The 72,079-nt window shown below is 40.7% G+C and overlaps 2 protein-coding genes across 5 annotated transcripts in view; both read right to left on the bottom strand.

Annotated features, from left to right (window-relative positions):
• Nucleotides 1-10,251, bottom strand: part of LOC123977764 (histone deacetylase 2) — a 16,083-nt gene extending 5,832 nt beyond the window's left edge. The window contains exons 1-9 of one of the 3 annotated variants that reach the window (XM_046060718.1): nt 10,074-10,251; nt 8,771-8,883; nt 8,535-8,652; nt 7,812-7,886; nt 4,348-4,486; nt 3,665-3,806; nt 3,359-3,451; nt 1,795-1,903; nt 1,569-1,709 (exon numbers count right to left, since the gene is read on the bottom strand). In XM_046060718.1, the coding sequence (XP_045916674.1) occupies nt 1,569-1,709; nt 1,795-1,903; nt 3,359-3,451; nt 3,665-3,806; nt 4,348-4,486; nt 7,812-7,886; nt 8,535-8,652; nt 8,771-8,883; nt 10,074-10,128 (985 nt within the window). In that variant the 5' untranslated portion in view covers nt 10,129-10,251. Of the gene's footprint in view, nt 1-1,568; nt 1,710-1,794; nt 1,904-3,358; nt 3,452-3,664; nt 3,807-4,347; nt 4,487-7,811; nt 7,887-8,534; nt 8,653-8,770; nt 8,884-9,796; nt 9,942-10,073 lie in introns of those variants that run through there. The other 2 variants (XM_046060719.1, XM_046060720.1) reach the window with 2 other exon arrangements.
• Nucleotides 10,252-11,751: 1,500 nt separating this feature from the next.
• LOC123977765 (heparan sulfate glucosamine 3-O-sulfotransferase 5) lies at nt 11,752-60,375 on the bottom strand. Of its 2 annotated transcripts, none has more exons than XM_046060722.1 (3): nt 60,316-60,375; nt 15,178-15,319; nt 11,752-13,635 (listed from the first exon to the last, which is right to left on the bottom strand). In XM_046060722.1, the coding sequence occupies exons 2-3, from the start codon at nt 15,282-15,284 to the stop codon at nt 12,705-12,707; spliced, it is 1,038 nt and encodes a 345-aa protein (XP_045916678.1). In that variant the 5' UTR covers nt 15,285-15,319; nt 60,316-60,375; the 3' UTR covers nt 11,752-12,704. The 2 variants fall into 2 exon arrangements, with proteins under 2 accessions (XP_045916678.1, XP_045916677.1); XM_046060721.1 differs by lacking the exon at nt 60,316-60,375 and adding an exon at nt 16,557-16,617.
• Between the last annotated feature and the right edge of the window lie 11,704 nt (nt 60,376-72,079).

Below are 72,079 nucleotides of genomic sequence, written 5' to 3'. Positions count from 1 at the left end.
AAAAAAAAAAAGTATAAAAAAAAAAAAAAAAAAAAAAAAAAAAAAAAAAAAAGATAAATAAAAGAAGGTCTAAATCAAAGCAGCGAGGCTGTGATCTTGACATTTAGGCCCCATCCAGTTTTGAAAGGAATACAAATCTCCGTCCACACCAGCGTTTTAGCTGCGTATCAGAGTTGATCTCCGTCTACATTAAAACGACTGAAAACGCACATCTAGTGGCCGGTCACGTACACTGGGCATGCGCTTGCTGGTGTAAACATGAAGCAGATGCTCTATTCCATAGGTACAGAAGATTTGGGAAAAGAATAAAGTACTACAGACGAAAAATCAGACCAGATTTTGTTTTTGCATGGGCCAATAACGAGCTGGGACTGTTACTGAATGTACCACGGGAGTTACGCAACTGTGGCGGCAGAAAACAGACTACTACAGACTCCCAGTCTAGGCTGTAAGTGTTATTTGCACGGTCAGAATATTTTAATAAAAATACCAAATCAAAAACTCTGTCAGTAGCGTCGTGTTTCTGCTTTGCATGACTTGTGAGACCCAATCAGAGAGCCGAACATGAGCATCGTTTCTGAAGTCCTCCGTTTTTGCCCGTCTTTACTAAAACGCTCCCAGTTTCAAAACAAAAAACGGGGTCAGCAGCGTTTAAAAACAAACGTAGTGAAAGGTCTCCGTTTTAAAACAAAAAACGCAGTAGTGTGGATTGGGCCTTAGTCTGCTTAATCCTACCATTTCCATGTGACTTGATACTTGTTCATTTGACCCTCCCTGCCCGGGAAACAGCCACATCTACCGAACGCCACACCTCCAGTTTACAACACAGGCTGTTATAGAAGCTGAGATCTCAAGTGATTTCTCAGACTTGACAAAGCTCCTCCAGATCCACAGAAAACATTAAATGTAAATGCTCCATATTTGTATAGCGCCTTTCTAGTCTTTTCGACCACTCAAAGCACTTTAACACAACATTGCAGTCAACATTCACACACATTCATACACTGGTGGAACAGTCACCGGGGCCAATCTGGGGTTCAGTATGGGGTTCAGACATGCAGCCCGGGGACTGAACCGCCGACCTTCCGATTAACATGGTGGAGTGCCTTTTAAGAAAAATCTAATTACAGTACATAAGCAGTTTGGCCGTCTAATATGGTTAGATGCAGGAAGATATCCAAACATTATTGTTGAGGCCAACGTTAGCTCTGAGATTCACTGAAAAGGAAGAAACTGGTCCAAACAGATTTCCACCTGACTTGATTTGTGGGCTGGAGTAACCAGTAAACCGGTTCCTCTGGTAGAGAGAACAGCTCAGCCTAGCATTCTAGTGAGAGAAGAGAGTCAGGCATTCACTGCCTTAGTCATTGTCCTTTTTGATATGATTGTCTGGGAACTACTGACATCTGTTGACCTCTTACAATCAAATAAAGCAAGCTGAAGATGAAACCAACAGTTCAGGGACGTTTGCTGCAAGGCTCACAAACCAACAAGACTTGCTGCTCTTTCTATCTATTGTGTCCTTCACATTCACTGATTTTTTTAACCTCATGGAATTAGTGACAAACCATCAGGGATGTCTGTGTCCAGAGCTACAGCGGTCTCGTAGGTCCAGCAGCGGGCCACATTCCGGATGGTGTATCCTCCTCCGCCCAGCATGAGCAGCGGGAGGTTGAAGGACTTAATGTACTCCACACATTTGGCATGGCCTAGTGAAAACAAGAAGCACAATATAACACTTCCTGCGTGGCTTATGCTCCCATTCATCAACCACCATTTGCTGTGTTTCTGTACCGCGGATGGTGAGGTTGAAGCAGCCGAGGCGATCTCCTGAGAGAGAGTCTGCACCACACTGAAGAACCACAGCACTGGGCTGGTACATCTCCATCACCTTGGCCATTACCTGCACAAAGTCACACTCAGGAGGTGTTGAAAGATAGTGTGCCCCTGAAATGTATAATGTGAGTCCTTTGGAAGAAGCTAGCAAGGTATTCTCGTCGGAGGAAGCGAGTAAGGGTGGTCCGGTTGGTCGGCCATGGATCGTTATCGGCCAATAGTGGTTTTAAATAGTTTGATTGGTGCTCTCTATTAAAGATAACGCAATACTACAATTTTCAAGGCGCACCTAAAATGGTTTCACTACATTCAGCAGTCTGACCCCGGACTCACACAGGCGGCATGTGCGCCGCATTATGGCTGCGCCACTGTTTTGACCCGTCCTTGGTCAACTCACACTGGAAGTGTTTCAGCAGTGGAGCGTTTAGCCTGCCCCACGTTGTTGATTTGTTGTTTGTCATTGTGTGTGCTTCTGCTATCGATCACAGCGCTCTGAACCGTTTCCCTGCAGTTCCCTGCAGGGCTGAATTTCCCACATGGAGCATTTCAGAATAAGAGCGTTCTGCCTGCCTGATGTTGATGAATTGTTTAGATTTAGTTGATTTGGTAAGCCTGTAGTTATAATTGCTGAGTTGTTAGCAAACTTACTGGAGAACACACTCAGACATCTGTATCGTTATTGTAAGTGCTCTTGCAGGTGTCTGTCTAGCTTTATTGACTAGCTTTCCACCCATGTTTCAAGCAACCCTATGCTGCTGCTGGTGGAGAGCGGCGCCGGTGTCGAGCCAGAAGCCAGGCAAGTGGGCAACGTAACCGGGCTCAGCAGCCTGTTTGGACGCAACATTAGCTAAAGGCAGAGGACGTTGATGGAGGGAGCTAAGAAGAGGCTGCTGGACGTTGACGAGAGTTTAGTGAAAGAAAAGGCTGCAGGACAGACGCAGAGCTTTCCTTCTTCCTGTTGGACTAGTCAGTAATAAGTCTTGTGTTGTCACACTTGTTGTTTGGCTGTGGCTCAGCTTACTGGTTTTTGATTGTAATGTAATCATAACAAATGAACGTGTGTAGTTGTGCATATTTAGGATGGCGGTGATTACACAGAAGGTAGGGCGCCAAATCGCATAAAATACAAAACACATCTGACATGACGTCGCTTTAAATTGAAATGTAGCATTTAAATGTGTTTTGACTGAAACTGTTATGATGGATTCAGAATATCAATTTCCTTTTCAAAACAACTCTACAGTGTCATCAAGTGTTGTGCTACCTTCTGCTCTGAATATATTTGAAATCAATTTCCAGAAGGTTTTGGCTCCTACGTGTGCATTTCCATTTGAAAGTCTCACACTGTGCTTAACTCTAAATCTCTGACTTTAGAATGCTGTTAAATTCTGATCTATCTAATTCCCTGTAACTAGGATATATACAGGATTTATAGATGTTTTCAGTCGGGTAGCAGCTCTGACATATTGTAAGTACTATGTAAACAGCCTAGTCATATTCATGATTACACTGTCAGACTCACAGGCTTAAAGATTTGTTCGTATGACTCATCTTCGATGCCATCACGCAGGGGGAAGTTGACAGCGTAGTATTTCCCTTTCCCAGCGCCAATATCCTACATACAGAGATGGGGGGGGGGGGGGAGAGAAATAGAGCCATCACTAAATGATCTGAATAACCCTGTACTACTATCAGTGGGAGAGCCGAGTGGCAGCCAACCAACATGACTTTTTTTCAAACATAAACTATGTTTTAAGAGTATTTCTCTTCTTTTCTACCATTTCACTCTCGTCTGCTTCAAACAACTGAATGTTTTGCTGAGGCTCACCCTGAGGTCTCCGGTTCCAGGGAAGTACTCCCCGTATTTATGAAAGGACACAGTCATGACCCTGTCTGTGGTGTAGAAGGCCTCCTCCACTCCGTCCCCATGGTGGATGTCTATATCAATGTAGAGCACCCTCTGGTGGTACCTGGGAGAGAGGGACAACACAGAGAGAGCTGGGATAAGTACTAACGACACATTGTTTGGTTAACACTGTATTTTCAAGAGAAACAACCTGGGCTCCGTTTCAGAAAGCTGGATTAGTGAAAACTGAGTGTGTTAAGCCTGAGAAGAGAAACTCTAGGTTTTCTGTTTCAGAGACCGGGATCAGATAAATCCTAGATCACTGGCTGTGTCCGAATGTATAGTGATAATTATTATACCCTATATACTCCACTCAATGCATCCCAGAATGCATTTTGAAAAGTAGTGTACAACCGATGGTCACTAACCAAGCCATATTTACCATCATGCACTCCTCCCTTCCTTCAGAAACTGAAGCAGCTGTCTGACACATTGTTTGATAGGATGATAGAAAATGTGTTTGGGACGGACAGAATTATTCTCCGGGACAAAAGGGATTGTTTGTGTGTTTAACTAGGAGGCAATTCTTTCATTTATTGTATTTTCTTGCATGCAGATGAACATTATGTGAAACTGACATTTCTCAAGCTGTTGGTGAAACTCACTTGAGTAGCTCCAAGATGGCCAGCACAATGTCATTAACGTAGCAGAATCCAGAGGCTTCAGACTTCTTTGCGTGGTGAAGTCCTCCAGCCCAGTTAACCGCAATGTCAGTCTGCTGTCGGTTTAACTTCACTGAACCAGCTGCGTACAACAGAAAACATGTTCGGTTTAGTAACATTAGGAAAATGATGAAATATTTACATGACTGATTCTTAATCACTAATAGTACAGCTCTAACGGGGCCTATACTTTTCATTTACCAACAAGATGTATGCCGGTAAGTCCCCTGACATCACACATTCTTAACTGGTTCTAATAAATCAGCGATGAAATTAGTTTCCACAAATGTGAGACAATTTGCTCATATGGGTTAAAAGCACTGTACCCTGTTGGCAATGAATTTAATAATCAATTTTCGTCAACTACAGCGATTAGTTGTTGCACTCCGACAATCGATAATGCTTCCTTCATTAAAGGCCCTGTAAACATGAGGTCCTTTGTGAACACCCCTTTTCTCTGCAAAATTACAGTGTTGGTAAATTTAACTGACAGATTTCTGTCTGTCCTGTCTGTTCAAGAAAAGATGTGGCAACATTTGAATCCCAGGCTGTCGGGTTGTTTGCTGATGATACCAGGCCACTGTCAAATGGAAGAAATCCCACCCACAGTCATGATGAAGCAGATTAGCTGAATTTTGGCTGTTAAACTCTCAAAAATAACAACAAATTATATTTTTCCCGCCGACTTTGATATGTTGTTTTACCTACGATAGTCATGAATATTTAATGTTAGAAAGAAATACTTTGGATTTGAAACAGATTTCAGGGGCTTTAGCGTTCTGTTCACAGTTTTATTATAGTTTAGACAATTCTACATGAGTAAATAAAAAGGTTCAAATACTGGTTTGAAAATACTCAACCTAGCTATACTTAGTGATAGCCAGCAAGCCAGCCACACACAAGCTGTAACATCTCTCTGCTCTGAATAGGGACAGTGAGTTAGCATCTGTCTAAATACTATAAATGATAATGATATTACACTCATTTGTTTAACTAATGAATTACTGTAAATGTTTGATAGAAGTAAAAATGACAGGAGAATGGTGCTTTAAAAATCTGTATTGTAGTGTGCAGTCTTTGCTAAAAATGCCAGTATGTCTAATATGGTCATGGGTTTGACATCTTCTATGTGCAGAGGATGTGATGTAATATAACTAGTTTGGGCTGGATGATATCGAGACCAAAATTCAGAGCTTCTAACAGACGTAATTTTCCCATGTCGGTTATTTTGGATTTTAGTCCTATTAATATTTCCCCTACTGTGTGCGTTTATGTACTTTCCTCTTAAAAACAAAGAAATCGTGTAGTTACGTGACGCCCCCCCGTCCAGTCCTGCTGGCTCGCTTGTCACTTTTTGCCGGTCGCTCTCACACTCGCTCATCCTCACACACTCCTCTCTACTCATACACACACACACACCCACCTTAAAAGACCTAACTTTGCTACTCTTATGGTGCTTTCAGACCAAAAGTGAAGCAAAGACAATGTAAAGATGCGTGGAGCCGCGCGTTTCTGTCGGGCGGCACAAAGGGGGCGGTGGCAGCGACGCCAAGGCTAAATGAAGGAATTCGCATGACTGGAATATTTTCAACTCAAGATTGTCCTTGACATTGTCCGATTGTCACAGACGGCTTCAGAGCGTTGCATGGAGAGGGTCAGACAGAGTGGGCGATTGAAAATCTGCTGGCCGGCGGAGAGCTGCTAAACTTGGGGGAGAGGATGAGGGAGCAGCGCTCCAGCTGTTGGACAAATAAACACCCGTTGTCGGACTGGATTCTGCTTGACAACTACGCCGTTTGCTCGCAGGAGGAGCTCGGAGTAAACTGCTTTTATTTAGCTTTTTACAACGTTAGGATTATAACGTTGATCTATCTTCACTTGAGCTTCTCAGCAGCTTCTGTGCACATCCGGTTCCACTGTTGTTGTTAGTGTCGTTTGGCAAAAATTCTTTGCATCGATGCTTCATTTAATCCATGTAACTATAAAGCAGTGTTTCGCACGGACATTTATTACTGTGGCACATCGCGCTTACGCTGTGAACATGACTTGATTATAATGGAGCTGTTTGCAAAGTGGAGGAACAGAGAGACAACAGCGAGAGACAAAGAAGAAAGTGTCCAAAGTATGGGATTATTTCAAGCTAAAGAAAACAATAACTCTGTAATCTTACTGTCCGTTCACTGTAAAAGGAAACTTATGTCGCCTCAGCAACGGCAGCTGAACAAAAAGCCCCGGTGTTCTACCGGCGGACCACAGACAAGGTAACAGTAACTTTAGCATTTAACTGAAGTCATGATTGATTGTTTAGTTGAAGCCAAAGTAAGCCGCAGTCCTCAGCTGAAAATGTGCACACGTGCGTTTGTTGTTCTCCTTTTTGGGCCGCGAGTTGTAACCTCACAGTCATGACTTAACTGGGTGTCGGGGAGCTGCACCTTTTAACTCCCCTGCAGCTCTCTCTGTAGCTCAGACAATCCCTGCTACCTGCATGTGCTAATCCATCCTTTCACCCAGATTCTTCGTCTTTATAATTGCCATCTTTATAATAACAAACAACAGCTGTTTTGTGTTCAGGGGGCATCGATGAAATAATCTATCGAAGCTTCGAATACTTCGAAACAAGATTCTTATTAATCTTTCAACTGAAATGTCATCACTGATCACTTTTAATCATGATTTATCATTCAAATTAAACCTCCTCCTCAGACTGCTCACTTTCTACAATCACCCCTTTTTTTAATATAGCTTATGGATCATACTCTGATTTCTGGGGAGGACAGCAGGACCATTAGAAGATCCAATAGTGTGTCAGACACTAGACTGATCCGCCAACTTTATTTTATTTTTTTATGTTCTGCTTGAGCCTCCTCTTCCTCTGCTTCACTTTCATTTCATTGGTTTGGTGGTAACATTAATGTCGCCACATTACGCCGGTGGCTAGCTAGTTAAAAGCTAAAAACACTCCAAGTACAACAGTAAAGCCAGACTGCTACGTGAAAGCACACACGGCTGCGGGATAATGCTGAAAACCTTTGGTTCAGTTTGAATTAGCGAATAAACGCGGATATTCTTTCCACGTTGATCTCCGTATGAAAGTGGCTAAACTCTCCCCTCTCGGAACCTGTCCATTAACGCCCACCCCAGTACAAATCTACACCAATCAAACACAAGTAACATGAAACATTAGCAACAACCAATAAATGCCCCTAATCCATGTGTTACACGATTTTAGATCCCTTAGTTCACGGGGACCACCGGGCTAATTACCGTCAATTAAAAATCATATGGCGATATCATGCTGAATATATTTACCCGCCAATGCGGGTGGCCTTCCAACATTTAGACGTCAAACGGAAAATCCAGGGTGATCAATTTTCTATAGATCTATATTTTTTAAATATATAACTCACCAGCAGAGCCACCAGCGGAGAGTTGGCAGAACTCAAACAAGCCATCGAACACAGGACAGTCCTCTCCAACGTTGACTGCAAGATTAAAGCAATATTTCATCAATTACTGATGCGAGCACACCCACAGCTGGTTGTGAGCCTTTTCAGATGAACAGGGTTCCAATTGCATTACTGATGAACTCTGATTTTTTCAAAACCAAAATTCAGTAGGCGAAATGTACCAATGATTCACTACTTCTAGCTTCTCCAGTGTGAGGACTTTCTGCTTTTCTTTGTCGGTCATTGTAAACTGCAGTGTTTCCCACACATTGATTTATTTGTGGCATCTGCCACATTATCAACGCTGACCGCCACATATTGATATGAGATTATTATTATTTTTTACTATTTAAAATGGGTAAAATCGCATTTGATCACAGAGCTGCGCACAGCGCATATATTAACTCAGCACCTCCTCTCATTCAGTCGCTCCTCCCCTCTCTCTTGCTCACCACAGTGAGTTCTCATTCTGTGGGAAACACTGAACTGTAAAACACTTAGGCTGTTGAGGCATTCTGAAGAGGTCTTCTTGAGTTCGGGGACACTGGGGTTTTTTGTGAAAATATACAGACTAAGCAATTAAACAACTAAGAAATAATCAAAATGAGTCATTAACAATGACAATTATTGTAATCTGCAGCCCTAGTGAAAACCCTACACAAAAGGAGAACGCACAATACTTACACCGCTGCATTTGCTTGCTGAACTCGGACATGTTGTCCGGCCGTATGGATCGGAGGAACTTGATGTAGTCGTCACTGTGATATTTTGTCATCTCCTCTGCTGTGGCTTTGTGTGGTCTCTGAAACGCAAACCAAAGTAACTGGGTGAAAACGAGGGGAGCAAAGAAGACGGCTCCAGCTATGCTCATGTTTTATTAAAACGGACGTTACTGAAGAATTTAGTGGTTAGAAACATACATAGATCTCCATCTTCCTGTATAGTCCATAATTCAGAAGCAGGTTGTGAGTCATCCGGATACGATGTGGTTTCATGGGATGCCCTTGTCCATAGTAGTAATTTCCAATGTCACCTGCAAAGGGAAACGTGTTAAAGGCTATAAGAAGGAGCGCTGATCACGATTATCTTCTTAGTGGGGCTTCAGTTGTAATATTTTTATACACCCACATACACCGTGATGACAATTTCCATTGACGCGCCATTCTGCTCTGGGATATTGTCTTCTGGGAATTGTGCTTTCTGGCGATGCGTTTTGTTTGTTTGTTGCTTCTTTAACGTCCTAAAACTGCTGGGCACTGTAGTTTGTAGCAAATGTTACTCAAACAGGAGGGAATGGTTTATATATTAGAGACTATTTTCAGCACATGAACAAACATGTAGTTAGACTAATTTAAATTCAGAAATCCACCATTCAATGTGGGTTTTACAGACATATGGTCACACTGCTGGTTTGGTCAATATTAGTATACATAAACAACTATCCAAAAGCTAACAGCGAACCAGGCCACTGTGGAGCCACAGAGTGACACTTTATCGTCCTGGTCCATTGTAAATGAAGAGGAAAACAAGAAATGGGACTAATTATGTCCTCAATGACCTGAACTGCCAAGTTTAAAAATAATCAGTAATTCCTCTGGGGGAGGGCCTGGGTACACTTTGTGTGTCAGGACTGTCTCCTCTGCTGTGAATTTCTAAAGGAATCTAAATCATCTGGACCCAAACAGGCGTTAATTCTCCGCTGAGTAACGTTACGCACCAACTGTTCCAGAGCACATCGTGCATGAAACACTTGCTCATTTCACTTTGTGGCTTCAAATATGGAACTTTGACTCTCCGGGTCTAAATTTATTCTTCCAGGTTGGCCAAAGTTGCAATGAGTAGTTATGGCTCAAACAACGATGATAATGAATGCTGGGATTAACGTTACAGTGTTAAGCACATTTACTTCAACAGTTAATAACCTCTTCACCGTAATGTATGCTTACTTGCGTTCATTTTCCCACTCCTGCTCGCTCTCCGTGAAGTGGGGTTAGCCTTTTAACCACTTAGCGTGAACATGCAGGGTGACACTAGTTAGCACCACGGAGGCCATTCAGGCGATGTCATTAACGTTAGCGACGAGCTTCCTCGTTAGCTAGCTTGTAAACAGCAAACAGCAGCAGCACGGTCAGCTGCACAGACTAGCTAAGCGGCTAAGTTAGCGTTAGCCTGCCAGACACCTCAATTAGGGCTCCTCACTCAGACACTCAGCAGCTTTCATACCGTCATAGTAGTAGCAGACCTTCTTCTTAGTCCCACCCGCAGTCGTGTATGCCATGTCTGCAGCACTTTTCCTAAAAGTTACTTTGAATTTGCGTCAGCAGATGCAGGTTGGGATGGACGACATCAACACAGCGGAGCGTTGGTGGATGGGAGGCGCGAGTGCACCAGGGTGGGGCTACCTTATAAAGTGGCCTCGGGCCCCAGACATCAGAGAGGACCCATTTATGCTTCTGCAAATACGTGATGGGTAAATTCGTTTTTATTGTACCGTGACGTGAGGACAAGTAAATGTATAAACAACACACGAGGGTTTGGCAGATAAGTAAGAATTACGCTTTCTATGGTTTATGTAGAAAATAATTAATACTACTGCTACAGCACTTTATGTACTGCTTTAACACAACAAGTGTCAGCATAATCTTTGTTACTTTCCCTACCAACAATCCACAACTGTAAGTGAAACAGTAAAACAACATGGCCAGCATTTTTAAATCATTGGTATCCTGCAAGCTATTGGTAATGTGACTTACCTCATGTGCATGCTATGTTTTCATTAGCTATTCATTTAATTCATTTAGAGAAATTCTACTATAGGTGGTCAGAGGTCGGGTATAGCTTCCCAGCAAAGGTTCCAGTGCAGGTAGAGGTTTGCACATGGACCTGGGGCTGGGGCAGGGCCGTATTAACCTTCTAGGAGGTGCTAGGGTAAGCTCTGGGCCCCCACATGTGTGCATGCAGGTGATGCGATACACAGTCCTGCTAATGCTGCTAATATGGGCTGTATAACTAAGAGGAGAACTGACTTATGATTTTGTGAGTTTTTTTCTTTTTCTTGAACACCCCATACTAACGTACAGTAATGCTTCAATGTGACAGCAATTTTGTCCATTCTATTTATAGCTACGCTCCAATCCCCAAACTTCATTTTCCAATGCTGATGTTTGTGACATAGGTAATATGTCCTACAGCAATAAAGGTAAAAACATCAAATTAAAGCAAATATGGGAAAGTTTGAAGGAGTTATTGGCCACCGCATCTGCATGCACCACCAACATCATTGTAAGAAAAGTCCTGTTTCATCAAAGATCTCTAAAATACAGCAGGCTTGATTTTATTAAGTTAAAGAAACAGTGATGTGCTTATTTGCTTTCTTTCTGAGAGATAAGAAGATTGCTGCCACTCTCAGGACTTCTATGGAGCATCTCCAGCTACAGTGCAGGTTGTTGGATATAGTTGATGAGGACAGCTTTTAAAACAGATCTGTGCATGTGCAATAGTATCAAACCTGACAATGTCACTGCAACAACAAAACTCCAGCAGGTTGTGCGCAGTCACTACGCCCAGCAGTGGTTCATAGAGAAATAATTACAGCATCTAACGCCCTCTAAATCCACAAATGGTCGTTTTTATATTTCTCTTTGTGTTGGAATAAATAAACACAACATGTTAATTAGTGAGCTTTAGAGGTGTTGTAACTTTGGACAGAAACAGGCTTGCTGATTCCCTTTGCTTCCATTCTTTATGCTAAATTAGGCTAATAACCTCCAGACTCCAGCAAAATGTCTTATTACACAGACATTAGAGTGCTATCAATATTTTCATCTCTTTTCCAACATGTTAAACTATTCCATTTAATCGCAAAAAAATAAAACAAATGTAAACAATAAATCAGCTGACAAATGTTCACATTATTTTAATATCACCTTTTTTAACAACACACTTATGACACAGAATGAATATTTGCACAGAAACAGACACATTTTGCTAATCATCACAGAATAAACAGTCAGTTTGACAAGAATCATCAGAGGACAACTTTTTTTCCTCCACCATAGCTTTTTTTGCCTGGTATTTCCCAAACCCATGGAAGCGCTGTAGGGGGAGGAAACATCATACTTACATTAAAAACACAAGCTTGAGTCTTAAATGCTTTGAAGGTTTTGGGCATGGCTTGAATCAAGTTTGAATCATTAGATCTTATTCTGAGTAGCTATCCTCATTTTGTTCTGCTCTTTAGAATGGGTATTCTGTTGAGAATTAAAAGAGGTAACCATCTAATGGAATTATCGCAGCTTGAATTAAAAATAAAATGTGGTTAAAGACAACATGAACTGACAACAGAAGACAACTAATACTAGAGTGTACAACGTTATAATGGCATCTTGATTGCACATGCAGTTTTGGTCAAATAAACAAAAATGATGGGGAACAAATGAAAAACTGTTTATCAAATGTCATTTTGTCATCTTTTAAGTGTTTAATCATGAAAAAAGCATCACACTTAAAGCTTATCTTAACAGCATGAATGTCAGTGTTTGATAGTCTTTTAAAGAGCAACAAAAATAATCTCTTTAGTTAATCACACAGTTCAGTCCTTTTTTCCCCTCTTTGGGGAACAATGACAGACAAGTGAATTATCTGCAGGGTCAAGTGCTTTAAATTGAACCTCTTAGTCAAATCATCAAACTGTTTTGTTTTATTCTCACACATCAAGTTCTTTTTATATTTGGTCACACTGTCATTCTTGTATTAAATGCAATCAAAGTGCTATTACTATCTTTGAGACATGGTGGCTTTGTGTTTAAAAAAAAAATTAAATATCAATCCAAGCAATCTCATTGGATAAGCTGATCATGGCCAGCTGAATGTCCGACCAGTGATCTGGTAAAACTTCTGATTGAAGGGGTGAAAGAACTTCTGCAGTTTAGTCACCACCGACGGGTCCACCTCTGGATGGATGCGGCCCTTGCTGCCTGCCAGGCACTTGTTGAAGACAATGTTGAATCGCAGACAGTAAAATCCCCTGGTGGCGTTGAAGTACAGGTTATACTGGCTGATCCTTGAGGGGAGGTTGAGGAAGCGCTCGACGAGCTGCAGCTCCGGCAGCGGATCCGTGATGAGGCGGTCCCCGTCCACGATGTGGAACTGCTCTGCGGGGAAGTACTTCAGCCAGCGCTCCAAGTGTTTAGTGTAGATGCTGGTTCGCACCGCTTTGTACTTTGTGTTCACCTCGCAAGTGTTCGAGTCGATGGCCAGCTTCTCAAACTTGTGGTACGTCTTGTTTTTGCGCTCCTTGCCCTCCAGCACTTGCGTGTAGTCGGACACAGCTCTGGTGGTGGGCTCCCGGACTATGATCAGCAGCTTGATGGAGGAGTTCATCTTGAAAATGCGTTCAGGGACCTCCTCTGTGATGAAGTAGGCCGGGCTCTTCTCAATGGTAATCTGATGAGGGAAGGAGAAGGGCATTTTCTCCCTGTACCAGTCGATGCCTCGGGCGTAGTTTTGGTCATTGTCAAAGAAGTGGATCTCCTGCGAGGCCTTGACAACTGCCGGATGCAGGTTGAGCATCTCCAGCAGGGCGCGGGTGCCCCCCTTGCGCACCCCGATGATGATGGCCCGAGGCAGTTGCTGGACCAGGTTGTGCAGGCGGATTTGCTCTTTGGTGGCATTGCCCTTGCGAAGTTCATGGAGCAGGCCACGCTTAAACTGCAGGGTACGGAGAGGGATTTGCTCTGGCTCAGGAGGGGGCACTCTGCTCTCAAGGGGGCAAATGGGTTGTAACCTAAAAGAGATGAAAAGAAAAAAAAGACATCCTCAGTCTTAACTTAACTATTATGCATTACAAGAATCCATAACTTCATTTCAAACAAGCTCTATGGCTGGTGAAACTACTAGTGCAAATATTCCTTTTTGATTTAGTATTTACCATTTCAGTGCTAAATACTCAGAAAGTACTAAACACACATTTTGCCTTGTAAATGATAATCAAGCTGATTTTCTGCAGGTGGTGCTTTGCCTGTTCAGCCTCAACAGCTGTTACTGTCCATGCCAACAACGCACTCCTGATTGCATAGGAAGTTAATTTTCTTTGCACAAAAATACACCTGACATGCACTTTAATTTTAAAAATTTATAAAAATTATTTAATAAAAAATTATTGAAACTTGAAAGTATGTTTTGTCAAAACAAGGGAAAAACCTGAAGTAAGATTATTTCAACCAAAGACTTTTGGTGAAAATTGTTTAACTTCTTCAAATTGCTTGGAAGGACCAGATTTATATCACTTGTTTAAAAAAAAGACTATTGGGATTTAATATCAGACAAAAGGGACTTAGTAATTTAGAAGGGGACCATGTACCCTAACTGAGTTTTTTTTGTAAAGAACATGACCAAAGATCTGTCTAAAATCACTCCCTTACCCACTCATTCACTCTTCCTATATGGACAGTAAACACTCAGGAGTTAACTCTACAGTGAGCAGTACATTGAGCTTTTTTAGAGACTTATTGATTCAGTATCATTTTCCATCATCGCATCATCGACAGGTGTTGTGTAATGCAACAGTAAATCTATTTATACCGTTATCTTTAAAATGTTAGCAGAAAGTCTGTACCATGGAAACTACTTTTGTTCCATTGTGGAATTTCTGAGGGCACTATATAGTTAATAAATTTCCCCCTCAGGATTTGGCTCTTCAAATAAAATGGTAATTATAATGCATTATATAGTAAGTATGATGTATACAAAAATTCTGGAAGTAGTAACTCCACGTAACAAAACATATGAGGAGCAGAACATACAGACATCAGAGGGGTATCAATCGACCTTATTATCCAAAATGTTGAACTACTGCTTGAACCAAAAACTTACAAAAGAAAACTAAAATTATTTTAATCTATAAAGTTGTTCCACTCTGTCCACTAAGCTTTTTCACCTGTTTTGAGGTACATGTCTCAGAGGACACACTGCCTGAAAGGCTTCATTTTGTCTAAAGACAAAAACGTCTTTAGACCCGTGGCTGCCAAAACTGTAAACACATCACTTTTTGTCCTAAGAACTGCCAAGTTCTTGTATGAAGTACCACAACTTCATGAAGCGAATGATTGCCTACATTTATTCACTGAAACTGTTATATCAGTAAAATAGAGTGTGAATTTAAAAAAAGATATGATAGATCATTACAAAAGGTTACTTTAAAACAGTGTTTTTCAAATTTCCCCCCTTTAGAAGCTGAAAAAAGTTCAAGCATCCGGACTCCAGCATAAGGGGTGGGGCAAACCACCGCTCTAGCTAAAAGTAGTGCAATGTGATAGTGATGACTTACCTATCCAAGGTCCCAACCCTGGCCACAAGATAGAGGACACTTCCGATAGCAAGGCTGCCCAGAACGAAGAGCTTCTGTCTCAGCAATGCCTGCTGTTTGAATAGCATGGCCCTCCATCAATCTTCAGGACTGCGTCTTCAGCCTGCACAGAGCAGAACAGCACATAAACCACTAATCACCAGGGGAAGAGAGACAGCCTAATGTTTATTAACACACACTCAATCAAGTCTTACAAGTGATTAAGCCCCACTCACACACGCCTGAAAAGTGCTTCAGTGCCATTAGAGGAAATGCTCTCGCACCAACCACCACTTTGTAACATTTATTTATTTATGCCAACTTAAGAGTCAGATTTGATCTAATGTACAGACGTGCTTTGAGACAGGAATGTGTAATATGAAGTATGGCCGCAAAATAGCGTTTTGGTTTGACTGGTCCAAATACAGTGGATAGAAAAAGTCTACACACCCCTGTTAAAATGCTTGGTTCTCATGATGTAAAATAATGAGACAAAGATAAATCATGTCAGAACTTTTTCCACCTTTAATGTGACCTATAATGTGAACAGTTCAATAGAAAAACAAATTGAAATCTTTGAGGGGGGAAAATGAAAAATAAAAACCCTCAAATAACCTGGTTGCACAAGTGTGCACACCCTTAGACTACTACTTTGTTGAAGCACCTTTTGATTTTATTACAGTAGGGTAGGAGAGTATTAGCATGGCACATCTTGACGTGGCAATATTTGCCCACTCTTCTTTGCAAAAGCACTCCAAATCTGTCAGATTGCGAGAATGTCGCCTGTGCACAGCCCTCTTCAGATCACCCCACAGATGTTCAATTGGATTCAGGTCTGGGCTCTGGCTGGGCCATTCCAAAACATTAATCTTCTTCTGGTGAAGCCATGCTTTTGTGGATTAGGATGTGTGCTTTGGGTCGTTGTCGTGCTGAAAGGTGAACTTCCTCTTCATCTTTCTAACTGACGCCTGAAGGTTTTGTGCCAAAATTGCCTGGTATTTGGAACTGTTCATAATTCCCTCCACCCTGACTAAAGGCCCCGGTTCCAGCTGAAGAAAAACAGCCCCAAAGCATGATGCTGCCACCACCATGCTTCACTGTGGGTATGCTGTTCCTTGGGTGATGTGCAGTGTTTTTTTTTTTTTTTTTTAGAATTATGGCCAAAAGGTTCTACCTTGGTTTCATCAGACCATAACACATTTTCCCACATGCTTTTGGGGGTTTGTTTTTGCAAACTTCAGCCGTGCTTGGATGTTTTTCTTTGTAAGAAAAGGCTTCCGTCCTGCCACCCTACCCCATAGCCCATTCATATGAAGAATACGGGAGATAGTTGTCACATGTACCACACAGCCAGTACTTGCCAGAAATCCCTGCAGTTCCTTTAATGGTGCTGTAGGCCTCTTGGAAGCCTCCCTGACCACTTTTCTTTACGTCTTTTCATCAATTTTGGAGGGCCGTCCAGTTCTTGGTAAAGTCACAGTTGTGCCATATTTTCTCCACTTGATGATGACTGTCTTCACTGTGTTCCATGGTATATCTAATACTTTGGAAATTCTTTTGTACCCGTCTCCTGACTTATGTCTTTCAACAGTGAGATCTCTCTGCGGACCGTGGCTTTTGCTCAGAGATGCAACTAAGAAAATATCAGGAAAATCCTTCACAGCTGAACTTTATTTGTGATTAATCAGAGTCACTTTAAATGATGGCAGGTGTGTAATGACTTCTAGTTAACCTGAGTTTGAATGTGATTGGTTAATTCTGAACACAGCCACATCCCCAGTTATAAGAGGGTGTGCACACTTATGCAACCAGGTTATTGTAAGGTTTTTATTTTTCCCCCTCGAACATTTCAATTTGTTTTTCTATTGAATTGTTCACATTATAGGTCACATTAAAGGTGGAAAAAGTTCTGACATGATTTATCTTTGTCTCATTATTTTACATCACCTGGTATTTTAACAGGGATGTGTAGACTTTTTCTATCCACTGTAGTGTCCAACAGTATATGTGCTAGTTGGGGATGGACATCAAAATCTCCATCTCTATAAATCTTCAGACAACATGTACAGATAAGAAAGCGTGTGAATGGTTACAATATGTTGATGAATTTGGATCTTTTGACCTTCAAAGAAAATGAGAGACTTCATCTCTTATCCAAAAGAGGGCACTGCATCCTTTCAGATGGAGCACAGAAATGTTTGTCTCACTGTAATTAATAAAAAAGGTTTCTCTTTAGTTTTTTGCAGATCGATACCTGAGCCCTTCCTGCATCTGCAAGCTTACAACAACGTGACTGGGTAAATCACATTAAAGCATATCCATATCCAGAACCGTAGCACTATTACAAAAGGGCCAACTGCACTCTAATCCAGCCTTTGAAATGGCCTACCATTACCAAAAGAGCAGATCCTCTAGAGCATCTCATAAACAAGTAGAGAGGTTTTGACCCCAGCCTGACAGGAAAACATTTCACTCATATTGCCTTGTGGTGACTTCTGAAGGGAGTCCAGCAGAGTACTTGCAATTGCATCAGTCTGACAAAGCAGAAGAGTAAAGCCAGTTAGCCAGGGGCCAGCCCTGTGTTTGTGGAATCCCATTTAGAAAAGAAATGTTTTTCATTACAGCCTGTGTCTCTCAAACAAGTTGGAGCTATAAATCCATTTGTTTCCAATGGAAATAGAGTCTGTTCAGTACTCTGAGACACCATATAATCTGACCATATGATAACAAAGTAATCCACCTGTCTTTGAGAGTGTGCCATTTGTTCCAAAACAGGAACTGTAATAGTAAAACATGGGAGACAAATAAATTTATTATTATCCAGAATTTGTTTTACGTGTTCGATTTAAAGCAAGGTTGTGTAAAAATAAAAAAAATGTTGTAAAATGAACACATTTAATACCCAAGCCATAGAATGCACCCATGCTTAATTCAATACACCTGCTTAGGGTCTGTTTGTGAGGGAGGGGGAGCCTCATTGCCCTGCTTTCAAGCCGCTGGTAAACGTATCCTGCTATCTGGAATCTGTCCTTGATCCTGCAACCTCATTGCCTCACCTAAACCTTTTAAGTTAATGTTAAAGATTAATATGCACATGTTGCTGATGGTGGCTATGTATGTGCTGTGTGTGCTTGTTAAATTTTGTTGGTGGCTGTCATATTCTGCTCACACACACAGCTTGTGCGATGATGGATGTTGCTAAAGAAATTAGTTTGTTTGTTCTGATGATAACTTTCACTCCCTCTTTGCATTGGCTGGACTAAATTAGTGTCTTATTTTTGTTTCAGAGTTCAAATTGTCAAAAGTAACTTTCGCAGTAACATAGGAGAGGACATTGTAAACTGGGCTGGTTTCCTCACGAGTGAAGGGAGGTCAGGGGGCCAAGGTTTAAGAGTCACTTAAAGGTTTTTACTTTGTCCAATACTAGCTATCTATTTGGTTACTTTTGGGTGCAGGGAGCGTCATGCATTCCCTCCAACTCACCCAGGAAGGATCCACGAAAAATATTTGTGAGATACAAAAAAAAAGTCACCCATTAGCAGTCACCCTTGTAACTCAATACGGTTGTATGATTATAGATTTGGCCGTGTGTGGGTTCAAAATATGGTGCACTGACAATAAAACAGTATATTCATTAAAGCTGGGTTTAATTACCTTGAACAACAGACTAACATTAGGCATCCAGGTTTTGGGGTTTTTCAGGCACTTTCTTGCTATTACGCGCTATCTTGCTATTAAGCTGGATATATCAGAGCATTCAGAAAAATGTGACTGTTGATGTGAACGCTATTTACATGTAACACATTACAGTGTAATGTTAATATGGCATGAACACGGCATAAGCTCTGTTTCTATGTCTGTCAAGTTTTCAACCAATCTAGCGCTGTACATAAGTAGTTCACAATGAAAACTGGCAGATTTACCACTGGACAATCATAGTAATATTTGAAACGATGGTTCTTTGATTTCTGACAGAGGTATACAAAGGACATTCATTACATACAAAATAAAATATTTCAGGCTTTTTTGTTTTAATCTTGATGATTATGGCTTAGAGCTCACGGAAATCAAGAATCTATATCTCAAAATTTTAGAATATTAGAATAAAGAATTAAATGTGGACCTTATAAGAGCCTTTAATCTCTCAGTCTGGTTCAGTAAACACAACCACAATCATGGAGTAGACTTGGCCAGAAGACACTCATTGACACCCTCCACAAGGAGGGTAAGCTACAGAAGGTCATTGCTGAAAGGGCTGGCTGTTCACAGAGTGCTGGATCAAAGCATATTCATGGAAAGTTGACTGGAAGGTGGTAGGAAAAAGTGCACAAGCCACAGGGATGACCACGGCCTTGAGAGGATTGTCAAACAAAGTTGATTCATGAACTTAAGGGAACTTCACGAGGAGTGGACTGAGTCTGGAGTCAGAGCATCAAGAGTCACCAGGTACAAACGGGTCCAGGAAATGAGCTACAAGTGTCGCATTGTTAGTTTTAAGCCACTCCTGAACCAGAGACAACGTCAGAAGCGTCTTACCCGGGGCTCAGGGGGAAAAGAACTGGACCATTGAGGTGGTCCTCTTTCCAGATGAAGGTACGTGTGTTGTCTCAGTCCAGAGTCAGTGCAGCGTCTCCCAGGAGATTTTAGAGCACTTCATGCTTCCATCTGCTGACGAGCTTTATGGAGATGCTGATTTCTTTTTCCAGCACCTGCACACAGTGCTAAAGCCACTAGTGAATGGTTTGCTGACCATGGTGTTACTGTGCTTGGTTGGTCAGAGAATCTATACGGTTGTCAAGAGTAAAATGAGAGACACCAAACCGACAATACAGACGAGCTGAATGCTGCTATCAAAGCAACCTGGGCTTCCATATCCCCATGTCATGTCACTGTGATGCAGTAAATTGTGCAAAAAGAGACCCGACCAAGTACTGATAAAGTGCATAAATTAACCTTTTTCCAGAACATTTCCACTTTTCAGAAGACCTAGATTTCTGTATTAGATATTCTTTATTCTAATATTCTAATAGTTTTGAGATATAGATATTTGATTTCCATGAGCTGTAAGCAGTAATCATCAAGATTAAAACGACAAAATATTTCACTTTAATATATGAAAGTTTCACTTTTTTACATAAATTATGTGAAAAATATTATATTCAAATGTTTTGAGATGCACCTGTATAATCTGTCATCACACAAAATAATGTAGATAGATATTTTCTCTATTAGTAATGCTAGTTAACATTAGCGTCAAACAAACAGTGAGGGGTAGCTATGGCTTAGGGTTAGTGTCGTCGTCCACTAATCAGAGGGTTGGTGGTTTAATCCCTGGCTCCCCCAAGATACAGAACCCCAGATTGCGGTCTGTGAATGTGTTAGTTTTGTTTCTGAGAAGCATTTGGCACCAGAGTGTGAATCACTTTCAGTGGTCGGAAAGGCGCTATACAAGTACAGACCACTTAATATATTTGGTTGTACTGTATAGATACTGAGGATCAGTCTTAAAAGAGTAGCCTCAGTGACTACTGCTCAGGAGAAGTTACAGAGTCTTGGTCAAAGTCACTGAAATGAAGTCTCTTTTGGAGGCTATCGACAGAATTCCCATTGAACTTCTATGAGCTTTCATAGCAGAAAGCATCTCGCCAGAAACTACTCTGATGTACTAATAAATAGAGAGTACCACTTGGTGCATATTCTTTATGACTTATTTATATGCATACACAGACCTTAACTGTTTGACCTGTCAAGGAGCTACAACCAGAACAGCTGTGCCAGGCTGTGAGCATGAGAGGATGACTGCTCAAATATGGATTATTATGTTATTTTCGTAAACTACGCACTGGGCCAAAGCGTCAACTTTTGTTTACAGAACTAAGAGAATTTACAGTGGCCAAGGATTTCTGGTTGAGTTTATCTGTGCATTTTGACTGCACCATACAGTTAGCAAGAATTGTATCCTTTAGAGAAAATAAAAAATCCCCTTTCCCTCTATTAGTTTCTAATCTTACTGGTAAAATGGCTCATGTAGCTCACTTTTGAAATGACAACTCTGCTCCTGCTAGGTAAGATCACTCCTCAAAGAAAAGTGTAGAAGTTATTTATCTTGTCTATAAAGCAGATTCTCATAGCGTGACCTAAAAAAACTCCACTGTTTGCTCCTTGTAGGACTTTGAGACAGAGGAATGTTTTGATCGAACAACCAGAGGGAAGCAGGGAGATAGAAAACAAAATGGTGACGATCTTTTTCAGAGTTGGTAGACACGATGGAGTGAGCACAGACATCCTCAGCAAGGAAAACAAAATGTGTCTGGAGATGCTTTAGATTAGAGTTTGCTGTCAGTAACTCTAGACGGGCATAGGGTGTCTGACCAGAAAAAATCAAGTAGCACTTCAAAGGTTTCTCACTGTATTGAGAACATTTCTCTTCTTCTTCTTTAAAGCACTGCAGGGGGAGCTGAGTGTGGGGGATTTGCAAGAGAGCTATGATAGGCAGCGTTGCTCTGTTCTAAACAGATACATACTATACATATGTTGCTACAGTCTCAGACCTTGTCTGCAACTATATAGATATTCCCCTCCTCCTTTTAAAATGAAAAATTCTGTCCACTCATCCTTCGTTTTACAAAATATCTCTACAAAAACTATTATAAACACTCAAACAGGCATTTGCCATTGTTGTTGTTGCTTCAGGTGCATGCTCATTACACAAAGCAACAATACGGAGGTGTTGACTTCATTGCTTTCCAAAGGCTCTGTTTTTGCATGTCCACACAGAAACCAGGTTTTAAAACGGTAAATGGACTGTAAGTGTATAGCGCCTTTCTAGTCTTCTGACCACTCAAAGTACCTTAAACTACAAGTCACATTCACACACATTCATACACTGATGACAGAAATTGCCATGTCAGGTGTCAACTGCTCACCAGATGAAAGAAACTAATAGCTCGTACACACTTACACACATTGATAGACCAGCCATCGGTAGAGATTTGGGGATCAGTATCTTGCCCAAGGACACGTCGATATGCAGACTGGAGGAGTAGGGGATCACCACTGATCTTCCAATTAGACCAGAACAAACAATAAAACAAAAAAAGAACAGAAGCTTTCTGCATATACTGTTTTTCAGGGATAATCCTCTGTGAACCATGAATATCCTGGCAATCCCTTTTAGAGTTTTATACTATACTTACTTGTGGAAAGTTCAAGTAAGAATATTTGTGATGATTCAGGAAAGGAATGCCATGAATTTTCAGAATGCCATGTTTAAGTGGAAATTTTGACCTAATGATGGCACTAAACAAGAAATTAGTGGGTAACAATTAACAATGTAGAATCATCAAATCTGTGGACAGATTGGACAGACACTGTTTTTTTTTTGTTATACCCTACCAGTTGGAAGTCACTAACAGTGACTTTGAGTGCATTGTAGGGCTCAATGCCAATGCCTCTCCGAACGCTTTAATATTCTAGTCCACAACAGAGATCACCCTCTGTAGTAATTTGTTTCATTTTCTCTCATCTCAGCCACTGACCTCTATACCTGTCTCAGATCACCCTGCATTCCCAGATGTTTACTACACGCAAAGCAGGGATGAAATGAAAAGCAGGTAATTTGCTGCCCCCCCCCCTCCCCATACACACTGTTTTGAATGACGTGTGTCATGAACGATCAGTCATACAGGAGCTCGCAGCCTTCTGGGCTAATGGGATGAGGATGAGCGCAGCAGAAACACTTAGAGCAAAACACTAAGCGATTAGAGAAATGCTGACTGGCCTTTGTGTGTGTAATTAAAACACTGAAAAGCCTTGCTGTTTACAGAACTGATTACTCTAATTAGTTTCCAACTAGTGGAATGTGGGATATATGAGCTTGATAAAAAAGTGGCTATGCACAAAAACCTGTTTCGTTATTAAGGAACTTGCTGTATCGCGCTAATAATCTGCACTGCCCCATTCTCATTTTTATCACAAGGGCACTGGTAAAAATAGACCACTAAAAGTTCTTTTTCTATTGTTTTAATTCACTGAATCACTGAAAACACTGTTGTTGGAATGGCAAAGAGGACCAGCATACCCTACAGAATACCAGCCTCTAGTAAAACACACACATGAAGTGTGGGGCCTGGGGAGTCAGTCATGAGGACATCAACAGTGGCACCAGCTTGTGGGTGTGATAGGAAAAACTTTGTGGGGACTGGTGCCATATTGGGCCCAGATCTATGATCAAATGACCATTTACGCTTCACATACTTCACTGAGGCTTTAAACTGTTACTTTCCCTCTGCGGGCTGCTGCTTTATTAATGGTAGCAGGAGCATGAAATATCCTGACAGATGGACGGGGACTTTCTGTGTGAATATTTTCATGTCCAAGGGATGAAAATAGTTCTAATATTGACCCATTTAATTCTAACTGGATTCATTGTGCAGCCCTTTGTTGTAGAATGACAAATACATGTACCTTGAACCTTGTAGTCATCTTTACCAGAGGTGCCTTCCAAAAAAGCCTCCGCATCCACATGTCTTCAGCAAAACCCTGCTTGAATGAGCAAAATAATCTAATAATATACCATATAATAGACAATAAAGCCTCATGAGGCTTATCTGTCTGCACTGACAACATTTTGCAATACTTCTGTACTACTTACCGTTGTATTGTGTGGGTATGGGTGTGTTAACCGAACTAGATGCAACACTTTACTGCACTAAATAGCACTTTAAATTACATAACCCTGTCTAAAAAACTGTGGTGTCTTATATTATATGATGTTGTAAATTGTGTTGTCTCTTAAATTGTGTTGTATCATATATCTAATTTAATGTTTAGCTCTGTTACCTAGTACTTTGTGACGACGTGCCGGGAGACTGCAGATGTAAAATAGCCTTCAGTCTAATTCTGGCATATTTACATTGCTGTAAGGCTAAGATGGCCATTAATATGCACGGTCCCTTTTAAATAAATAAATAATTTAAGTACCATTTTAAATGCAGTATTTTTACAGTAGCATAGTATATCAACTTTCACTTACATAAAAGAGAAAGTGAAGGACAAATAAAAAATGACAAATGACTCAAGATCAAATGACTAAATTTCCTTGGACTTGCAAAACACACTAGCTGCAGTGAAATTTTGACTCACTCTTAAACAAAGCGGCTTGTGTGCATGTATACAGCAGGTAGTACGGTCCATCCAGCGATGCATATACAGTGAGCTACAGTAGCTATTCCACTACTTCCTGTCTAGTTCACTCAGTCAGACTCAGTGTTCACTTTTCCCTAAGATCTACAACAGCGGTGGTGACCACAATGTTATCATGACCAATAAAAATAGTAGATAGAATTATGACAGTAAGACCCAAGATGAAAAATATGTGCATTTTGCTTAAACTATTTGAATTCCCGATATTTCTGGGGACAGCGCATTCAGCTGACTGATCAACTCCTCATCCTTTAGTCGCGGAGAGAGGCGGGGAGCGACTATGAATGGCAGTCGCTGCAGTCTACTTCACACAGCCTTACACATTGTATCCTCTGACAGAACTGGTGCACACGCCAAAGACTGTCTGCGATCAAAGATGAAGTTCTTCATTCATCAAAAAGCATTTACATGTAAGAAGAAACAAAGTTAATAATATGCATTTGGCTCTTTGTAAGTGAAAATAATTTCTCCAAAGTTTTGCGGAGACAGACAGCTGCGGCAGTGTACTGTAGCTCTAACTGCTGGAGTTCAATCAGCTGGGGACATTTTGAGGCAGAAGAGGGGGGGGGGGGGAGAGACAGAGAGAGGGCAGAGCACTGATGAATAATTCACCACTATGTGCTTTATTATTGTTATTGATCTTTGCTTATGCACAAGGGAATGATTCTGCTGTTCAGCTTAGAGCTCCGCCCTCCACTGACCTCTACTCCATTCGTCTAAACCAGGCGTCCATTTTGTGATATAACACCTCCATTATTTATCACCCGTTGCTACTGATCCCTTTGTCTTCACTCTACTCTGGCATCCTCTTTTCATCTGCCACTGTTGATTTTACAAGAAGAATCTAGGTAAGAAATATTGTGCATATGCATTTAGATATGTATCTCTGATATGTCTGCTTATATACTTCTTATAGTATTATCGACCTGAACTCATCACTTTCACCATGGTAGACTTCCTGTATCTGACAAACAACAGCCACATCGATAAATGAAGTGCTACATGATGTCTCATACTCCTGTAATATATATTTTTACTGTTCTGTAGTCATGCATTTTGTTACATGTTGGGAGGGTTGGCTCATCTGGACTAGCAAAGCAAAGCAAAGAACATCTCAAAAACTGTCACATCTAGTGCATCAAGTATGACCACTGACAGATAAGAGGACAATGTAAGCCTCACTGTTTCAAGTTTACAAATGCATTGTCAGCTGAGGATCAAGGCTCCTCTCCACTTTGTTCAATTAGATAAGCATGCAAATCTTACCAAAATGTCTTTTTTATTTTGTTGGAAATACAACAGAAACACAAAGTAGTATTTATAGCCACAATTTTATTTCAGCAAGTGATAAAACGGTGCAATGTTTTTAATGGGCATTTACAATGTGAATTATCAAATTACACATTTGTGTGCACAGTAGCGAAGCAATATCCTACAAACAAATAAGTTTTTTTTATGCAAATTCTGAAAGTATAAGCATCATTGGTCACTTGATAGGCACACAGTCCTGTTGTTATATCCCATTAGCAGTAAAAGAAATAAATTAATTTTTCACCAGGGCAGTAAAATGTGAAGTTTAGCTGGCTGATCTGAGCTTCCATGCTGTATAGTTTTATTGGCAATAATATTCATCAGCTGTTTGTCTTTTGAACTTAACAGTCACATTTTTCTGTCCAGGTAGCAAAGCCAAATACAGTACTGGAGAATAATGTTACATGAAATTAAGCCAACTATATATTTAACAACATTGACAGGAGAAAACACATCAGCCAGCTTCTAGCTAAAGTTATCAAACAACAGTTTACATTTGAATTGCTAAATTTGCAACTTAATTAGCTGTCCAGCAGAAAACAGACAACTTCAGCACAGCTTTGAAAACATTTGCCCAGCATCAGGGCTTCCATCTGGGAAAATCCATCCATCCATTCATCGTCAACCGCTTATCCTGCGTACAGGGTCGCAGGTGGCTGAAGCCAATCCCAGCTGACATCGGGGAAAGGCGGGGTACACCCTGGACAGGTCGCCAATCCACACATAGACTAACAATCACGCACGCCCACACTCACACCTAAGGACAATTTAGGGACACCAATTAACCTAACCTGCATGTCTTTGGATGGTGGGAGGAAGCCGGAGCACCCGGAGAGAAGCCACGGAGACACGGGGAGACATGCAAACTCCACACAGAAAGGCCGGGGCAACTGAGATTTGAACCCACGCCCTTCTTGCTAGTGTACTGCAGTTTCTCAGTAAACAGACACTTATCAGAAATCCCAAACCTGATTAGCACTCTGCAGTCTCTGCAGCTGTGAGAGCAGCTGACCTCTCATGTAATCCCAGAATGAACCTCGTTTTTGTCCCTAAACACAAGTGACTGAGTGCTAAGTCTAACAACCCGTGCCTGCGAGTGTGTCTCTGGCAGCAGAGGAATACAACTCAAGGAGTGAATGTTGTGGAAAAGCTGGCTTTATTCTCGACCGCTGTGTGACCTTCAAACACCAAATAAGACAACAATCATAAACTTTGAGCCGGGAGACAAACAGGAGGAGATATCCCCACACGGTTTGTGCTTTTTTGTTTTTATCTCAAGGTCCTCTTGTGTAGTGGGCACTTACTCCCATTTGAAGGCTGAACTACTAACACAGATGTACACACACACATTCAGACACCTTACACGCTGAGACAAACACAAAGACAAAGACCCTTTGAGGTCCAGATGAATGACAAGAGATATCCTTTTAAGAGCTCTGAAAACATACAGCTGAGTACACATATCGCTTCAAACATTATACTGTCATCGTGATATTCTCTCCACTTTACTCTCAGCTTTTGAGCACATGCCAAAAGGGAATAAAACATTCTCAAAATAGGCAAGGGTTGAGTAGTAACCACAAAAGCACTTGCACAACAGCATCATGTAAATACACTAAGAAGGTAAACTGAAGACAGAAGCAGTTACGAACAGTAAGAAAAGTGCTTACTGATGTAGCTACTGCAGTGCAGGAAATCAGTGATGCAGGTGCCTTAGAAAACAGCAAACTACATACTCAGTGACGAGGCTTTGAAATGGAGCTTTCCGGTAGCACAGAGCCATGTCATAGTCACATGTTCACACCTGGCAGTCATATAGGTCCATTATCTATCTCTCACAAGTAGGGGGCCCATATAAACATTTGCTGCTCATTCAGCTGAAATAAAAAAAAACAAAGCAAGTCACTCCTGACTTTTGAACTAATGGTTTTTTGCACATGTATTATAAGAGCAGTATTCATATCTTAACGTCACTCTCATGCATGTATCACTGGCAGTAGCGGCCTCCCGGTCAGCGCTAGAGTTTCTTTCTACAAGTTTCACATTGCTGTGGTGCTTTAGCCGATGCTTGTTGACAATGTTCTTTGCACCTTAGACTTACAAACTCACAATAATGGCAATACTTTCAGCTGTGCAAAGAACACCTTTCTCCCTCTTTCTCCGTTCTACCTTTAGCTTTTTTGGCTAACAGCTGACTTGAATAAAATCAGGTCTGGCATCTCGACTTGAACTGCCGCAAAGTCGTGCTTACTGTGATTTCAAATGATTCCACCAAGGTACATTTTCTGTTCTGCATCTAGCACAATGTTAGTATTGTTACAGTTAACAGGGATTTTGTCTCTTATTTTTACAAGAGGCAGCTTAGGAAATAAAGAACTTCGAAAGTAATCTATTAACACCGCTCAAGCCTAAATAACAAGTGTCAGATTTCATCCTTTGCCAGGCTTGTGACCATCTATTTTGAGCCTAATGTGATTGTGTGCTTCACGTCACATCTTTTCACATCAGCCTGAATCACTGTATACATGGTGACAACTAATAAGATTAAATAAGAAGGCCTGTTTTTAGCTTTAGAGTTAAGTGCACTAATGGGGTGTGTTAGCTGAGGGCATCTGTTATTTTGCTGGAGAGGATGTGTGTTTATTTGTTTGTGTTTGTGTGTGTGTGTGTGTGTGTGTGTGTGTGTGTGTGTGTGATGGGAGGGGCTCTCCGCTCTCTCCACCTCTGGGAGAATCCTGAATCACATCAGGTACAAACACCTGCTAGCCGAGAGGTCTCCGGAGCAGCTGTGTGCCCCTAACAGCTGCTGAACCATCACCCCCTCCCCCCAGAGGAGATGCTGATGTCCTAGCAACCAACCAGCTCCCTGTTGGACTCTGTTTCCTGCAGCTCTGGGTGGAGCAGGGAGTCTGTTGGTGCCTGATTCTGGCCCTACAGGCTGACAGACAGACAGGCGGGCGGTCTTGCCAGGGCCTCCAAACACGCCTGTGGTGTCTGTGCTCAATTCCGAGCAATCCCTGCAGCAGCTTGCCTCTGTAGCCTCAGTTTATCTGATTTTCTTCTATTACCCTGATGTGTTGTTCCCCATGCTGGGCACTGCTGCCTCTCCTCACCGTGTACAGGCAGGAGAGGCCACAATAATGGGCATCCTTCCAAACACTCACTTTCAGCCAGCTGAAAACATCTATATCCAGATATCCAGGGGAAATCTAATTTACTCAGAGTGACAAGTTCAGAAACATCACCACACTTCCACACTGTGGTCTAGGCACGGTGTGCTGTTTTGATAGACCTTGTGCAGTACTATTAGCACTCAAACTGGAAATTCTACCACCCACACAGATAACTGTTTCTTCTACTGACAGCAAAATCCAATGGATGCTTTACTTTTTTTCTGCAAAAATTGCTCTTCATTGTGAAGAGGCCCTAATATAGACACTATAATTGTCATTTGTTTTTTTTATTTTGAGCAGTTATGGAAGAAGTACTCAAATCCTTTACTTAAGTAAAAGTAGAAATATCATAGTATTACAAATAAAAGTCCTGAATTCAAAATGTTACTTATGTAAAAGTACATAAAATGATAAAAGCATTATCAAGAAACAAAAGTAAAATTTTTCAACATGCAGAATGGCACATTTAATATTTTGTTCTTACTTTATAATTCTGTTTATCTTTAAGAAATACGTTTAAGAATATTTTGATACTGTAGTTCGTCAAACTGCCTCTGAAATAGTGAGAAGAAGTATGAAGTAGCATTAAATGGAAATACTCTAGCACATTTTGGAGTGGCCTTTTATTGTGGCCAGCCTAAGACACACCTGTGCAATAGCCATGTGAGGTGGATGGCTTATCTCGGCAAAGGAGAAGTGCTCACTAACACAGATTTTGACAGATTTGTGAACATTATTTGAGAGAAATAGGCCTTTTGTGTACATAGAGAAAGTCTTAGATCTTTGAGTTCAGCTCATGATGAATGGGGGCACAAACAAAAGTGTTGTGATTTTCAGTGTAATTAACCATTTTTTCCATCACCCTGTGAGTTTCTGTGACCTAAGGATCAACTAGCACCATTGCCTCATGGATAGCTTGTGAGGCTAAGGGAGAAACTGTGAAAATATTCCTCACTTTAATTAATGTTTTCTCACACAAGTCACATCCTCAGTGTCAGCGGCATTCCACTAAACACAAAGCTAAAGGTGGTGCAGGTCAGATGGGCTGGACACACAATGCATGATTAACACATCTTTCAAAACTGTTGCAGTTTAAAGACAGCTTGAAACATTCTATGAAAAGCCAGGAATTTGCTGTTGATACATGGGAGAAGTAAGATTCTGGATGAGCGACATGGCAAAGCACCACTGACATGGCTCTAAAACAGTGGAGAAACTATGTTGTATTGTCTTGGAGAGATATCTACTGAAGTGCTAACCAGCTAGCCCTTGGCCCGTCCTCAGTGTTATTTATGACAGTCTTCATGCTAAACTAGGCTAATCACGTCCTGACTCCAGCTCGGTACTTAAAACACAGATTGATATCGATCCTCTCATCTGACTCTCTGAATGAAAGTGAATAAGATTATTTCTGAAAATACTAAAAACTATTCCTTTTCAATTTGAGGACGCAGCTAGCTTCCCCCTTTAAGAACTCAGAGCAGATAAAACAAATCCTCTCTCATCTCTATATGTCTGAATGTGAATCGGTTTCAGCCAGCACACTAACACCTGATCATCTAGCGGAACAGCAACTATCTCTTTCCCAAGATCCAACAGGAGATAGAAAAGCATGCCGGGTTGATTTTTTTTTTTGTTCACAGAGATGAAAGAGTAATAAAACGGCCAGATTTCATCAGCAGATTATGCACAGACCAAGGTAAACAACAGCTTCATCCCTTTAAGGCTGTGGCAGGGACAGCCCGTTCACACAGGGAAAACCTTGTCATCTCATTTCATAGCTGGACTAGCAGAGGCCGGGGGGGGGTGGGGGTGGGGAAGCTGAGTAATGTGTAAGTGATGAGACTCTGAGTCATGAAAACACTGCAGAGATTGCTGAGATATGTCCCTGCTGAACAACCAGCTCACACCATTCACCTCCTCATTTGCCCAGTCTCTGATCAGCTCCTCTTTGTTGACGTTAAATGCAGCGACCTTGGGCCATCCTTGCTGTGTAGCTTCAATCAAAGACTCAGGCATGGATGTTTTATGTGTAGGCCCTTCGAAAAACCATATCAAGAGCCGACGCGCAACTATCCACTTTGCTCAACTGTAAGTGACACTGACGCAGATAGGATGTTAGTCGGGGTTTGACAGCTTGTGTGAGCGTCCCGGGGATTGTTGCAGAAATGGGGATGGGGAAGCAGAGGTGGCTCTAGGTGTACGGGCAGGCCTGCAGCAGGAGTCGACATATGCGTGGAGCTAATTAGCCACGCACCGCTTATGCAAAAACCTTTTAACGGTTTCCAGCATCAAGCACCTCGTGATTCCCTCTGACAGGCCCTCCGCTCTGCTTTGCATAAAGACGCCGGCGTGGGTGTTTAAAATTTCATCCGCCTCGCCCAGCACAGGCTTATCACTGCCCACGATGATTTCTCCATCAGGTTGTTGGCAAGTAGAACAGCTCAGCAGGACGTACCTATCATCTGTGATTTATTAACCCTTTCTTTAGATGGTCTGATACTTTCTTTTGGGTTACTGTTCAAATCCATATCAAGATTTGACTTGTATGTAAGAGTAATAATTCAATAAAAAAAATTATTATAAATTAGTGTCACAACTTTGTCTGAATCCTCATGCACTGAGCACAATCTGATGATATGTTGACTAGAGGGAGTGTTTTCATCTCCAGTGATCTCATGACCAACCACCTGTTTCCCCAGTTGCCCACTTGGCATACTGCTTTGTTCTCAGACAGCAAGGAAATGCCAGACAGTGAAGAGATGAAGATGTATAATATTCAACACAACGCCCAAATGGTCATGATGCTGTGGTGTAATGTAGGTTATTGATTGATTAATCAATATTTAATAAATCAATACGTCGATCAACAGAAAATTAAGTGGAAACAATTTTTTGATAATTCATTATGTAAGTTATTTAAGCACAAGTGCCTGACATTCTATAGTTCTCAAATATGATGATTTGTATGGGATGAATATCACGCCATATATCAAAACTGGAAGAAAAAAAATCACAGAAACGTTGAAACTCCGTATTAGAAAGCTTTGCTTCTTTCCTCTGTTGAATAGCACTGTAAAATGGAATATCTTTGAATTTAAAATGTCACCTTAAGCTTTGGGAAATTATTATGGGCACTTTCCATAATGTTTATAGACTAAAAAAAATATCAATGAATTGCTATTGAATAGAGTTGTTAGTCGCAGCCCTTGTGTGATAATACCAGCAATTTCTTTTGGTCTGCAGTGGAAAAGGTCATTTTAATCCATCCAATTTGCTGCAGCTATCTGCGGAGCCTGAGCTGCAGCAGTCTTCTGTTTCTCTGGTTGCACCGGCTGACCTGCCTGTCCCCCAGTTGTTGCTGGTTTCTAGTTCTGCTCTGCAGCTGCTGGTCTCTGGTTCTGCGCTCCAGCTTTTCCTCTGGCCTACAGAAGGGTACCACCTTCTCTGCCGGCCTCCTGGTTGCCCTCCGGACGGGCTCAGCTTTTTGGCCTTGCCTCCTGGTTGGCCTCCGGACCTGCTCGCCCCACATGTCCAGCATACAGGCTGTCCACCTGAGGCCTCCTGTTCTTACCAGCCCTCAGGCCGTCTGCCTGAGGTCTTCTGCACCACCCCTGTTCTGCAGTTCTAATGCCACTTACTCACCAGAAATTCATTCCCAATCAGCCACTCAGCATTTATACCAATTCACTTCCATTGGTCCTGGTCACTTCATTAAAGTCTGGTTGTTTGTCACGTTCCTAGTTCCGAGTTTTGCATTTCCATTACCTGGACTTATATATGCCGGCCAGTCCAATTCCCATTGCCCTGGTAAACCCACCCTGACAAATTTAACAAAGCCCAGGTTAGTCAAAAGTATTTGGTGGAGAAAACAAAGGTAAGCAGTAAAATTAAGACCAAAACTATCTGTTGTAAACATTCAACATGGTTTACAAAGACCTTTCAGGTTCAGCTTTGACCTGTCATACATGCATTGCTGGAGTCATGCTTGCAGTAGCTGATTGGCATCAGTTGTTTCATTCATGCTTCACTATCACTGGCTCATTGAATAGTCCCTCAGTAAGGTTGATTTCCATTCCAAACATCCTTGCTGTGCACACATCCCAATGAAATCCATATACTTTTATTCTGATCATGAGCTTTGTTCCAAGGATGCTCATCATATTCAAAACATCTCCCAGGCAGTCATGTTGGTAGTCATGTTCATATTTAATATCCAGTATCCAATATCCAGTGTCTGCCTGATAGGAACACTATATCTGCATTGCAGAAATAATGTTAATACTGAGATTAACATTGGCTACATGAGTTTCCAGACCACAGCAATTCCTTCTCTATCACAGTCTGTCAAGTCACATCATTGTCTCATGTCAGTCACAGATTGCCTGGGCTGATCACCGGTCCTTTGAATTGCATTTACATTCAAATGAAACAGATCCAGAGAGATGTACAGGGAAGTGAACAGGAAGCAGTCTTGCTCAAGGACACAGTTACAGCACACACCGGTGTCTGTCGCAGGAATCAAATCAGTGACAGTGAGTTTCTGTTATGGGCCTGTATTTACATTACAGTAATACTCGGTCGCCTTGGTATAGTACCTGTCTGCTTGGAATGTCTTGCAGGGCACTGATTGGTCGCATTACACCACATGGGTGAAAATGACTTGGCCACCATTTTAATTTTGATTGGTGGATTAGCTGCTTTATTGTGTAAATGCTAAATAATGCAATACCATGCAACACTTTATCAGTCTGATCCATATAAGTTGAATGTGAGGACAAGCTCCTTAACCTGACTCCGACTTACTACATCTTTGTATGTTCATTTATCAATTTGTGATCAACTGACCCTTCACTAAGCCAGAAACCCTTGCCACAGAAACTATTGTTACAGAGTACAGCGTGCCTTCTTTTTTTTCCCCATCCTGCTTTGGGGGAGGGGGTAATTGTTTGGGTTATTACTTACATTGATGTCCTGAAAATCTATAAATAAAGTACATAAAAAACAGTAAAAAAATCAGGAACAATCCACAAACTATATTTTTCTGGATTTGTTTTAGGTTTTGGAAAGAGAATAAATTGTACTTCTCCTTTCAACCTCTCTGGGTAGCTGCTGTAACTATTAGAGCCCAAGGAACAGCATATAACCATATCTTGGAAAAATACAGCAAAAAAAGCTAGAAAGCAACTCCTTTTGCAATAGAGTCAAGGGATTGCAGCCATGAAAGTGGCGATCCTCAGTTAGAGCGAGGCCTATACTGCGCTGTGATTGGCCAGCTGCATACTCGGGGCGTGGCTTAGCGAAGGGTCAATTCTAGTTACCGTATCTTACTTGCTGATCTATGGGAAATTTAGTTCTTCACCAGTGAAGTGAAAAGTTGTGGTCTGATTCATAGTTGTGTTTAGTTATTATATGGTTAAAAAAGTTTTGTATTTAAGTTACCACACAGCTCCAGGAGTCTTGTCCTTTCCCACCATAACATGTTAGTTAGTGAGCTTTAGAGATGTCAGTCGGCATATTTTTGAACCCTGGAAACAACCAGGCTATCTGATTCCCCCTGCTTTGTGTCTAAATGCTAAGCTAGGGTAACCACGTTCCGATGCCCGCTTCGTACTTAAAGAAGAGATACGACAGTGGTATTGATCTTCTTGTCTGGTTCTCTGCAAGACATATTGTTTCCTGATTTTCTTATTTGGATATAGAAATATCTGATTAATAAGTGAACAAGACTAAGAAGGTCACCAAGCACTTGATTCCAACTTTTGATCCTTTTACCCAGCCCTAGCCAGAAGTGTAGTGTTATTAAAATACCCATGGCTGGATCACTAAAGGAACAAGTAAATGTGAAAGGTACATTAATGTCACAATCATCTCTGCATAAGCGCTTTAAAAACATAATTTCCTGCACTGTGGTGGATTTTTTATGTACCAATTTATTGAGTAAATGTCTTTATTTTATGAAGGGAAACAAAATGCAGGTGGCAGGTTCAAATTATAAAACTATAACAGAATATAATCCAGTAAGGCTCTCAGGCATGGCTTTCAGGTATGTTGCAGATCGACTTTTCTCATGTAATATCATCCCTGCTGAGTCAAATCACATGCAGGCATGCCCTACTATTTGATGTCTTTTGTTTGGCAAAGTAACCATTTTAAATGTGCATGTGGCACCTTTTAACCTCAATGATACATTCATTCATTTTAATTCAGTTATAGCTCCTGTGTTTCAGCAGGTATTCTGCGCATGTTCAAAACGTCCTGCGCATTCAAAATAAATCCCACATATCTGTCTTCTCGTGTTGAGAAAAAAGCCATATATTTTTAAATATAAAGTTGTAATATTTGAACAAAATCTACTCGCGCTATACTCTTCTGTGCATTAGCCTGCGTTATTGCTCTGCTGATGTGGTAGTGTCCTCTTCACACGTTTGACAGACTCAGATCTGGACACGAGCACACTGCTCCTAAACCTAAATCTAAACTGAACCACTTGTGATCAGACATAAATCTCACCACAGATCCACACAAATGATAACTGCAGCACCTCTGACAAAGTGCAGCTCACAGCCGCTTCAGAAAGAAGCACCCTGGAGCAGAACAGAGCAAAGGAGGTCAGAGACAGCAGGACACAGAGCAACAGGTGTCTGTGTCGCCGTTATTCTCTCCCCAGTTTGTGAAGTTCTGTTAATTGTTTATGTAGCAAATACAGTACATTGACCAGACGCTGACCGACAACATTTAAAACTTTTTCGATCAAAATTAATGCTAGGGACATTTCAAGCCCTGAAGCTGTAACCACTGCGCGCTCTCTCTCTCTTTTCTCTCTCTCGTTCCTCTCGTGCTCACTACAGGTTACTGTGATAATATAGCTACGTCATGAAGATTAGGCTATTGCATATTCATACAGACAATATTTTTGTTGTTGTTGTTGAGCTACATTTGTGGCTACAGTCAAAACATGATGACCAGGCAACACTGATGTTGTACACAGAGAAGAACCTGATCCTGAACACCTAAAAGACCCCGAAGAGCTGATCATTGACTTCAGAAAAAACTGGAGTCTGCATCCCATATACGTCAACGGGGACTGTGTGGAGAGGGTCTCCAACGTCAGGTTCCTGGGTGGACACCAGCGCACTGAGAATCCGCTGGTGTCCTTCTATCGCTGCTCCAGCGAGAGTGTGTTGAGCTCCTATATCTCTACGTGGTTCACCAGTTTCTCCTCAGCGAACACTTCAGAGAATCATCTCGTTGCCTCAAAAGAGCCTCCAGTATGCTCAAGGACTCTTTCCACCCTGGACATTACCTGTTTGAACTACGCTCCTCTGGAAGGCGCTTCTGGGTCTTCAAAGCACGAACGAACAGACTGAAAAACAGGCTTTATCCTTCAGCTGTCAAGGCACTCAATTCTGCTCAGCTGTGAACACTTTGGACAGTATGAACACTGATACACTGTGATATACAACATCAAAGTATACTGTGCAATATCAACAGTCTGCTGCTCTAACATTCTACATTCACTTTTCATACTGACTAGAGTTTCCACTCTGTTTTTGTTAAATATACCTGCTATTTTCAGATGTTTATATTTGTCTATTTTAGATATATATGCTCTTTGCACTGTAAAAGGAAGGCTATCCCATTTCGTTGTACTTGTACAATGACAATAAAGGCATTCAATTAGAAAAGGTTCAGAATGGCCAAATGTCTCTCAAAACCACAGTGAACAGATAGGATTTACATTATAGGAATATATACACAGCATATAGTCTATAATCAGATTATTTTAAATCGTCTGCCTCAGCTTCCTACTATAGAAGTGTATTATATAGTATATTACAGACCAAATGTTAGTAGTAGGTTCTGATGCAGTGCTTTGTACAGGATCCTGTCTGGATGTGGGTGGACACTTCTGATTTCTTCCTGTCTATCCTTTGGGATAACTGGAAGTGAGCTTCCCACACGGGGTGGAGTATATCTGGATGAGGACTTTTATAGGAGATCCTGGATCCTTTATAGGAGGAAAAGACACTCAAAGTCAAGATGTGTGTATGTGTGTGTGTGTGTGTGTGTGTGTGTGTGTGTGTGTGTGTGTGTGTGTGTGTGTGTGTGCACTCTGCCAGTTCCCACTCTCCATCAGTGAGTAGAAAACGTGTCACAGAGTGGCACTTGAATGGATAAATGGCCGTAAATACACCACAAGGGTGTTACGGGCAAAAACACCAAAGGACAAAAACAGCTTTGTGTTGCCCAGAGGAAGCAGTTTACCTGTCCACCAAACTGTTAAAGATGTCTTTGAAAGATTAGGTGAGTCTGGAAGCGCACTTCATGTCTAAAATGGTTTCAGTAGTAGGTGAAATTAAAGCTATCCAACAAAACCTAGGTTTTTAAAAGACAACAGGATCCCTCTTCAGTGGTATAAGAGGAGAGCAGCAGTCCCATCATGTGCTCAGTAAACTGTTGCCAGTCAGGGCATGGAGCTCTTCTTGGTTAGGCAGATTCCTCTTCACATGTCCATTTCGCTGTGTCCCACAAAAACCTCAGCTTGGCAATTCTATGAACATGACATGTCCAAAGAATGGCAGTCCAAAGCAGACACACCATAACCTGCAGGTCATGCTATTTGAATGAAATAATCTCGAGCATTTCGTGCACAGGCAGGAGGATGAACATGCATCCACACGGGTGCACAGCGATACAGTACATTATCCCATCGCCAGTTTTAGGCTATCCCACACAGTCAGTGGCAGCAACGCACCAAGAAACACATCAATGTGGGAAAAAAGTCAGAGAAAAACAAGACTGCTAACTAGCAAACATATCCTTTAATAATGCTATATGTGAAAGAAAATGCTCTCAACACCTTTGTTAGGCCTCAAGGAAATATGTTTTGGTGACACAACACAACTCCAGATGAATGCTAATTAATACAAGATGATCTTCCTTATCCTCAATTTTCTCTAACAAAAGCAAAAGATAGTTCTTAAAAATAAAACAAAACTGATGTGTTTTTTGTTGTATGTTATTCTATAGCAAGCACCCAAAATCCTGATGTCCTACATTGTATTGCTAACTAGCTTTTGTCGCTTTGCATGTTTTTCATGTGCACAATGTTTTCCTTTGCCATTTCCAGCCACAGCTGTTTAGTATTTTAATATACAATTAATTATATGTTGTGTGTGTAGCATGGAGGGACAAAAATTTTATTTTGTTATGCAGCCTTGTATAATGACAAATAAACTACATTGTACCTTGTAAAGTTTGATGCTAACCTGATGCGTTTGATTGCTTCTCATGTTTGAGTTTGCAGCATAATCAAAAGTAATGTATTAAGTTACATTTCTTTGAAAAAGTAATTGAAATAGTTACACTACTATTACATTTTAAATAGGGTAACTTGTAATTGGTAACCCAATACATTTTCACTTCATGTACAATACTGCAGCCATCCAGTGCTTCAAACACATTTGCTTCAACAACCTTATACAGAGGTAATATGTCAGATATGTTTGTGCTTTAAACTCCTTTTGGAGTTCGTCTGCTCCTAAATGGCCAAAAAATTAATAAACAAATAAAAATTAATTCAGCTTTAAATATTATTTAAGTGAGAATTTAAAGTATGTAGTCATGATATCTACTCCTGTTTAACAATTACCAAATCATTAAAGTGTGGATTATAAATTTAAAAAAGTAAACCCCGTATGTCTTACACAATTCTTGAACAACTAATTAAAAATAACATTCTGTATTCAACAAAAGCCTGGAGCAATCAGTTCACTACATGTTTCAGATACTGATTTTATTACCATTACTGTAATATTGCATCCAAATATAGATACGCCTATGCTTTACTTTTCTTAGGATGCCTCTCAAGAATATTTATTCATCCTGGCTGTTTGTGCAATTGCCAAGGGACCCAGATTTACTCACTGTCTGTACTGCGTCTACCTGTCCATGGACGTTTTTCATGTTTAAAAAAATATATGGATAAACTGTAAATCCAAGTATTTTTTCATGAGCTGAACTCAAAGATCTAAGACTTTCTCTTGTGGGCAAGAACACAAATCTGTCAAAATCTGTGTTAGTGAACACTTCTCCTTTGCCGAGATAATCCATCCACCTCACAGGTGTGGCATATCAAGATGCTGATCAGACAGCATGGGGATTGCACAGGTGTGTCTTAGTCTGCCTCTCACGAGGAATATAATTTCCACGACAGCCACAATAAAAGGCCACTCGAAAATGTACAGTTTCCATCAGACGATGTCTACAATGAAACATTGGGATGAACGATGTCATGTGTCATGTGTGTTTTCTCGCACAGACTTCACTCGGTAAAAAACATTGGTAGACTATTAACTTAAGTTAAAAGTCGTGGTGGATATTTTACACACGGACCAGGTAAAGCAACGGTGAACACACAGGGTGCAGATGTTGGTTTCAGTTGTTTGGTAGGCTGCGTCATTAATAAGTCGACATGCGGCTCACCTGCTGCCGTGATAACGGATCGCTGGTGGAATTATATAGAAAAAAGAGTTCTTAGTCATTAAAATCTGATTTCACAGGGTGGTATAAATGTGAAAATTTGAGATTCTTTTTTGCTGGGGGGGGGCGGAGGTTTTACAATAACGATGCCGGCTCAACGTCGTGATGTCTGTCAGCCATCGCCGATGGACGATGGCATCATCTATTAGCCCAAACCTACTGTTAATAAGTTGTTCTCTCTTTAACTAAGGATTATATTAACTTCAGGAGACCTTAGCATATGAGAGCTCATTTAGCAGAAGAGCGTAATAAATCACAGACTTTGTGCCTGTGCTCTGATCCCTGGTTAGCCGTGACATGAGGTGTAGGTCCCTCTCTTAATTATAATTTCTTCTGAGAAAGCGTTTATCTAGGAGAAAATAAGTGGAAGAATCCATCTAAAAAAAATCTGGCTTTATCTTCAGAGAAAGACACCACAGATAATAATGCATCTCTAATAAAAGACAACTGGAGCTGTGGTAGAGGTGAAATGGTTTCACATTTAAAGATCTTAAGAGGTTCACAAATTAGCAGTAGCTGAAACTACACACACACACACTGCCACTTTCTAACCTTTGTCCTCTTTGAAGCATTCATGTTGCCCTAAACACACAAAAGATTACAATGCAGGGGTTGGAGAGGAATCCATTAACATGCTCCAGATCCCACACAGCCACACATTAGAAGCCTTATTCAAGTCGAGAGAGGTCTGGAGTCATGGAGGAAACAAAGCTCAGCCCTGTTATTAATGGGCTCACTCTGTCTTGGACACATTTGCCATTTCTGTAATGTCACAGAGCTGCGAAGGAGGACGCAATAAAACACAGAGCCTGGAAGCTCCACTTATTACAATTAATAATTCATTTGACTGCATTAAAGTCAAAATCCTCAATTTCACATGACAGGTGTGAAGTGTGTGTGTGTGTGTGTGTGTGTGTGTGTGTGTGTGTCCCACCGTCACAGCAGGGGGAGACGGAATCGTATAGCCTTGTTACAGCCAATGCAGACTGAAGCAAATACACGTGCCATGAATAATAGATGGGATATGTCGATGTTGAATGAAGATGTGACAACCCGCTCCTGCAGAATCATCCTCCACAACATCAAGAAGATTTGTCTATTCCACACCCAGGAGGCGGCGCAGGTTGTGGTCCAGGCTCTTGTCATCTCGCGCCTAGACTACTGCTACTCACTCCTGTGCCGGCCTGCCTGCATGTGCTATCTGACCTCAGCAGCTCATCCAGAATGCAGCAGCTCGGCTGATCTTCAAACTACACGAGTTCTCCCACACTGCACCTCTCCTCCACACCCTGCTCTGGCTACCGGTGGCTGCTCGAATCTGATTCACGACATTTGTACCATACTTCGAATGGCTCAGGCCCATCCTACATCCAGGACATGGTCAAACCAAACACCCGAGCCTGTCCACTACTCTGCTACTGCCAATCGACTTTCCTTATTAAATGTAACGTAATGTAACAAAGCAAAATAATACAGTATGGTAATGTAGACATATTTATGTAAATCCCATTTATTAAATGTTAAAGCACTGAACTCAAATGAGTGTGAGAATGTGCAGGAGCAGGTTCAAGCTGGCTAGCTCAACTTGGTTTGCTTTTTTTCTTTATTACCATAACTTTAAAGATCCCATCCAGACATGTTTTAAGACACATTAAACTCTGCTTAGCATAATAATTTGTGTCTGATACGGGTTTCCACAAGAAAAATAAATAAATAAATAAATAGAAAATATTACTTAAAAAATCTTTAAATGATCTGTTCTCCTTTCCCCACCTCATAGGAAAATCCAGAATCTATAAATATTATTTTTTAATTTAAAATTTAACTGTTTGACGCATGTTATCTCCTACCTCACCAAAAAAGGGCTTTTCCACATCCCACTTGTTGCAAGTTGCACTCCAAAGTTGTGATATCACAACATCCTGCCAGTATGTACACATCTTTCACTAAGACTTAAGGCGAAAGCAGCCCTCTAGTGTCAAACTCTGCACAGTGAAGCTCAAACATCCAAGTTTAAATAATGGCTGTGGTTAGCACAAAGAAATCAAGGCAGATTACTAATGAAGTGCAGGTAATGAACATTATGCGTAATTAACTGTACTCTAACAGTTCACATTGTAAATTCAGTGTAATGTTTATTTCCACAGAGCAAATTCCATCAGTAAAACAAAATCAGTCATGTCATACCTTACCAGTCTGATGCTGTCAGCTTCTCTTTTGAACAGTGACACTGATTTAATGCACTAAATAATTCACAGAAACTTCTTCTTTGCCATTTTTGTGAGGGCTTTTGAGACATGACATTACATACAAAGTTTATACAGGCTATCAATCAGCCACTCATTCGCACACCCACCTATTACATCAGTGTTCATCACAGAGGCATTTTACACACTCCTCAACCAGAATGAAAATGCAAAAACTATTATATATCTTGACAAAAAAAACTGTTTATGTTTTTAAGTTTTAAAGCTTTAATGGTCCTCCACTCTGCTTGATAAACAGTGAAGAGTGCGTTTCTCTTGTCTTTTTCAAAATAAAAGCCTTCCAGGATCTGTAAGGACCCTTTGGCCCCTTGCGCCAATGGAAGACTTTTAATGTGAAACCTCTGTGCAGAAAGTTCTGTTGGTGGTAGCACAACTGCAATTGAAAAAACTGCAAAGTAGACGCGAATGTAATTAACTCCTGAATAAAACAGTATTTCTGTGTAAAGAGAAAAAGCTCAGAGCAGCAGAGTGGTGAGTTTGACATGACTGTTATATTACAGATGGAAATAGTGCTTTTTAAATGTAGATTATGCTGAATCCATCAAGTTTCAAGTGAACAGGATCAACAGCAAATTAAAACGGAAGCAGGCGAGCTTTATGTTAAGATGTGATTAGAAACAGGGGACATTAAACTAAAACCTGTCTCCAAGAGAAGCCACTTTTAAATAAAAGACCTGGTTTTCTCTGCAGCTGAGATATTAAAAGGCCTGCATCAGCAGGTTTGATGACGCAGTGATGTCACGCCAACTACACACTGGACTTGATGTCAGCGATAAGTGCTGCAAAGTAACATAAAGCACAGCTGGGATGTGACTCCAGTAGCAGGTCTGAGAAATGCAGCATCTCTAAAATATGGAATTAATCACATTTCAAAACCACCTACAATATAAATGTAGCTTTAATCTGATCTTTCAAAAAGTGTTTTAAACGTTCCAAAGTAAATCAAGTTGTTTCAAGAATGATCACATTAAAATGTGATTAAGCTCTTTTTCAGAAAAATAACTTTTTAAAGACTTACAATTGAATTGCCATTTTAAACTAAACATTTGTACGGGGCATATTTTGTGCAAACACACTGGAAGTTGTGCTGCCGGAGTCGGATGCCAGTGACATTAGTAGCCCACTATGACAGATTACTGTGAACCTGCTCCGTCTGTTTTAGAGCACATGATCCTAGAAATAGTCACCATGTGATGCAGTGCAAGGCCAGTAGTGCAAACATTTTTTTCTCTTTGGCTGTGAGAATGTGTGACTATTGGGATTACACTCTGCATAATACAATTTATGTACTAAGACATCACAGCATCTTACTGCTGTTGTTGCTCACCTGTTGTTTAGGATGAGCCTTTTCTTAACTACATGGTTTTCTGTTTTCTGTGGGAATCCGGAGCTGAAGTCAGCATGGAAGAAAATGATGTGTCCCATGCCCAGCAGGTGTTTCATTAATGCAGCAGTTACCCTTCACACAGCAAACAAACAGCTCGAGGTGAGGTTGATGTCATTTTAACATTTTAGTCTCTCCTTCAAGTCATTGTCCTGTGAGTACATCTTAAGTGGTGACCATGCCGTAATGCCAAAGCGTTGAAGTCAAGGGCTTGTGTGAAGGGTAGTGGTTTATGTATGTGTTTTGTTCCCTGTGTAGCCTACTGGCAGCAGTTTGTCAAGTATACAGGGAAGGTGACTGCAGTTACACTGGCATGTCATTTGGCTGTGATGACCCCGCTGCGTTCTTCTCATGACTTACGCATTGCTCCTGTCTTTTAATATCAACTTCAATTATGGTCCAATACCAGCAGCTTGTCTGAGTTGCCCAGCAGCGATATGCACCAATAAAAAGCCACAAAGCCTGAGGCAACAGCCCTGGATATTGCTTTTGTGTGGCTTTCATCGCTGTATTGCTGCCATTTATCTCACAACTTTGCAGGTGAATCATTTCCACAATAATAACTTGCTTTTAAAAAACAATATAAATGAATTATTTGAAAGAATAGTCTACCTGGGTGACAGTTGTGGATGTCTAATTTAGCGCTTCTGTTCGGCTTAAATTACCCTGTTAGTATATGTGTGTGTGTGTGTGTTTTGCTGATACAATATTCGGTACATGGTACAATGATTTGTTTCTAATAAAGCTTGATAGGTAAGATAAGATGGTGGACTGGCAATTAGTGGTCCTTCTCAGTGCAGAAGTTGAAGTAAAACCTATATCTATGAATGATATCTGATTAACACAACTAACCAGCCAAAACAAAGGGTAACTAGAAGAGCTCATCATGATTGGCTGATCATCTGTAGAGTATAATAGGGGAACAAAGTACTTTAAGGCAGGACATGAAACTATCTCAGTGAAAGTAAAAAACTGGGTCTTTGATAAAAATTCAAAGGCAGGTCTGTGTACATAAGAACTTTAAGTTGGACTAATCACTATTTTTATATCAACAATATGACTATGGGCACCCAGAATAAAGAGTACTAAATTGCGTGTGCATTCTAAAATATTGCACGTGCAATTGTAGTACCTGTTATGGGTGATTTACTAAGAATTATTGCGTAGATGACAACAGGTGTAAACACAATGGAGGTAGCAGTATTTAAAGGAGGGTTTTGCGTGTTTTAATGGTTTCCGGGAGTGAAACCCACTGTGTAAAAATTTGTTTCATTCAGTGCGTCCCGAGTATGTGGAAATCGTTTGTACCTGCCCGTCCTGCCTGAGATTGCACTAAGTACTTGGGACAGCACACCTGAAACACTGCTTTGGGAAACCCCAGCAGAAACAGCTACAGTTTCACTCACAGGAAATTGCATTTAGGCTTGTTTGATCACATTGCGTGTAGTAAATAAAAGTATTTCCATGTTACCCTCCCATTACTTAGGACAATATAATTGAAATGCCCCAAATTGCATTTTCATTAAGGCAAAAGTAGTAAATGAACAACAGGTGCTATCTTGCACTTTTGATGTCATTCTGCGTGCACACTGTTAGTAGATCAGCTTACGTGATAATTTGCTGGTGATGTCAAGTTTGCACATTTTTACTCACACAAACCTTTAGTAAATCAAGCCCTATGTGTAATGTCAAAGGTGTCGCTGGTGGTGACGAACTTACAGAGTATTATCACCCAGCTATGCCATTAGCTGCTGCTCTAAATAGTTTTCTAGCTTCTTTCAGATAATTGTTTCACAGACCACAATTTTATTGTTTTGGTTTTGGCAAACACCACTCTCAATGTCCAGCAGGAGCAGGGTTTAGTTTAGTGAAAAAGCTATGATTAACTGCATGCCTGTTCAGCACCAAATAGCAGACAGACAAAGTTAGAAACTAGCCGAATATGAAGCATTTAGCAATTAAACAGACAGATATTTTTTCTCAGGAGTTGATGTAGACCAAAAACAGCTAAAAGTTAATGTTGGTGGCCAGAAACATGATTCCAAATGAAGAATAATGTTGGTCTGTAACTATCAAGGATTTTTATTACAAACTGATCACAGAGCCTAAAATCTTGTTGCATGTGCTGCTGATAGCATGCTGTAACTTTGCAGAAATCTGATAATACAATAAAGCAGTTTGGATCACATTCCCTGTTGCAACAATATTATATTTATGTTTGTTATTATGCCTCTCACTAACTTCTTTTGTAGAAAAGTTGGCTATGGCTGATGTGTATTGTACTATTTAAAGCCACTGAAGTAAACTACATGGGGATGTACTAAGCCTCCATGCATTAAGACTAGGAAGAGCCAGAAGACCAGGCTAGAGAGTTGGGTAACTCTGGCCTGGTCTTCAGACTACACCTGCTGGCAAAGTAAAAGGGGGATAAGGTTTGACAAGACAAAAATTTACTTTACCTACATTCGGACAAACTCTCCTGCTCTACAACCTATAACCAGCTGGCCGTTATACATGGTTAAATACATTTAATTACTGGAGTCCTCTGTTGGGGCCGTTCTCATTGCATTGCGCTGGGAGCAGCTATTGATTTCAGGTTGTCTTCTGCCTCATTAGACCATGGCAGAGTGCTGCCCTGCAAGCTAAAAGGGAACAGCGTCAATCCATAAATAATACACAATCTCTTATATTGTTCTGGGGTGAAATATCTAGACACCTGGAGTTGTGGGAGAAGCTTTCAGCCATCTTTGATGCCCTGGGGCTGATGGAGAGCCATGAGTCGAAAGCGCGTCATTTACATTGAATCAGAGGTAATTGGTCATTCTAGAGATTACTACTTGCTCATAGCCAGTGGCCTACACAGGAGGCAGAGGCTTCAGTAAGGACAGGCTAAAGTCACAACCATGATCAAAATGATTATTCCTCTGAGGACGTGCGCTACTGATCTCCTTTCAACTCCAGTGGCTGCTGGGACAAAGATGCAAACCTCACTCACCATGTGGCCAAAGACCAATGGCCTGGCTGCTCCTGTATGCTTGATTGGTTAATTTGAAATACTAATATGGCTGAGGGGAATGTAAAGGGATAAAAGATTTTTCTATTTCTCACAAACCCATTTCTGGCAAACCCATCTCACAATTTTACCTCTGCTAATTTAATCCATATGGAATAGCTGTTCAATACTTAGTCCAATAATCCAAGTGTGACAGTGCTTTCTTTCACTCAGATTTCAACATTAATCCTCCCTGCACCTGACTGGACAAGGTACCACTTGTTTACTGTCATTGGTCTTTTCTGTCAAATTACTACCCACTAAAATCTATTTTGGATTAGATTTGAACAAAGAAATAAGACATGTTGAATCACACTTCAATTCATATTTACCATACCACCAGGGCTGCCAACTTTTCAATTTAGTTTTGAGTGAGATTCGGTATTGGTGGTCAGTTCATTTTAGGCCTTCTGTGTCATATCCCACCGCAGGGTTCGGGTCGTCACTTTTTAATCCTCAGGTATTTTATTTTAAAAGTTCAACAGCCACATGTTTGTGGCTTCACCACAAATCCTCACATGTTAAATTCAGCAGCTCTGTGCAGCTCACATTCCCAACAGAGCAAGGCTGTGCTGTGGTTTTTTCATTGTACACCATACCAGCTACGTTACCCGATCACAAACTGTCACTCACTGCGCGAGAGCAGGTTCGCTCGATTCCTGTCACAGCGCCCACCGGTGCCGCATCAGCTGGGTGGAGTGTAATCGCGCCAAGTCAACGCTATCAGTTAAAGGCTACATTAGTTTTTCCAATGCGTGAAAAAAAATTAATGTATGGCGTGAGTGTGTGTGAAAAGTGTCAATTGCGTGACTCTCACACTCAGTATGTGAGAGTTGGCAGATCTGATACCACATTTTGATAAATGCTTAATAATCATGTACATATCTGACTGCTTTCTAAACTCAAATCAAGCTTGTGCTATATAGTGTAACTATGTGGGGATAAAGTTGTGTCAAAACAAAACACAAAGCCAATTTTATCCAAATGGGACCATAATTTACAAAATGAACATCATGCTGTTTTGAAGAATGGTTCCCACCTGGGTTATGGCTACTCAGCAGACTTTTTTAGTTGCTTCAACCTTTTCATTTAACGTGAAAAGATTTCATTGATCATTTCTGACAGCAATTCTGAAACACATCATCGCCCAAAATTGTGTTTTTTGATGTCCGGTGAGCAAGGAACACGAGGATCTGCTTGGTTGGGTTTGGTTCAGCCTGGTGTCGTAGCTTAACGTTAGCTACGTTAGCTAAATAGCGTTAGCTACATAACATTAAACAGATAGCGTTATGTTAGCTACGGTTACATTTACTCATTTGGCAGACTTATATCTGAGGAACAATATACAAACATCAATAAAGCATCAATACAGTAAGAGATCTAGGTGACAATAGATACTACTAAGAGCAGCAATAAATACTACTAAAGGCTATTAGCGTGTACGGCATCAATGGGGTAAATACCAAGGGAAAGAAGTAAAAGTTCATGAATAGTGCAATCAATACAAGAGAACTGTAAGGAGATAGAAGAAAATGAGCACAGGAAGTGCATGTTAGAGGTTAGGGGATGGAGGTGTTAAAAGAGTACATGTTCTCAGAAGAGATGAGTTTTCAAAAGCTTTTTACAGTTAGAGAGAGACGCCCCTGTTCTGATGGCATGTGGTAGCTTGTTCCACCATCATGGGCCTGATTTTTCTTATGTTGGCACAAAGTGGCACAACCAAGAGACAGCTGTAACATGGTCTGAACAGGACAGTTGGTCATCAATCATCCCAAGTTTCTCACCACCCTGGTTCGAGTGATAGTTGAGGAGCCAATTTGTACTTTGATGTTATGGTGGATAGACTGCTTGGCTGGAATGACCAAGAGTTCAACCTTGGAGAGGTTTAGGTGTAGGTGGTATCATCTGCATAGCGGAGGTATGGGGGCCCTAGCGCTGAGCCGTGGGGCACCCCTGTGGCGAGGCAGTGAGAGGAGGACAATTTTCCTTGCCACGACACATTGTAGGAATACCCAGAGAGGTAGTATTCAAAACACAGGAGTGCTTTGCTTGTAATGCCCATTACCGAGAGTGGGGACAGCAGGATCCTGTGATTGACCATATCAAAGGCAGCTAGGTGAATAGGATGATAGATAGAGAATGATAGGTGAAGCAGGATAAGAACAGAGGACTGGGCTGCAGCTTTAGCTGACCTTAGGGCTGGATTGGCCACTCTTAAAACCAGACTGATATGGATCTAGGAGGTTATTCTGTGAGAGGAATTATGAAATGTGCGAGACACAGTATTAGCTATGTTAGCTAGCTAGCTAACTATGTTAAAGACGTTAAGAGCCACCCCGAAGCCACTTACCCTTACCCTAACCATCACAGGGGTGTGTGCCTAAACTAATGACTGTATGCATGTCAACTGGTTAACTCTACAGCCAGCCTTTGTGTTGCTGTGGTCTATGGGGACTAAACTATCTAACTGATAGAACCTTTGTGTCTTTGAAAATTAAAAAAAAGTTCTGTGCAGAGCTGCTTGAGTATGACTGAACAAAATCCAGTGATCTTAAAAGGAAATGAGGAAAATTGATGGATAGGCTTCCATTGCCTGTACTTTTTGATGGATGACAGCAGAAGGAGGGGTTGTGGGTGATTTCTATGGCAGATCTAAAAATGTAAATTCTAACCCTTTCAGAAGCAGGCGAAATTTGTGCTGACAGGTGATAATTTAAACACAGTGGAACAGCTGGTTTCAGAGCTGCGCCTTACATTTGAGTAGATGTGTGCCTGTGTGTGTACATGTGCAATATCTGGAACCTACGGTATATGTGAACACTTGTATGATGAAGCATGTTATATTTCCTTTCAATCAGTTACATCCGCTCACAACGTTTGACTTCATATGCATATGCGGGCAAGTCAGCCTCAGAAGCCAGGAGCCAGTTATGGTTTTTCAGAGAGCTCTCCGGCTGTCCCCAGCAGGCTGCACACACACATCTCCACAGATATTTTTCTTCTCTCTCCTTTACATTCAAGTGTCTCACTTCTTCTATAAACCTGCAAAACCTTCTCTGACTTCAAACCAAGAAAGGTTTTTGCAGTACAGAAAACTAAACTTGACATAAATTAATCATAGAAGATGTTGTTAAATTTACATTAATTAATGATGCTGGTGATTTCTAATTGTAACGTTTATTGTTTTCAAGAGTTGCTCGTAGTGCATGTAAAAGTGTTTTTGAGATAGCTGACGAGTGATGGTTTCCCATTTGTGTTATGTGCTGGTGTTTAAGAGACCTACCTATACTATAATTTTGGCTCGAGTTGGTGGTCGACATAAACTAATGTCCCAATCGACTGGTTGGGCGCCCCGGGTCTAGACTTGCTAGCTTCAACTTTCTTAAAGTAAAGCAAAATTTATCCTTCGAAATGTTGAAGGTCATAATGGAATAGATGTCTTAAATAACTGCTGGTATAGGCTTGTTGGACAAGAGACATACAGGGCTACAGGGCTCTCAAGCCTCATGCATTCACTGAGACACACGCATTTCAGCCAGTTCACACTCTCACACGCCACACCTTGTATTTCTCACGCTGAGAAGTTAGTTATCAGATAACATCCTCGAAGTTGTCCCGCTATATACAATTAATGGACGAGAATTTTTCTGCCGAGTTCATAGCGTTCACTGTACTAAAATGCCAGAGTCGTTAAGCCAATCAGAAATTAAAATGTGTTGTTTCCAGGTAAATTCTGTGATCCCGTTGCAAGCACGTTGGATGCGCGTGCACACACGGAGTGAAAGTTGGAAGCGCTAGACCCGATGGATGCGATAACTTTAGGTGCCAAATCTTTTTTTTCCCTCGGATGAAATGCCTGTGATCAAAGATAGTGAGAGCAGCTGATGTTAGGGAGTAGCCTGTAGCCAAATTCGTGCTAAAAGATTACTGATGCAATCAAAAACTCTCTTGCAACCAGAAGCTTTGGATTTTTTAGCCAGTGCTGAACAAAGTAACTTCGGCCTATTCAGATCTATTTTTCTTAAAAAAAATTTTAAAAAACATACTAATAGGCCTACCTAACTGTAAAATACTCTGCAATACTGCAAGTACTGCATTGAAAAAGTTAAGTAAAAGTAAGCTGTGTAAGTAGGCTATAAGCAGGAGGTAGCATGTTAAAAATAAAGGTAGCCTACTCAAAGCAGAAAGAAAAATGTCCCCTATGACTACTATTTCTACTATTATATATTATATCATTAGATTATTATTCCTCATGCATTAATGTAGTTGGTTGAGGTTGAACTATTTTGTATCAGACTGCAATTAATGATTAGGCCTACTTTTATTATGTATTAATCAGCTGATCATTTTTCCATTAATCGATTGAAATAAATACTGAAAATAGTGAAAAATGTTGTCACAATTACCCATGCTTGTTTTGTCAGTCCAAACCTCAAAATGATTAAAACGACATTAAAATAATCAAAAGTAACATGAAATGTTTTTACATGAAAAATGACTAATACCAAAACAGCTGCCAATTCAATTTCTGTCAATTAGCCTAACTGATGTAGTTCTACTAGCTGGACTTTTGTTTTAATTTAATTTATATCAAAACATCCTATTTTTTTTTACGCTCTAAAAGCCTATAGCTAGTAATTGAAGCTGTCAGATAAATGTAGTGAAGTAAAAAGTACAATATTTCCTGAGATGTGGTGAAGTAGTAGAAAGCGGCATGAAAAGAAAATACTCAAGTATAGTACAAATACCTCTGTGTACTTAAGTGCAGTACTACTTTATTACTGTCCACCACTGGGCTTAGCTTTGGTCACCTGAAACTAAGGAAAGGACTAGAGAGTGTTCCTATATTTTGGCTCTGGACAGAAAGCTCATCCATCATGACGGTGTAAATGGCTGGCCTTGAGCCACAGGGCTTTAAGGGGGAGCCCCCTACCCCGTTATCAAGGCATTAAAATGTGCAACAAACACTTACAACAATAGATATATATATATAAATAGTAACTGATAACCATGTAACTGATATCTCAGTTACATGGCTTATATTATTCTCATGCACATAAATGAAGTTGTATCAGTGAAATGGCCCATTAAGATCTACCGTGTGATCTACAGTACAATAAATCCATGTGTGATTTATGAATACAATTTTTCAAGAACTAATGCACACACCATCACAAATATCATCAATAATGAGTAGTCAGCTGAGAGAAGCTGAGAGGTGACTAATGTAGAATCAGCTAAAAAGGCTCAACCACACAAAATCTTTCAATATTACAGGGTCAACAAAGTTTTAATAGGAGAGTTAGGCATCGCCCTCCATTTGATATATGGTTTTTGGTGTATATTTGTGTTGTTTACACATGCCAGCAGTCTTAATTTGGTGATATTTCAGAGCGGAATTGTCACTTCATTTCAGAATAAGCCTATAAACCAGGGAAGGTGCTGACACATGAGAAGAGATATGAGAGGTAGGATTAATCATGTGCCACAGAACGTGTATAAAGAGCGACGTAGCTTAGCAAAGCTGGAAGGAAAGAGGCAGAGAGAGGGAGGGAGAGAGCAGCGACACAGGCACAATGATGGATGAGTATGGTGTGGATTTACTGCTCTCCCTATGGCGTTCAACTCCACCACCATCCAGCTGAGGTTGGTACTAAACTAACAGCACACGCCAGGTGAGGCAGTATCAGGTCTCATCAGCCATCTTAGCAGGACAGGTAAACAGGGCAAAGTCAAAAGCCAGGGTCAGGGTCACCTACTGTGTACCAGCCAGAAACCACACTAGACCAATATATTAGTCTAGAGTTTTCCACCTTCAGTATGATTTCTGGGACTGCTCCTGAATATTCAAATACATATATTCATTCATTGATTCATACAAATATTCATTATTTCCCAGTTGGTTTATTTGTCCTGGGAAGCTGAGGAAAACAAATCTACAGGAAAGCTTGGCAGTTCACTCAGGCACGGACCCTTTTTGCCAACATAGATGAAAAACTGTAAAAGTGGTAAATGTAAATGCTCCATATTTGTTCTTTTACTCATTCATACACTGGCGGAATAGCCGCCAGGGGCAATTCGGGGTTCAGTATCTTGCCCAAGGACACTTCGACACGCAACCAGGGGGAGCCAGGGATTGAACCGCCTACCTTCCGATTAACGGCCAACCCACTCTACCTCCTGAGCCACAGCCGCCCCAACAGGATGGTCAGGATAATGGAAAGTTTCATGAGCAAACTTCATCACAGTGATGAATATTGGCTGGCTAATATGGCTGAAAGCACCAGAATAAGCAAGTAAGTGGACCTTGAATGGCGATTGTTTTGTGTGATTTTCCCAAGGTCAAGATGAACTGTTACGCTCAAATTTTAAATTAAAATGCGGGAAATGGTGCTGAAAATGTTCACAGTAATGGAGAGTTTAAACATCTGAATATCTAAACAAACTTAATTTGCTGATGAAGACTGTGATATGGTTGAAAGCTCTAATACAAGAGACTATATGGTATTTGAATGGAATGGATTTATTTAAAGCCCCCCTCCAGTGTATTTTGACATTTCTATGATATTTAATATTATTCTGAGTCATTTCCTTACAATGTTGATTACCCACATAGTTCGCCAAATATTTTTTGACAAATAGCTTAAAATTTTGTGCTCAAAGTTGCAAAAGTTGCTTAGTTGTTAAAATGGGGTTGTGACATATGACTATAGTAATTCCATAAGTCATACGTCAGCCTCCAAGCTGGCGCAGGCGCACTGTCACGCCTCGTTAAGTCAGAGCATCAAACCGATAAACATCGTTGTGAGCTAGCTAAAAAATTTATCATGTCATTTACTTAGAACTTACAGTAGGTATGTCTCTGTGTCTGATTGTTGGTTTGTCTTTCTAGTTTAGTTAGCTAAGTTAACTAATTTGTTGTTAGCCAGGTGTAGTTAGCTAGCATAGTTTTGGCAGAAAGTTAACTAACAGAGGGTCTATATTTTATTTTTTAGTTTCCTCCTCTTGGTTTAGTGTGGTGTTCACTTTCATTAAGGCATCTGTGCGTGCGGTGTTGGAGGACAGATGACAGAAGACGCGTCGCACGTTCACCTGCCACCGTCTTATCTACAGTCTGCAACATGCATTTTACTGACAGCCGTTTTACCAATGCATCGGCGGAGGCAACGGTATCAGAAGTCTTTACATACAGTTCAACAGAGTAATAGACCTCCCCACCCCCGCGGTAAAGTAACCGCACCATAAAACGTAGTGGGAGATATCGTGTGCAGGACCATCGACTGTATGATTGATAACAGCTGATACGCGCACATTAGTTTCTATCATGGGTAAGTAATAGCTACTCCTGCCAGACAGTAAAGTGTACTAAACTTTACAGTGTAGTGATGTTAACACAGCATACCTTTAGTGAACACTCCAACCGGTCAGTTTTTGGTTGTCATGGTAATGTATGACGTCCGTCTATTAACCACACCCCCATTCTCTGTTTGAGAAAGAAGGTTAACCAAAAACGGCAGTTAAAACTGGCTGCAGAGGGGCTTTAACCTCTTAAACACAGACACTTATTTCCAGGAAAAAAAACTAAAATAACATACCCAAAATAAATCAGTAATAATTCCTGAACCATTTGGCCTAGATACATAATATGAATCAACTATGAACCTATTTATTTTTCTACTTAAGAGTAAATGCAATAAAGGAAAATCTGATATTTTCATCCTCTCCTGGTATATAATCTATATTTTAATAGCAATATCACCATTAAAACCATCATCCAACTCATTATAATGAAACTGAATATCTTCTAATACACCTGGAATACAACTGAAACTGTAAATTTGATGAAAAGAAACAATAACAACAGTTATTACCAGTGATGTAGTCTACGTGATACGGAGGTGTACGCCGTATACCCACTAGGAATGTTCAAAGATTTCTGTATACCCACTTAAAATAGCGATATAATACATAACAACATCATTTTGTGACAGAACTTTCACATGTTTATTCATAAATTCACACCGTTTGTGTTGCGAAGCTCTGAAGTGACGTTTGCGGTGTCCGTGGCCTGTGACCAGGATCTGACGTCAGTTACCAAATAACAACACAGCTGCGTGGCGGTCACTCGGCGCACGTTTGAAATGAACTAATGTGAATCACTGAAGGAGATGTGAAATGCGAGCAAACTCAAACTACACTCTTTCAGTGTTTTGGTAAGCCTGCTGCCGCTCCGGGTGACACTGCAGTTGCAGCAGATGACACGAACATTAAAGTTACTGAGACACAGAAAACGAGCCAGATGAGGCTGATGCTGTCGTAATGTTAACTGCTGAGTGAAAATAATATATAGCCCTATGTTATCATTAAGGCTATCATTAACAGAACTGTAACAGCATTGTTGGTCTATTGAATTGAATCTAGAACTAGTAACCTAATGTTAATGTGGTAGATCAATGAATGCGGGACACTGTGTGTGTGTGTGTGTGTGTGCGTGTGCGTGTACAGTAGTAGCAGTTCCTGGATGCTTGCTCATGCATTTAAGCTGATACAGTAAATAACGTTTGACAATGGTTTTTGGAAGATAAGTGAGCTTGAGAGGATGTGGCACCTTTTGGTGTCCTCAGTGCTAATATTCTGTAATGAATGAGTTTTGGTGATAGAACTGCACATAAGCCTATGTTCTGTGAAATGTGCATTGAAAGTTTCCAGATGATAAATCCAGATTTATATAACATCCAAGGCTAAATGTAGCTCTTAACTGGCTGAGTTAGATGGTGATTAACACTAAACATTAGACATTTCCATCATAAATTGGTGCAGAACATGTCCAGAATGCAGGAAATTAAATGTTTAATGCTCAAAATCTTCTGAGGGAGGACCCCAGACCCTCCAATTGTGTACTCATCAATGAATATTTCTTTAAATACTAAAATTTCTTCTAGTCTTGATCTCATGACCCCAATATTCTGGAATGTCACATCTCATATGCTAAGTGTTTTGTCACAACTCTAATCTGAGCCCTAAAATGTCTCCACCACATTTGAACACAAAGTGACGCCCTTGCCCTCCTGTAACTGTCACTGGCTGTTAAAGTCTTTGCGTTGCTGATAACACACAGCCTAAGCAGTCCTTCAGAATGCTCTCTATTACATGTACATGCATACTGTATGTATTAGTGAGCGTAGTGGCGCTTACGGGACGTCACGCTGGGATGGGGGAGTATGTGACTGGGAGGGAAAAATCACAGTACACTCACTAGAAAAAACTAGATTACACCACTGGTTATTACACAATTTTTCTAAAATATACCAGGCGAATGTCCATATTTTGACCATATTCACAGTTTAAATGTTCAGTTTTATTTTGAGTTTTCTTCAAAACACTATTTCTCTCCATACAACCACGTTCCAAATAACATAAAGCTTCCAAAACATTGAAGTATTGATGAAAACAGTGAATATTGATCAAGATTTCTGTGACCAAAAGCACTCCCATGCTTTACAGGCCCACAACTTGAGAGCAGAACATTCTACAGGGCTCTTTCTCTTCGTATTGAAGAGACGAATTATATGGTATATTGGATATCTGTGTAGCTCCTGCGAGTTGGCCAGTAGAGGCTGAAAAAGACAGTCTGTTCCAAAGCAGCACTTCTTCTCTCCTTCATTTTGAGAGAGAAACAAAACCTAAGAGCTCAGGGGGATTGCACAATACACTCAGAAAACAGCTGTTTTTGGACTGAAAACAGCAAAAATGGCAAATGGCAAAAGTAAATCAGCGGCAGCTGACAGCTTATTAACTACTGTAAGTCAACACCAACTGCAGACTCTTAAACCCAGTGTAACGTTAAATTAAGCATAGCATTAGTTCAGGCAGGCAACGCTCATTCCAGCATATCAGTGATAGCAGCCATCTTCAGCAGCACATCAGCTGACAGCTCAGCTGATTCCTCTCTTAGCATTCATTGGCAAATTCCAGACAAGGCACCTATTTAAGCTGCTGTAGCCTATCAGCCTGTCCTCGCTGCTTCCTATGCAAAAGCTCATAACCCACTGCCACCCCTGCTCCACCTTTCAGGATGTGTCTGATACGGATGCTCAATAATCATCGATCCGATAAGTATTGGCCAATCGGGCATATCTCATTATCGGAAGCATACTGGGGAACTAATTTGGCCGAATAGAACCAAACATGCTAACATGCACCACCGCACTGTTGCGCTGCGGGCGTCATGTCGCTGTGCGCGGATGGAGCCACACAGATGCAGTTTAGGCAGCTAGCTCCTGTCCCCCTTCCCTCTGCCTCTGCGTGATTCACTGCAGATAACAATGTGCAGATTGAAGCTACTTGGCAATCTAAGCTTAACAGTTAGACTACAGACAGCTTTCATTTAGCTCGTTGTACATCTTTGTCAAGCTAGCATTAGCGCAGTGTGGTTTTAATAACGTAGAGGATGAGATGTTGGTTGGAGACGTGGTCAGAGCGGATCAATTAACCCCGTCTACATGTTATACTCATTTTATGGATATATCGACAAAGTTGTCTTTTACTCTTGATGTTTTGTTGCACATGGTGCAGTGGCTTGGGGTTACCTTCACGACCTATCTCTGCACTTGCCACTGCGGGCTCACACGCACAGAGCAGCAGAGGCTGCATCCTGATAATAAATAGTACGGTCTTCAGTGGCTTTCCACGTTTGGAGATGCCAGAATAGAGCCGTACCGCCAAATATAACTCCGCAATATCAGCTGTTGACAAAAGTTCCTGACTGAACTAAATAAAACTGTAACGTTACATGATCAACAACAACTCTGTAACTTGTTTTTCACAGAGCACAACGATGTAATGTGCAATACAATCAATGACAGCTTATAAACAACTGTAAGTCACCACATTCCCCAGACTCTCAAACCAGTGTAGCGTTATAACTAAATAAAACTGTAACATCACATGATCAACAATAACCTGCAGCCACCGTTAATAATTAACGTGATGGCAGCCAGCCAATGTAAATGATTACGTTACCACCACAAGTTTGACTAGTAAATAAACACTCATTCATCTTTTCATAACACAGTTGGAGTTAACCTCCGGTAGGTCATAGCTAAAGTAAGAAGCAAGCTAACGTTAGATGGCCAAAAACCTTTACTAACCTCAGGTTACCAACCTATTTTGCATTCAGCACTTGTTTATTTGGGTCTTGTTGTATGAAGTTTTAAAGCCAAAGTTTATGATGAATGGCACAGGAGCTGCTGGTGTTTGTTGGCCTCTCTCACGTGTGGCCGCACGCAGCTGATAGCTACTACGTGTAGGTAGGTTATAGGTAACGGAGGGAGGGGAATAACAGTGAGCTCACCAGATGTTTCCTAAAAATAAATGTTCACGAGTCCCGCACCTCAAGTCCGAATCAAGTCTGAAGTCTTTTGAGGACGAGTCTCAAGTCGAGTCTCAAGTCACTGTTTGTGCTACTTAAGTTGGACTCGAGTCCGAGTACCCATCTCTGTTTGGTGTGGATAAAAATGGTTGGTTTGAGATGCTAGCTGAGCCTCCTAGCTTCACGGAGGTATGTGGCATGCATAGGGTGACAAACTACTAGGATTGTCCATGGATTTCCCATTGGCATTTTGAGGCGAAAATCGATCTACCTACCTGATACTGGGCAGGTCCGTGCTGCACTGAAATTGATCATTCTAATAACATTGTACTTACAATGGGCAAGAAAGTCAGATGATCAGAAAGGTTCAAACTTATTCAGATGAGAAAACAAAGGCAAAAATTATTACCCAAACTGTCCAGTGTAAACATTCCAACAATTTACAGACCCCCTTCCTGCTTCCAATTTAACCTTGGTGTTAATTGTACTTGCTGTAATTGTGTGGACATAGTTTTCCTGTGCAATAAGGGATTATTACCGGGGTAAACCAGGGCTGCTAACTTTTATTTGACCTTCAAATAAAGTGGTTTAGATAATCTGACCAAATGTTGGCTTGTTCACAACTTGCATGAATAAATGTGTTGCATGTCTCATCTGACTTGCTTCTCGTGACGTTAACTTGTTCTGAGATATCAGCTATTACTTTGTTAACTTCACAGTATTCTTGACCAGTAGAAATGCTGAGTTAGCCTATGAAAATATGATCCATGTTGTAATTATAATCAATCTATAATTATCCTTTAAGACCAGACAAGAGTTCCAAAAATATAATTGTGGTGTATTTATATCCTGTCAGAATTTCCACTGGTGTTTATCAGGGGCACTAATTTTACACTTTAAGTTGAATGCACTTGCCATAAGGTGTACAACTCTGCCTGCGCATGCAGTTATATAATGCCTTCTGTGGCTCTGGAGGACCTTTCTGTAGTCTGTGTTAGAAAGTGCAATATTAAATCACTGGATTGCACCTTTAAATGTGCCACCTGCATATATTAGTATTTTGACATAAATAGTAAATAAACAATCAGAGAAACAGTACATTGCCTGATTAAACACTGCACTGATTAATTATGTGTGACCTCTGCAGTTAAATTATTGGTGTAACATTAGGATATATATTGTTTGTTTTTTAAAATCTTGCTCAATTGTTCAGTTGTTTAGTATAAAAAATGCCCATCACAATTTTCCACAGCACAGAGTGATGTCATCAAATTGCATGCTCTGACCCAAACAACCGAAATATGGTCAGTTTACAATGAACTGAATCAGAGAAAAAAAGTACATCCTCTGACTTAAATATGAACTATTTTAAAATGTTTTATAATCCTCCACTTTTATCCTGAAAGGCTGAAGTGGTGTAATGTATCTAGACTTCTTCCCTGATGTCGAGCTACATATACAGAATATGTCATGAAACTTAAAGGGGACCAATTGTGCTAATTTCCAGCTCTGTATAGTTATCCTAGAACCCCACTAGAGTAGCTGTGTATGATTCACAGTTCAAATAATTCTACTAGCCCTTTATGCAGCCTCTGAGTACATCCTCGGTCTGAAACATGCCATTTTAGCTCCTGTCTCTTTAAGGCCCCCCTCCCTTAAAGCCAACTCTCTTCTGATTGGCCAACTTCCAGGAAGCCTACCAATCCCCCAATCTGGGGCCCAATCTCAATGTCCACACTCACAGACTCAGACTTTGAGGCGTGTTTGCAGTGAGTCCGTGAGGGCTTAGGGCTGTCCCAATGTCAAATCATTAGCCCGTCTCTCACAGACATTTTGAGCCCTTTATGCACCCTTTTCGTAATTTCTGCAGACTTTGCCTGAGGGAACTGCCCACAGTTCAAAGCGTTGTTATGTGAAACACGGGGGGTAACCAGGGGAAGCCCGGAAGTTGTAAGGCAGGAGCCTGCAAGACGTATAAATCGGTCGCTTAAGTGCCTTGGCCGAGAAGAACATGTTTCAGCGTCGTCAAGGTAACGTGATAAGTGTCAATTAATGGTGCGTTCAATTTATTTCAGAAGTCGGAGCTGGGAATGATGTCACGCCCGAGTTGACCGCATTCCAGTTAACTAGTCGAAAATACTCGCTCAGTCATTGTTTACATCTAGCTAACTAAAATGTATTATGCACATATATTATACACCACAGCGGTATTTCCCCATACTAAACATAGTATCTACATTGTGGACACAGTGGACAGTACATTGTGTACAAAGATTTATATGAGACACAAATACACAGAAGTGCTAATAAACAGTATAAACTACAGCTTTCACTAACTGTTGCTACACGGAGCAACCATCTTGGATCTCAAAGTCGGGGTTAGAGCGCTTCTCCTGACTTTCCAAGTAAATCTGAAAATCTGACTTAAGGGGGGCCATAAGTCTGTGGGGGGATCAGGGTTTAGGGTGGAGCTTGGGAATGGGCCCCAGTGTTGTGAGCAAGCCCCTGGGAAGCGCGCCAAACTGTGAAATGACAACTTCTGGGTCAGGCACGTGATGCACACTGGCCCCAAAAGACTTTTCCCCATAGACATGGTGAAAGACAAACGATGATAATTATCTATGAGAGTCTCAACTCCTGCAAAATGACTTGTTTCTCTATCAGAATGTGATCCATTCGGCCCAATAACATTTCTAGAAGAGCTGCATGTTATTTTATCCAGAGAAGTCTCACATGGCCAGACCCATCTCCACACAGAGCACAGCAGGAGTGAGGGGTGTGGTACTGTGTGAATCAGAAATGTCAATACATACCCTCTATTCCTCATGACTGCCAAAGGTGGTGATTTGCACCTCGATACTTCTTTATGCACACATGCAGATCCAGTATCTGTAATACAGAGAGTAATATTCAGACCAAATCAAATCAAATTTATAGATGTATTCTACAAAAAGGAGAACTTTGGTGAACAGTACATAGAGCACAAACCTATATGAAAAATGTCTTGCCTCCACCCATTTTGAATTAAAATCACACCATGGAAATGTGACCCACTGACTGATTCTCAGCTCCCAGGATGTGGAAAGACTCATCCAGTTTCTAGTTTGCATGACAAACGGGACGCAGTCTAATTTAAAATATACCCACAGATAAGAGTAAAACTCAACTCATTGGTGTAACATTTTTCGTCAGTTCATTAAAACCAACCACTGATTGTGTGGACGTCTGGAAAAATTAGTTTTATATTTGAAAACTGGTCATGTAAACAGCTGACCACCACCCCCAAAATTTGCATTAACTAGTCACAATGCCATTTACTTCTTTGTCTACATAGATCAGGGACTTGTTTTCATACAACCCATCAAGTTGTGACCACTGCTGTGGTTTGCTGTGTCATGTAGAAACAGTGTCTCCATTAGATAGCGTGTAATCCAGGGGTGGTAGCTGTGACAGCCTTCTTGGGTACCCCTTGGGTATTTTTGCTGAGATGTTTATGTGTATCTTCAGCTTACAAAAAAGGGCATCTTGTCCTACATCTACTGGAAGAAATTGCACTGCTACAGTTTGCAGGCTAGTTAGCTAATCAGCTGCAGCACATTGAACAGCTTAAAAACATGCTTGCAAATATAATTTTGGACAGTTTAGATGCTGGTGTGGTCCTTACTCTTCAATACCACTGCTAACTACACGCTTATAACATGTACATAGACTCATAGACCAACCAGAGGCTAAGAGAAAAAGAACCATCTGTGATGTCCTTTTAATATTAAAAACTATTTACAATAAATAAAAAATACTAATATTATTATTGCAATTATTGACTTGAAAAAGTAAATCACTCATTGTGATTCAGTTGGAATTTGAAATTTGAAATTTAAAACAAATTTAAAGGCTGGAATATTCAGTGTTGATTGGGCTCAAATAGGCATAGTGCTTGTGCATTAGAAAAAGAAGTAATAAGTCTGTAACAATATATGCCTTTCAGGTCCACTTACTAAGGACATGGACAAGTATTCTGCCTCTAAGGGGAAAAAATTAAATTACTGACAATACATAATCTGCAGGCCACTTCTTTCTGATTTTCTGCTTCAAATCAGACTGTAAGTCATCCCATGCAGTGCAGCAATATGCATTTTGAAGTTACAGCACATAGCAATCGACAAGAATTATACTGTCCTTCATGCCATTTCCCATGGCTTCAAGAGGGGGCCAGGAGGTAGAGCTGGAGATTGTGGCCAGGCTAATCCAGGAGGTAAGGGGCTATAGGGTCAAATCCACCTGCTGGGGTGCCCATGAGGACTGTGGAGCACTTTAATCATGAAAAAGAGTGACTGCATTGTGAGGGAATCCAGTAAATCACACATGATAGGGTCATATATAAGTCAGTGGACCTGTGCTGCTCCATGGTAACACTTGCTGCAGTCTGGCCTTTACCGCTCCTGTAGGACAACAGACTCTGTCAATCGTGACCATGCTTATTGCGGTGAGGGGAATGTGTTTGCCAAGCCTTGCGGAGCAAATAATAATTTAATTTATGCAAATATGACAAGTGTCGATGCAATTTAATTATTAAAATGAGAAATTGTTCTGCTGGTGAATCAACGACATCTTACATCTCCTCTCTAATTATTAACAGCAGCACTGTACTTGGATGAAACAGAACAGAAGTGGGAGAGAGCAGGATTCCTTGTGTCTGGCATACAATACGAGTCAAAAAGAGATAACACATTTTCCCACTCCGATGCAGTGTGGATTTCTGGGTCTCTGTTTCTTTCGCCCTGCCTGTCTGTCTCTGTTTTTCACACCCACTGTCAGTCTCTCTCCATCTTTAAGCTGCAACCTTTTACAACTTGAGTCTTATTTTACTAGTTTGGGACATCATTTCTATTATAACCCCGGGAACGTAGTAACATTGCTAAGACAAATTGTTAACAAACCAAGAAACTCATTTTGAAGAGAAAACAAATTTGAATGGTAAAATTATTACCTAAACTGTCTGATGCAAACTTCTATAACAGTTTACAGACCTAATTTCTGGTAAGCTGACTTTTGGTTTGGTTTTCTTCAAAATTTGGTGGTAAAGATAATCCGGCTACTGGCAACTGTTAGCTTGTTTGCAGCCTGCCTGATTGTCTCATTGTCCAAAGTAGTTCAACGATAAAAATGAATGTTGCCTAAAGCAAAGTTATTTTTGCCAAAACCATGATTCTTGTCTGGCCCTAACCAAGTAGCATAATGATGAAAGAATATCTGTGCACAACAGCCAACTTTAAATCTTTGTCTCAGCAGACAGGACAACTGAGACAGGATCTGGGGTCAGCAGGACGTGGTTATAGAGAAGGTTAGATTTCTTAATGAGGTTTAGGAAACAACGTTTCGACTTTATTACACCAGAGCCACTGTTAATGTTATAAGTAAAGCCTGTGATTTGTGCTTGCTGTGAAAAAGGGTTGCCAGATCCTAATACTAAAAATTTTAAGCTGAGCTGAAGCGATTCAGACAGAGGGTGTATAGAGGCCACAATGTACAAAAGAATGTTTTTGTAAAGCATGTAAACCTATTCTAGTATCCACCCCAAAAATTTAATAATATGGCCTTTTTAAACTTGCACAATAATAGGCCCACATGCTGCACAAGTAAAGCTATCTGTCCATCAGGAAACTCTATAAATCCCAGTGTTGAAGGCAGAGCAGCCAGTGGACTGAAAATATGATCCAGTTTCACCAAAATCATTGAATAAAGTTGGAAAGTTGTGTTTTGTACAGTAATCAGTAAGGCCCGGCACCCAGAAACACTGATTTCTCTGGTGTTTTTTTTCCAAACTAATTCTTGTCTCATTTGTGGTCTGAAGAACAGTAAATTCATCAAATTCAGGTTCAGAACTACAACACATTCTAATGCCAGGTGTGAACTGACGTACTTAGAGATATCCACTTGTGATCGTGTCACAAGACACCAGCCTGTCAGACAGGACTTCTTGTCCCAAATCTCAGTAATTCTTTGGTAAGTACATTACAAAAATAAGACCCAATTTGTAATTAAAAAAAGGCAATTGACTTCTTTCCAGTGGACGAGTTTGTCTTTTCTGCTTATTTTCTGATGTGTTGCGTTCAGCGTCACCACCACACAGGAAAACAGGGTTAGTAAACAGCAGAAAGCAGGATGGAGGCTGAAGCCAGATGTTAGTGGGTGTGTGAAAGGTGCTTGAGTGTCTTGTTGTGTTGATTATAATCTATCTCCTATGGCTGAATTTTTGTATCACTGACACCAAAGCACCACGAAGGAGGTAGTGGGGCTGGGAGGAAGCGGGATAGAGAGTAAGAAGGGAGAGAGAGAAGAATAGTTTGATCACTGCATTAAGGATGAATGCTCAATAAGCTGAGAGACGACTCCTCCTTTCCCACTAATGCTTGTGAAACAACATGCATACTTTTACCGTATAAAAATAAAAATCCATTCTGGCTATTACTATAAGTAGCATTAGCGAGATTAATATGACAAACACATTTCCCAGCTGCACAATGGCACTTCATCTAGAAGAGTTGTTTAATGGAAGCTTTTGTTGGATGTGCTGATAAGGACTGTGTATCATAAAACAATTCCTCCCTCTGGTAAAAATATAAAAGTTTTATCAGATGTAATCATATTAAGTATCCTGAGAATGCAGTTCACACAACTACCTATTGTTCCACACTTAAAGACCTGAACTTTCTAGATGAATTGCTACCCCAGTTTTAGCTGGTTAGTGAAGCGTTTGTATACTTTGTGCTCTGGCTTTACTTGTCTTGTGGAGAATGTACCCCTACAGCATTTCCCAACAGCCTGCACCTCTGAAACCAATGCACCTTCCGAACTGATAATTGGCAGAAAGTGCTCAAGCACAGCCTCCTTGTCTTCTAGGTAGTTTATCATGGCACAGATAATTAGTCTGGAAGTAGAAGTGTTCTTTGGCACAAAGACACAAAACCCAGAATTACTCAATAAGAGTGTCTAGCAATGACCACATAGTGGAATGTAGAGTAAATAAACAAACCCTAGCAGCCCCAAACAGTACTTGCTAATTTCATAATCATGTCACATGATATGACGTACACATATTAAAGGCTGTGGTATGGTTCATACGAAGTGCTTGTTGCATCGCTGAACACAGTATGAAACCAACCCCTTTTATATGTTTCTGACTGGGGAGCTGTGTCCCTAAATTTTCTTTAAAGGTTTTTGACCACTAGAAGTTCTATCGAGCAATAATTTTACAAGTGTGTTTGGCTAGGTGAAAAGAGTTGATAAAGTAAGATCTGAACTGGTTTTGAAAGTGCGGAAAGTGCGCCATGTTATCCCAATATGTTTGATTCATCATGTCTTCCTCTTCTGTTTGTTTGAAGCGCACTGAACCGTTGACCGTCGTAACAAAGATCTAATACTGGTGGTCTTCTCATATATACTACTCATTCTAACTTCATAGGTCCACTTACTAAGTGCTGGTTCAGATGTCATATCATCTGACTCATCAACAGGATTAACCTGCACATGAGGTTCACCAGTGAACACAAACAGGACTGTAAGCTGTCATTTCTAGAGATCTCACAGCACCCATTGAGAAGAGGTCATCGACCAGGAGTCAGTGGATGAAAAACATTCACATCGGATGCCAAAGATAATCCCAGAGGTGTGATTTCCCCCATACTATGTACATGTATGTGATTCCGCATATGGGATCCAGCCCCTTGAGGCAAATTGTGATTTGTGATAAATAAAACTGGCTTGACTTTGATTGTACCATTATAATGCTAAAAGACACCTCCCATTCAGAGAGAAAACAAAAAGACAGACAGTATATTTAACTATAATACTACTTGTCTCCGTTAACAGCAAAACATAGGTCTCTTTTTATAGTAAAATAACAGGAATGTAAGTAGGCAAATCCTATTCCCAAAGTACTTGAAAGTTCACTTTATAAAGTCATTCTGGAGTTTTCCTAGAATCAAACTCTTTCCCAAGCACGACCAAAACAATCCCGTGTTAATGAGTCCCCAAAATCCCCTGCTGCTCTCTTAGTTGTGTTTGTTAATTAGTTTGGATGTCTTTTGTGGGGTTATAGCAGTCAAATAATTAACAATGACAAATAGCTTTCGTGTCCACTAGCGCTTATCCCACCTCTTCAGCTGTGGGGATCTCGCTCTTCTGCAACCTGTTTTTATCAGGCCACGGGAGCCAAACCTAAACTGGCGATGCGTTAATTTATAACATGACCTGGCATCAGGCTGAGGCAGCCGCTCAGAGAGAGAGAGACAGAGACAGAGAAAGAGAGAGAGAGGTTGGTTGGTTGGGGGAAAAACTGCAGTGTCACCACAAGTCCACTTTTAGCCCTCTTGCATCAGGTTACTGTGTATGATCTAATACAGCCCCAGGAAACAGATGTCCTTGTGTGCCGGATTCTAATTATTAATGGGTGAAACTCGCAGGTTTCATCAAAGCTTGAGCTGTGTGGCGCCACACGGCAAGAGGACAATACACAGCGATCCAAGTCAGTATAAATCACAACTTATTTAGCAGGGTTGGCCTTAATGTGAGGAGATAGAGACTGGAAAGACTGGATGATAAAAAAGGTCATGTTGACAGAATGTGTGATTAGCTAACTGAGCTACCAGAAAGCCTTCAACGACAGCTGGACAACCAAAGGAATCTCTCCAGTTACTGAAATTATGAATCTATTTTGACCTAAAATTATGTTCACTGCAGTTTTTTTTTACTTATTAATAATTGTTGATGAATTTGTATAATGTAAAGGATGTCTTGTAGTGATGAACACACCGAGAATGAACACAAACACTGCAGTTCCCCTCAGCTCTACGAAGCGTTTTGGCAACTTTTAGCTCATTATTTTGGTTTACAGCCCACAACTTTACAGTTTTAATTCACTCTCATCAACCCCATTATCAACCTCAGCACGGAGTTGTTTTCAACAAAAAAAGATCTTACTATCCCGCTATATGTCTACTTATCTACCCAGCACAAAACAACAGACAGACAAATTCAGCAACTGAACAGAGTGATGCATCTAATGTTACTGCCGCTAAAGGAGAGTGAATACCGGACTGCATTTAATTCTACTATTATTCTCTGTCTGGTGCTAGACAACTGTTTGCCATAACAACTTTACATTCACTTGCAAGTTTATTACAGTGGGTCCACCTAGCTAAAGGTAATGCAGTCTAATACTAGTCGAACTTGTTGTTCTAGATTTAGTTGAAACTGTTTTACAGAGGTGGTGATTCAACTCTGTGATCATTTTGGAGGCTGTAGTTTGTGGTGCTGTGAATTGTATTGTGTTTTTTATTGTGGCCACCCTATTTATATTATATCAGCATCTCTCTGGTGGTGCAGTGGTTAGCACTGTTGCCTCACAGCAAGAAGGTCGTGGGTTCAGACCCCGGTTTCCCCCGGCCTCTCACTATCCAGCCCTGCGATGGACTGGCACGACAGCCCCCCCTGTACTAACTCTGTACGCAGGATAGGCGGTTGACGATGGATGGATAGCATCTCTCTGTATAAGACCCACACCCTGACTGTTACATAGTTTAATTTATTAAAAAAAGGCTTAGTAACTGCGCAGTTTCTTTTTTTTTTTTTTTTTTTTTTTTTTTTTTTTTTTTTTTTTTGCAATTTTTGGCAGCAGGACGGTCTTCGTGGGATTAAAACAAAATAAAACCACAGTGCATGTGTTCATGGTAATGAAGGAACAAGGCTCACTGAAGTGTTTTTAATAGTTTTTGGACAACAATGGAGCTCTATGGCACAGAGGAATAACAACAACTACTTCTTAGTACGATCAATTCATTGTTGGTTTTGATCTTTTCCTTTGGTCTTTTTCTTTATCTGTTAACTGATCATGCTGCAACTACCATAATCACGACAAACATATCAGGAGTGGGTTAACATGAGAACTGATAAATTGGAACAATTATTGTCAATACACTAATCTTTTTTTTTTTTTTTTTAGGAAAAAATGAAATTAAATAATTAAGATAATATTAAGATCATATAATGAACCTTTCCCATAACCTTCACATTGAAAATGCAAAAGAACATCAAGGCACAAAGAGCATCCTTCAAAAAAGTCCTATTAAATGGAATATGCAACTCTAAAATTTCAGTAATTACAGCGATGTGGGATGTATACAAGATGCTCTAGGCCGGCCAGCATTGACCTTCACTGAGACTATCAGTAAGGAAGTTATAGGAACAACAAGAATGATGGAAAACAGCAAGAATTGTCACAAAAGTGAAGCTTAATGTAAGGCGGACACCGGGGATCTGTCTGTATATTTTTAGTAAACACCTGTGGGGTCTTTACGGATGCCTCTTCCCTCAGCCTCAGGCTAGATGCCATTTTCTGGAAGACAGCTGATCAAGATGAGCGACAAGTGTCAGGAGGGTAACTTTACAAACTGAGGTTAAGTAGGGGTAAATAATGCAAATCCTGCTTCTGGGTCAAAAGCTGCACACTGCAACTTTAAATGCAAAGATTTAGCATCTCAAACTCCAACGGAATCTATGGAAACATACAGTATGTCCCCACATGCTGGTTTAGCTCAAACAATGAAAAGAATAATTTTGAGGAGTCTTGATGTACACTGGATAACTTTATATCAAAGCCCCCATACTCAACACGCTTTCTCATCCTCAATATGCAGACAGGGTCCTGGGTGAACTTTAAGGATAGGTTAAATATGTTTGAAATACTTCAGCATTTCTTTGTTTTCTGGATTTGTGGTTCTGCCAGAATTAAAAAAATTCACATGACAACTTGACAGCTCCCATATTTCTGTAGCGGTGTGGGTGTATGGACGTGTCCCTGTGCTTCGTGGCCGTGTTGTGCCTGGAGCAGTTCATGAGCAGATGTCCGTCAGATTGGTACAAAAGTAGTACAAAAAACATTGGGGACCTAGTATTCAGAGCCGTCTGAAGCTTGAGCTTTTTACTCACAGGGATTACTGTACGTTTACATCATTATTTGAAACTTTGGCCATGTTAAAAATGAACATCCAACATTAAATATGTGACAGAAAATCAGGCAAAGCGTAATTGGTCCCCTTTAACTGCCAATGTGGTTCCACATAGAATGTATTGAGGCCTCAGTCTTATTGTGCCTGTGAAACATGTAGCATCCATAGCAATAACTGTAAAAAACTAGCAGCTATTTAAAGTATTAATTCCCTCTTCACATAATTGAATAGGACACCAAGGTGGATGGCAATATTTTTTTATGGGACTGCCCTGTCAGGAGGGCAGATTGTCTTTTGAGGCAGAGTGATGGTTGACTGCAAAGTGAGGGTGAATCTTGGAAATGGGACTCCTCGGAGCATTATTTGCTGTAAATTTCAGAGAGGACCTCTACTCAAGGTCAGCTGTAAAAGCGACAGCCTTCAAGTAAAGCTCACCATCATCAGCCAAGGCTACATCAAGGAAGCACCCTCCAACTTTATCAGCCGGTTCCGGTGTCTGTCCCTTCACTGGCCAGATAGGAGCATGACCCAGTCCTGTGTCAAGGCCTTTTACAGTTGGACGAATAAAACATGGTCAGTCTCCAAGAAGACTTGTAGAAGACTCATAACTGAGGACAGCCAATTAACTTGGCAGCTTCCATAAAGACTTAAATGGTTGAACTTTGGGATTGGTTTTCTGTTGTGTGGCGTCTAGTGAAAGGTGTAGCTGGGGTTTACTGATCCCTAATGAACTCACCGTGCATCCACTAGAGAAAAAAATCGATTCTTAGATTTATTGCGATGCGGTCGTGGAAGATTCTGATAACGTAATGTTGACGGAACCGTCTGTGGCGCGCACATAACAGAGACCAGTGCAGAGCTGCGCAGACATGCCCTGAAAGAGCCCTGTGGGATGCTCTGTTCTCAAGCTGTGGCCTGTAAAGCATGGGAGTGCTTTTGGTCATAGGAATATTGACTGTTTTTATCAATATTTCAATGTTTTGGAAGCTTTATGTTATTTGAAACGGGGTTGTATGGAGAGAAATAATGTTTTGAAGATAACTCCCAATAAAAGGTAACGGTAAATATGGCCAAAACATTCGCCTGCTATATTTTTTAAAGATTGTGTAGTAACTGTTGTACATCAGTTTCTTTTCATCAAATTTACAGTTACAGTTGTATTCCAGGTGTATTAGAAGATATTCAGGTGCATTTTAATCTATTTTATGATGGTTTTGATGGTTTATTGCATTAAAATATAGCTTTTTTTACCAGGCGAGGATAAAAATATCATTTTTTCGGTATTGCATCTCCATGTAGTCTGTAACAGTAAAATAAATTATGTACAATGGATTTATATTCCTTAGCTTCTGACCTTTCAAAGGAGACCAGAATTATGCATCTAGGCCAAATGGAGATATTACTGATTTATTACTGATTTATTTTGGGTATGTTATTTTAGGCGTTTTTCCTGGAAATAGGTGGCAGGTACCATGTGGTTAATATCAACCTTGTCCTTGTACAGCAAAGATCCACTGTAGTTTCATAAGTGCCTTGTAACTAAGGAAAATGGTTGGAGTCTTTTTTACAAGCGGTTCCTATCAGTTATGTGACCCCAGTGATCAGTGTGACGGGTCTTAGTGGGATTAGCCAGCTAAGAGCATCCAATCTAATTTATTGTACAGAAAATATGAGCAGGTGTTAACCAAAAAGCTGGATGTTGCTCTTGCAGGACATTCAGGTGCTGCTGCTGCACAACACAGACGCTGTACCATGTAGTGGTGCAAGATCTTATTTACATAACATTCACGTCAAAGAGCATGCTTGACGAAGGTCAAGAGCATTTCGTCACTGACACTTAAAGCCATGTATCAGTTAGAAATCACTGGTTTCATTTCCGTACAGTGTAAAAAAAAAATAAATAGAGAACTTGCAGAATTAAACATTTCTTCAGATAGGTAATCCATCAGACTTTTTATTGTCTTTATTTTTGTGTAAGTGTGAGCCGGGACTCTTTAGAAACTGATGGTGTATTCCAGTTTGCTTTGACATCTGAGATAGCAGAATGAGCTGCAGAAACAGCAGCCTTTGCAAAACATGACCATGTTCACATTCATCTTTCCATGACCCAGTGACGGCATAAGGAATGTGTTCCTAAATGTATCACAGTATCACTACACTGGGAAAACATTTGTTTTGAGCTCTTCATGGCCAGGCTATGGATTATCTTTCAGAGTTGCTCTCTCTGTACCAGCACAGCCTAAAGTCCACAGACAAGATCAGAGGGGACTGTGTCTTTCCTGTGAAGACACCCAATTTGTGGAATGACTTTTTTGCAGAGTCAAGACTTTCACAAGGAATACAACTCTAAAATCTGAGACCATATTAGAATAGTATTTGTAAGTTTGGCTGTAGCAGTTAAAGAAAACAGCGGTCGTGTCCGGTGCTCATTTTAGGAGTGACGCCAAGATTGAAAAGTGGTACTTGGTTTGCTACTAGTTGTTCGGTGGCATATGCCGAACCCTAGAGTGGTACGCTGCTCGTGTTCCATTGGCACATACAATTTCCTATTAGCAGATGCACCTTGAAAGTGGTAGGCCACTGTCAAGACTGTCACATAAAATCTAATCTAATCAAAACAACATGTACTGCTGTAAATTTATAATTTAATGTAATTATTGCCAATGTAGCGTATCATAGTGCCGTAAATAAATAATAGAATTTTTGTGTATCCCATAATTCTGAGATCATCTCATTAATTCTTTACACTCCGTAGGTGTGTTATCAGGTTTTGGGAGATGCAAAGTAATAAAGGGAAAGATGCACCTAAATCCAGTATTGCCGTGCTTGCAGACCCTGTGCAAGCGGCCTTCTCTCTACTGCCTCCTAAACCACCATCTGTGCTTCACTCTGACCTAAAATCTTTCCATCATTCGACTCAACACTAAGTAGGACCTCAATAATTAACATATAATTAACGGACACACCGCAGAATGAATGAATATAGCAAAAACAATTGTTGGTAGTTTCGTTTATATTTTCTATTTTAACACGGTTTTGCTTGCAGCCAAACATGCAAACAACACAACAAAAGAAAGAGAAGAGCACGCCTTTTTTTCCCTTATTTCCACTACTTTTATGTAACAGTTACTTGAACCAAGGAAAAAATGAAATAGATAGCTAACCTTGCTTGTCCAACAACAATAAAAATAATAATACACTACCAATCAACTATATGGCTTCAACAGGTAGCGTTTTGTTACAAGGTATCAAATGAAGTACTCAATTGGTATCAGTTTAAGGGTACTGGTTTTGGTACTGGTATCGTAAAATTTTAAACAATACCCAACCCTTTCTCTGGGTTTAGAAACTTTAACATGATTATTTAGTGTATAACAGATTTGTTCCTCAGAAAGCAAGCAGGTGGCAGCTGAAGAAATATGGCAACAAGGGCTTTACTTCAAACGTAAATGAAGCACGCTGCTTTTACTTGCATGTGGAAAAAATATCAATTCCATCTCTCGTCTCATATTGCAACACAAAACACATTTTTGTGGATACAAGTCAGATGCTGTTACCGGTAAAATCCACT

Source organism: Micropterus dolomieu, linkage group LG10, assembly GCF_021292245.1.
Source record: "Micropterus dolomieu isolate WLL.071019.BEF.003 ecotype Adirondacks linkage group LG10, ASM2129224v1, whole genome shotgun sequence".
In the NCBI taxonomy this organism is placed as follows: Eukaryota; Metazoa; Chordata; class Actinopteri; order Centrarchiformes; family Centrarchidae; genus Micropterus; species Micropterus dolomieu.
This window is presented reverse-complemented; position numbering and strand designations above follow the sequence as displayed.

Bases quoted from the DNA above. Each gene is read 5' to 3' on its own strand.
- LOC123977765 (XM_046060722.1), bottom strand. From the start codon at position 15,284: ATGCTATTCAAACAGCAGGCATTGCTGAGACAGAAGCTCTTCGTTCTG. The intron at 13,636-15,177 runs GTAAGTCATCAC...CATCTCTTTTAG, and splicing joins AGGGTTGGGACCTTGGATAG to GTTACAACCCATTTGCCCCC.